The 52,212-nt window shown below is 38.2% G+C and overlaps 1 protein-coding gene across 2 annotated transcripts; it reads right to left on the minus strand.

Moving 5' to 3' along the window:
• Positions 1 to 933: 933 nt before the first annotated feature.
• Positions 934 to 38,739, minus strand: PLAA (phospholipase A2 activating protein). Of its 2 annotated transcripts, XM_049895986.1 has the most exons (14): positions 38,192 to 38,738; positions 28,798 to 28,991; positions 25,294 to 25,394; positions 25,083 to 25,203; positions 22,833 to 23,000; positions 22,243 to 22,378; positions 20,329 to 20,498; positions 16,341 to 16,498; positions 15,450 to 15,669; positions 12,533 to 12,604; positions 8,974 to 9,042; positions 5,880 to 5,981; positions 3,068 to 3,232; positions 934 to 1,960 (listed from the first exon to the last, which is right to left on the minus strand). In XM_049895986.1, the coding sequence occupies exons 1-14, from the start codon at positions 38,338 to 38,340 to the stop codon at positions 1,395 to 1,397; spliced, it is 2,391 nt and encodes a 796-aa protein (XP_049751943.1). In that variant the 5' UTR covers positions 38,341 to 38,738; the 3' UTR covers positions 934 to 1,394. The 2 variants fall into 2 exon arrangements, with proteins under 2 accessions (XP_049751943.1, XP_049751944.1); XM_049895987.1 differs by lacking the exons at positions 25,083 to 25,203; positions 25,294 to 25,394 and having other exon boundaries at positions 38,192 to 38,739.
• Between the last annotated feature and the right edge of the window lie 13,473 nt (positions 38,740 to 52,212).

Raw genomic sequence — 52,212 nt, forward strand, 5'->3', positions numbered from 1 at the left:
AATCACCTTCATGAGAATCCATAAAAGATCTCTCTCACTTTTTATAATAGGAATAACTACACTTCTCTTAAGAAGAATGGGTTGTGTAATTAACAGGATGGTTCCCTCTTTGTGTTGTCTCTAGGATGTTGAAACACATTTGTAGTTTCCTTTCTAGGAAGTATAGTAAGGCAAGCACTCTGAGTATTTAACTCATTTTTGGCTTCACTTTTATTTTTTCTCTTATTATTCCTTCCATTTTCTTTACTTCTGAAAATAGATACAACTTTCTATTTAAAGGAGTTTTGAAGATTAAAAAACCAAGTGTTTACCACAGTGCCTCAACTATCCTCCAAAACCAAAAACCAAACCCACTGCCGCCGAGTCGATTCCAACTCACAACGACACTGAAGGACAGAGTAAAACTGCCCCATAAAGTTTCCAAGGTTGCAATCTTTACAGAAGCAGGCTGCCACATCTTTCCCCCAAAGAGTGGCTGCTGGGTTTGAACTGCCGACCTTTTTGGTTAGCAGCTGAGCACTTAACCACTGTGCCACCAAGGCTCCTTTGAACATCTTCGGGGTTCTGAAATACTTGTTTCATATAATAGGCTCTGGCCTTCCCAATGAAGTAGTTTGATGTACCCTTGCTTGTGTGATGGCCTAATGAAAGTGAATACATACTGAGTTCCCTTTGAAATAATGTAAATGACCAAATATAGATAACCAAATATCGAAACTGGAATGAAAAGTGAAATTATATCAAATATTGAAAGGCAAAAGAAACTGGATCATAACCCTGGAATCGACTTGCCTGAATTGATACATGATCTCATATATCACGTATCTTAGCAATATGCTTTTTCATCCTCTAAAAATGAGCCATCAAACAAACATAACTTTATGTCTAAATGACTTAAATCAAATAATTATTTTATATTTTTTCAGTGTCTGGAATAATTCACAAGTCTAATTTTTTTTAATTCTAAAGGAGGTATCCTGAAACAAGACCTCGTCCAACAATGAAAGTGAGTGGACCAGAAGTTAAACAAAACAACCACCATCAGTTAACAATTTCGGATATCTAAAGTAGTGGCAGGTTATAGCAATAAAAGTCATTGTTGTTTCCTGGGTGGCTAAAGTAAGGGCAAAATGCGACCATAGTGGTTGTGTTGCTGATTATAGCTCGTTCTTAATTTGTTTCTAAACTCTTGAAAACCTACCCACACTACACAGTACGATCTCACAGTTAATCAGTGCAAAAATTTTTTATTTTTCCTTTGTCACCCCTCCCCCCTTTACAATATCTGAAATGTTACTTCACCCACAGTATTTTGTTTTACCATCTGTTATCAGTCATGTAAAATCTGAGAGAAAAAAAGTAATTAACTTAAAATCTCAGCCCCCTGCCCACTGCTACAGCAAGTTTAGTATAAGTCTACAGCATTCACTTACTTTAGCTGGTTCTGATACTGAGGCGTATTTTCTTATTTGAGCATCAACGCCTAAAGACTTGGCTAATTGTACAGCATTTGAATCATCACTGATAAGTGTCCCAAGAGCCACAAGAAGTCTAAATGTGGCTTCTAGGTCTTGTACAACTTCCAAGACCGTGCTAATTACTGACAAGCATTGAGCTTTCCCTTCAATGTTATGGTCTTTATGAAAACAAACAGAGTAGTTCAGGGTCAGTGTGGCCAGAGCAATGTGAATGTTCTTATTGCTCCCTGATTTCAGTTCTATTGCCTGGGACATTAGTGATTCCCTCTGCAACATCATCAGCTTTTGTCCTGCCTGGCCAACGAAACAATTGCAAAAAGTCCTGAGGGCAAGCAGCTGGTTTGCTGGCTTTCCTTTAGGGTTCAGAAGATTGAGAAGATGACTGATGAACAGAGCCCCTTCCTTTTCATTGCAGAAGTTCTCATTCACGCTGGGATGTTTAATGGACAACCGAAGAATATCAAGGGCAGGAAAGACAATATCTATTAAAAAGAAAAATTCATTAATGTTTACGAAAATATAGAAAATTCCTTATGACTATTACTTAATTTTTAAGGGTTTTATGTTCTTGCTACAAAATTAACAATGATCATTTTAGAAAACGTGAAAAATCATGTGCCTGCTTTATAAAATGTGTATAGTTCTGAAGCTTGTATTGATTTGTCATATTTATATAAACTGGATTTATTGCTACAAGATCATATCTGCTTTAAAAATAAAGGAAACACCTCAGGTTATCAAAATAGCTTGGCACACCATGAGTAGTCAATAAATCCTTGTGAAATGAATAAGGTGACAGGTTGCTTTAAAAAATCCCATAACAAAACCAAAGAGTTGAAGAGGCAAAGTTCTTTATAGAAGAATTCCAGCTAACAAATGCTGATAGGATGTTTGTAGACTGATGATGAGTTTTACAAGGGAAGGATCTGATCGACACCAGATGCATAAATGCATGAAATAATCTTATCACCACTAAAAGTGAGGCAGCCAGGCAGTATGTTCCTCATGACGCAGTAATATGAAGCATCATTTATGAACAATTTTTATGTAAAAAAAAAAAAAACAAGTATTAAACCAGAACCTAATTATGCCACCAGCAAGAAGACAGAGAGGGGCACATTAAGTGATCAGTTAAATCCGCAACGTGGGGCATTTTCTAGGGCAAATGACTTTTCCTACAAAACAACGGCCAAAAAAAAAATTGAGGAGGAGGGCACTTTTGGAATTAAGAGTTAAGTGATACAACTTAAAAAACACACAAGCAAAAGTTTATAGCAAGTGCTTGTATCCTGGGTTTAACAGCGTACAAAGGTTCTTGGAGGGGGACCCACAAATGCTCTGAAACCAGACACAACATGGTACCTGTACAGGGATCATTCCACTACCTTCAGGTTCTCATAAGGTATGTGACCAGAAAAAAGATTATGAATTACACTGGGACCGGGAATGCTTTTTGTGAAGTTTTTCAAAATATGAATCAGAAATACCCAGGTGAATTTTTATTTAATCTAGAAACACCAGTTACATTGACAGAAGAGAAAAGACATACTTCCTACTTTCTAGTTACATTCTGAAGAGTGTTCATGTACCTTCAGGCCAGTTAGTAGCTTTCCACAAAATCTGAAGTTGCTGGGCTGTGGGTTTCTCTGAAGAATTATTACATATTAGAGACAGTATCTTTTCAAGAAGTATCAAGTCATCCTCAGTTAACTTCTTCTCTTCAGGTGCCGTTCCATTAAGTTCCTTCAGTTTACCTAAAACCCAACACCAAACCTTCAGAATCCCCTAATTGTAACTGGCCAGATAATATATAAGTGCCAAATTTTTCGATAAAAGTGTACTCTACCATAACCTATGGGGAGTTAATACTTTTCACGGCAATTATGAAAGACCATAAAATAAAGATAAGGTCAGTGAGTATTTTTTAAGCTGAGGACAGCATGGGAAAAGAATGGTCACTATGGTTATTTTCATTTTACCTATTTTCTAAGACCTTCTGAACTTTTTGTTTTGAATAAAGTTTTAAACTATGTCATATATGTAACCATTGTGAAGGGTTTTCAAAGCAATATCTTGTCATATATGCCAAAGTATAAGCAATTCCCCATCTTCCCAACGAAAAAATGTGTAACAACTTGTTGGCCAACTTAAGTCAGCCTCTTTGGTTGTCAATGAAATAGTAGAAGAGTTAAATGTCTTTTTATACAGAGAAAAAACTTTACTACAAGACTAATTATCTACATGAACCACTGCCTCCTCCACCTTAGAGACCAGAAAAATTAGATGGTGCCTGGCTACCACTACTGAGAGTTCTGATCAGAACACAATAGATGACTCCTGATAGAAAGGGAGAAAAATGAGGAACAGAACTTCAAATTCTTAAAGAATCCAGACTTTCTGGACCTGCTGAGACTGAGACTAGTAGAGTCCTTGAGACTAAGGCCCTGAGTTGCTCTTCAAACCCTGAACTGAAACTATCTGCTGAAGTCACCTTTAACTAAGTAACTGTTTTGTCCAAAAAGTAAAGATTTTCACCCTTGAGTATTACATTAGAAAAATATATATATCCATATAAAACCAAAAAGGTCAATAGCTATATTAAAGCACAGATGAGAAGGCTGGGCAGGGAGATTAAGTAAATGGAATTGAAACAACTGTAACGGAAATAATGAGAACGTTGACACAATATGAAGAATGTAACCAGTGTCACTGATCATTATGTCTAGAAACTGTGAGATGGGAGTGGGTTTGCTGTTTATATTTTCACCAAAAATTAAATTATATTAAAAAAAAAAAGTCTATAATATTTATTGACTTATCTTCTATGGACATTTGTAATCACATTATTTCAAAAACATATTTAATGAAAATATTGCCATTTCTCATGTTCATATTTCATGAAACAATTTCAAACTCTTTACATGCAGCTTTGACACCAGTATCCTTTTTATCACTAGTGCTACTCTAAATCATTTAACACTGTTTCCTCGAAAACTTTTGTGCCCAGAATAAAAAAGACCGAATTTCATTCTCCAGAAAAAAAAAAAAAGGTTTAAGAAGATAAACTTTACTCATCCTAAAGGTAAACTTGAATCTGTTATACTATTCTTTGGTCTTAAAAAGTTTAACAGTAACAGACTATTAAAGGCAAATGTCTTATTATACATATTTTACCATAAACACAAAAAAGGCCCTGAGGGAAAAATTCACACATACAAAAATGCAAACATGAATTAAATAGAACATAAAATTAAACATATAATTATTTAACTCATATTTGCATTTTTTGTATGTGTGATATTTTCCCTCAGTATTTTTAAAAATGAGAAGGGGAAGACTGTTGACATGTCATGGGATTGGCAAGTAATGTCACAAAACAATATGTTAATGAGAAACTATTGGCTCTGTAAACTTTCATCTGAAGCACAATAACAAATAATAATAATAAAAGAAACAAACAGTTCAGTTAATGGAAAGAGCAAGGCAACACTCAGATTTGTCCAAGAGTTGAAAAATGTCAAGCTGATTAAAACTTTGCATATACTTTTTTATTGTTCAAAACAGAGCAATTAAGGAAACACCAGAGTGAGTTTTATAAAGACAACACTAAAAAAAAACCCTGCCTAATAATCAGGTTAGTATGTTATCTCAATTAAATCTCACCATAATCTTTGTGGCAAACAGAGCTAGTAGTACTCTTAGTCCAAAAAAATACACTGTCATTTGTTTTGAGAGAAACAAATTAACGGCAAAGCAATCAAAGTCAATTTAGTATTTTTATTTTTAACAGGTATTTTAAAAGAGCCTTTTATTATTTCTAAGAACTAATTTTTTTAAGCTGAAATCTTGTTTTTCAAATGCTTTATTCATTCATTTTCAGTAATTTTTATTTTTCTGAACACATTTAGAGCTTAGAGGGGTGGGTATCACATTTTTCCCTTTTAGTTTTTTCTCATTAACATCATTATAAACACATATATTTGTATAAGGCTTCTTACAACGAATTAAGGGTCCATTATCAGAATGTATAAAGTGCCCTGGTGGCACAGTGGTTAAGCATTCGGTTACTAATCGAAAGGTCAGTGGTTCGAACCCACCTGCCACTCCACAGGAGAAAAGATGTGGCAGTGTGATTCCATAAAGAGTTACAGCCTTGAAAACCCTAAGGGGCAGTTCTACTCTGTCCTTTCGGGTTGCTATGAGTCAGAATCAACTCAAAAGCAAAGGTTTTTTTTTAATCAGAATGTATATCTGTAGTCAACACAGTTTTGTAATACTACAATAGAAGTCTCTACTCATATAAGCACCCAGCTCACAACATACGTTAGGAGAAATATCCTTGAGAGCATCTCAAACAGTCTGTGGGTATGTGAAAAAACTATTTAATAAAAATACACTTACCTAATATTTGTGTAGGGTTAGCTTGGTCAAAAGTGACAGCTTCTTTTTTGGGAAAGTAAATATTCACTATTTTAGATGTAGCTGATCGGTAGGCACTATTCCCTATTTACGGAATAAAAGATGATGAAAGTCATAAGGAGTGATCAAAAAGAGATTTTTCTAATAGTATGGCTCTCTTTTCACAATTATTGAAATAATGTAGCTACTTGGTGCATGCAATGAAGTAATAAGCAGCCTCAAAAATAAAAAAGAAATCACTGACAAGATTTTATAAATCGTATTTGATTGATACAATAGTCTTGTTTTTGGAACAGGAGCTTAAATGTAGAATGAGGTCTTCCTAGGTCATATTTTCTACTTTTTTCATGTTTTTAACATCCAACCTAAATTATAAATTTTAAAAAGATTAAAAAAAAAAAAAATGAAACAACTATGAAACTTTTCAATTCCATCTTCTCTCTCAGGCATATTGATGTCTCTCTTCTCACGTCCTTTACTGCTTACTCTAACTGATACAGTATGCGTTGGCATTTTTTCTAATCATTTTGCACATCATCTTTACAAATCCCAAGTTATAAGTTCCTGAAGGCCAGGAGTCCTAACTTTTTTATATATTTTTTTACTTCTTAAGTCTCTATTATAGTGACCAAAACTCAGTACCTAGTAACAAATAAAAACTGGAAAAGAATGAAATAGTTTTAGTGAAAAAAAGCTATCTCAACTAAGGCATCATTTAATTGTAATTTATATTTTATTTACACTTCTAATCTTAATTTGTATTCCACTTTTGTTCCAATGTAAAATTAAGGTAGTTTGCAAAAATATGAATAAAATATTTATTTTAATCTTCTGGGCATCTTATGCATAGAAAAGGGAGAAGGTATATAAAGTAAAATGAAGCAAATAATGAGGTAAATGCATAAAATTAATTCTGTTTGTAAAGCATAAAATATTTATTCACACCATCAAAGAGAAGCCAAACAGACATTGCTTGCACTCCTGGTCTGTAGAGTGTAGCTGTGAGAATGCAAACATTAGTTAAATATCATCCAGACAATTAAGTACAGTCGAATGTTCCCTGAAGGAAAAGGACAGGGTGCAATGAGAGATTCTGACAGAGTGGGTGATACAGAAGGGAGTTTACATGGTGTTCCAAAAAGTTTCACTGAGTTTGTCCAATAAATATTATAAAATCAAATAAAAGATAAATGGTTGAGGTCTAAATAACTAAAGAAAAGGCTCAAATTTTTCTAAAAGATAACACCACATACAAAACTCCTGAGACACAAACTAGTATGGCTGGACAGAAGAAAGGCAGAGAGGAATGAGATGCGTGTGCAAGGCAAGGGAAAATGTTCAAGAGGAGCCATTAAAGGGCTTTAATCGAGGGAGGGCCATAATAAGCAGCAGACTGTAAGAGATCACAGAGAACAACTTGGAGTATACTTCATTAATCTAGGTAGAGACGACAATAGCTTGAACTAAGGTATATAAAGGTCTAGTATATAAAACAAATCATTAAAGATGGCAACTTCTGGAAGATGGGAGACAGTACTGTTAACTTCAGCCTTTTTGTAATATAACAGGTAAAGCTAACAATTACTACGCACTTATTACAAATGTGGGGCCCTGGTGGTGCAGTGGTTGAGATCGTGGCTGCAAACCGAAAGGTTAGCAGTTCAAATCCACCAGCTGCTCCTTGGAAACCCGATGGGGCAGTTCTACTTTGTCCTATAAGGTCGCTGAGTTGGAATTGACTTGACAGCAACAGGTTTGGTGTTGATCTATTACTCAAAGTGATTTATAAACATTTTTTAATTTTAGATTCTTAACTCTAGGAGGTAGATATTACCTCAACTTTACAAATGAGAAAAAGTGGTACAAACACACTGAGTAACTTGCTCAAGGTCAAACAGTTAAGAAGCGGTGGAAATAATATTTGAACCTAAGCAATCTCACTCCAGAGTTGATAATCTTAATCACTGTTACAATTCAATATTGAGAATCAATGTACTTTTGCAATTAAAAAACAGCTTTAAAAATCACATGCAAGTTAGTTCTTAAGCACAGTGTGGGTTTATGGGTGTTTACTTATTGTGCAAGGAGCATTGGTGGTGTAACGGGTAAGCACTTCGCTGCTAACCAAAAGGTTGGCGGTTCAAATTTACCCAGCGGCTCTGTGGGAAAAAGACCTCGTGATCTGCCCCTGTAAACATTACAGCCTAGAAAACTCTATGGGACAGTTCTACTCTGTCACATAGGGTTGCTATCAGTCAAAAATCAACTTGACAGCACCTAACAACAATAAAAACTTGTTATACTCAATACCATATATGCTGTCTATACGTCATATAAGACATAAAATAATAATTTAAGTAGGAGACAATAAATGTCAAGAGATTCGTCACACTTGCAAGAGGTGGATCACATGTTTAGCTTTGCGTTTTACTTGTAGCCCATACAAAGCAAAGCATACCTGCATATATTAAAAATATATTAAATAATGAACAAGTAAGGTGTGTCACACTATAGCCTAGATACTTAAAAAAAAAAAAAAGTTGCTCAGGAGAAGGCCAAATATTCTAGGCCTAGGCATAAAAGCAGATTCTTTTTTGGGTAGTCTCAGAGAGAAAAATGTATAGTGTAGTCAGTAACATTCTAAACACACTAAGTACGAATTAAGCACAGATTGTGTAGTGAAGAAAACAGCCTTATTGCAGCACAGCAAGTTGTCAATTCCGGCAACTTATTAATATCAAATGGCAAGGTTATAAAACTACCCTTACCAAGACCCTAACCCAGCATAATATTCGGCCAACTTGGGGGCGGGGCTGAGGTACTCTTTAAGTTCCCAGGTGATTCTAAAGCGCTGTAATGAAACAATTCTGAGGAAACTCTAAAAGTCAGGCCAAGAAGTTTGGTCTTATTTTATTACATAAAAAAATTGGGATACAAACTAGAATGAACTAGTTCAAAGCCCTAATAAAAAGTTCTCAAGCAAGAAAATGACATAAACTTCCATAAAATCTCTACACTAAAAAAAAATTCCAATGAATTTTAAAAATCTAAGAAAAGACAAGTGAACAGTACTTACCTGTAAATGGATCAACTCCAGCCACAGGAGTTCCCATACTTGTGGAACCTGGTACATAACGACCAGCACCTACAATTCAATAACACCTCCAGTAAGCAAACTTAAATGCCAACTACATAGTTCTTTACGTGGAATCATTTATTTTCAGTAGTGGTCACACTTTGAAATGGCATCTTTATATACATAATAAATGTTCTATAAATTTAATACATAAAAATGCTTAGAACAATGCTTTTTTGGGCATGCAGTAAGTCCTCAATAAATGTTAGCTAAAAAACAATCCTGGAATCACAAAATAAACATTAGATTCCCTTACAATTACAGGTGTTTAATTAATTACAAAAGAATTAATGGGTTGGACAGAAAGAAACTCAAAGGTTTTCGGAATGAAGCGTGAACACTATGCTACTGAAGTAAAGCCACAGGCTTAGGGAAAAAGAAGAGGAATAATTCTTGCTGACATATAAGACTGAACCAGGCAAGAGTCTAGGTAAGAGTCTGGGATGCTATAATAACGGTCCAGTCACATTTGAGATCATACTTTTGATTGTTTCACTGAAAACGGAAAGAAAGAACATGAGAAAACAAGCATGGAGAGAGAATGTGCAGGGTTTGGAGCTGTTCAGAGCCCTGGGTCAGCCACTGTAGGAAGAAAGATGAGCTACTGTTCCAAGCTCTCTGAGTTTATAATTTAGGAGCTGGTATCACAGGTCCAACACATACAGAAAAGGCCAATAAAACTAAAAAACAAAAATAAACTCAGATGTAGACAGGATTAATTAAAACAATGAAGAGCATAAAATAAGTGGGTACATCTGTTGAGTTTTTACTACATGCCAGCCAGCAAGCTAAGCATCTTACATGCACATACTCAATTAAGTATTAATTATATACCATTATTATTTCCAATATTTTAGAAGGCTGAATAGCTTACCCAAGACATTCAGTTATTAAGTGGCAGAATGTGGTCCTACACTTTTCTAAATGTGGTTCTTTAACTACCTAAGTAAATCACCCAGTCCATCCAAAACTTAGTTGTTTTCCAAATTAGCTTCACTTTAGAAACACACAGGGAGCTTTTAAAAATACGTACAAACAAACCACACACAGGGCCATACAATAAGAATTTTTAGGAACGGGATACCAAATCAAAACCAAACCCGTGCTGTCAGGTCAATTCCGACTCATGGACCATGTTACACAGTAGTTACAGAGTAGAACTGCTACAGAGGGTTTTCTTGGCTGTAACCTTTAAGGAAACAGATTGCCAGGCCTTTCTTCCACAGTGCCACTAGGTAGGTACAAACATCTAACCTTAGGTTAGTAGTCAAGCACAAACCATTTGTTTGTACCACCCACATATTTTGAACTTTTATTCACTAACCTAGCAAATCAAAATCTCTGAGGATAGGACCTAAGGTTAAGTAACTGAAAAAGCTTCTCAGAGGATTCTAATGCACATTAGAAGTTTGAGACCCACATGTATTATTAAGGAGGGGAAACAAAAAAATTAAGATTGACCTTGAATTTAAATCAGGTGGGAAAACTTCTGGCCCCAGTACTACTGGTAGAGTTAAAGAACAACATCAACAATAATAGGTAACATATATTGAGTGCTTAAATGTATTCCCGGCATTTTGCTAAATATTTTACATGTATTATACTATTTAATTTTCATAAAATCCCAATGTGGTTGAGTCTTGTTATCTATTTTTTATAATAAACAAAAAAAACCTCCAAGTCTTTGAACAGGTTCATTCTGGTTTGAACCCCTGCTGAGAATTTGCATTTCCACCCCCAGATATACTGAATCCGAATATACATTTTAACAAGATCCCTAAGTGATTCTTATATGTAATAAATTTTGAGAACCACTGCTCTACTAGTGGCTCTCAGAATTGTTCCTAACCAGCAGTATAGCATTGCCTGGGAACTTGTTAGAAATGCAAATTCTCAGCAGGGGTTCGAACTGGAAGGAACCAGTTGGAAGCCCTGGAAAAAAACCAAACCTATTGCCAGTGGGTCAATTCTGACTCATAGAGACCCTATAAGATGCAGCAGAACTGCTCAGTAGGGTTTCCAAGGCTATAATCTTTACGGAAGCAGGCTGCCACGTCTTTCTCCATCGAAGTAGCTGGTAACAGTGTCATTCAATTATCTTAATCAATGATTACATTATTCTCTAGGACATTTAGTGTGCTATCTTGCATATCTCCATAATCGCTGCGTCTCCCGAGTTGTTGACATTGTGCAACAGTGAGACATGCTCTGTCTATGGTGGCTCCAGGAGTTCTCTTGATTTTGTTGGTATTGGCTGAAGCTTGGTATGTTCTTCCTGTTCCAGAAAGAAGCTGCCAATTAAATTTGGGAACTCTGTTGGTCCTGGTGTAAGCATCTTGGTAATCGCTGTGCTGAATATGCTAACAAAGAGAAAGTCATCATCTTTTCTACTCCTCAGATCCTTACTACTATTTCAAACTGCATTATATCATCGACGACTTCCTAAGAAACTTTGTGACATCACAGTGTTTAACTTTATAGTTAGTTATTGTACTATACTGGTCATCAATAAAAATGGGTACACCCATCTGGGCCACCAATTCATTCACAGGAGAAAGGAAGATCATTGAGAGTAATTCACAGCTCCAATACCCCCCACCTAAGGTTATGTGTTGATCCAATCTATGATTGGGACAGGGTCATAGGCTGTCAGTTTTGTAGCTCATGTTACTAAGACTGCAAGGCCAATGGGTACCACATAGGTTATGAATTTCTTCCCAGGTTGGGTATATTGTCCAGGAATTCTGGCTGAAGATCCAACAAGAGCACCATATGTTAAAAGCTATTCTGAATATAGAGACTTCTTCAGCTGCATTAAAGTCCAAGTCTGGCAATTTTGTTCCAGTAGTGCTAATGCTGAAACATGTCTTTAAACTGGTAAATAAACTCACTTTGAAGAGACACACAGACACTTCAAAAGCTTTGTGAAGACCCTTAATTTAATAACTTAGAAAGACTAATCCTATTTAGCTGTGTGGAATGTCTCCTTCCGTGCTAAGCCTGGGTAGACTTCTTGACTGTACTGCTCCATTCAATATCAAGGATTCACATGGCTCCTTTTCTGATCATTATCTCTAGCAGCTTGCCAGTGACAGCAATCATGCTGTGTCTTGGTTGGTGGACTCCTCTATTATCTAATTTTACAGATTAAAAAAAATAGGCTCAGACAAGTAACTTGCCAACTTCTCATAGCAAGTAAGTGGTAGAGCCCCTGACTCTAAAACCTATTGTCTTAACTACTCTGCTCTCCTGGCAGGAAGGATCACTGACGAAAACAGTGAATTCTAATAATATTTAAAAAGTCACAAGGAAATCTACAAAACTACTCCAGGAAAAAGCAAAAATTAGAAGTTAAAGAAAAGGAGATCCATCGAAATTGGAAATACAGGATAAGGAAACTATCAGTTACTGGATAATATCTTCAAAATGGAGAGCCACTGTAATGCAAACTGCAACGTAATTAGTGAAGAAAGTAATATTAATCAAAACTGTATCTCACCTGTGAAAGGATCTGCTGCAGGCAGAGCATTAGAAGGCCCCGATGAAGAGCCCGGAACATACCGACCACCACCTGCGCGTGCAAAATAAAGGAAAAGCTTAAGTGTTCCAAATTGCACAAACAGTACAATGCTTATAACTAGAAACGTCTAAGCTTAGAGAAAAACAAGGCTGACAGACGGCATTAATTATAGTCAGAAGTCGTACAGCTGGGGAAAAACTAAAATTTCAACGTTTCTTCAAGTTTTGTTTTCTTAACTTTAAGACTTTATATTTTAACCCCAACATTTAAATATTAAAATAACTGCAAATCCAAATATAAAACAGAATTGCAGGTGGTCTCTGACTTAAATAATATATGCGTACAATTGGTTCCAGTCCCTGTTCCTGTAAGAACTCCCCAAAGTCTTGCTGTTGCTGTTGCTGTTGCTATCAAAACCACAGGCATTAAATGCTAAATCTTTTAGAGAATTCCTGGGCTCATTAATTTCATATGTCAAACAGTGCACTCAGCGCTGAGGACCCAGCAGGGAACAAGATTGCTTGTATTCACTAATGCTTACAACCTACCGAAGAGCATTACAAAGGGCATGAGTGCTACAAAGGAAACAAACTTCCTTTTATACCTTTACAAAAGTGTGCTGTGTGTAAATATGTTTTATTAGTACCTCTAAGGAAATAATCAGAGTTGCCCACAAAAAAATACATGCTTCTGAAGTTAGAGTTTAGGAAGGCCAAAAAAAAGCCAAGTAGCTGTTGGATTTCTAGGCAGAGCCAACTGTTTTTATATCTGTTCTCTATTCCACAAAAGAGATTACACAATACTAAAATCATGCATTCACTCTTTTGCACTGTAGTCTGAAATTCCACCAATAGATATATCCAGGTAATAAGCACCTTATTGTTTTGTTTGTTTGTCCAATACACGTATTAGGAGAGTTACATCATTTAATTCGTTAGTGAATTCATTTAATAATTCTGTTTAAGCCAACACACAGATGAGATTAACTTTATTATGTGAATGGACAATGGAATTTTGAACTAGAATGAGGAGATAATTTGGGAGTATTCAGTCTCTGTGAGGGAAGAAGTAAAAAAGAAAGATCTACATAGGGACTTGAGGTTGGAAGAGAACATGGGGTTCTCATGGTCTTGGGGAACATCACAGTTCATAAAGAAAATGTTCTACATTCTATTTTGGTGAATAGTGTCTGAGATCTCAAAAGCTTGTGAGTGGCCAACTAAGACACACCACTGGTCTCATCCCTTTGGGAGCAAGGGAGAATGAAGAAAACTAAAGACACAAGAGAAGGATTAGTTCAAAGGACTAATGGACCACAACTACCACGGCCTCCACCAGTCTGAGTCCAGTACAACTAGATGGTGCCTGACTACCACTGACTGCTCTGACAAGGGTCACAATAGAGGGTCCCAGGCAGATCTGGAGAAAAATATAGAAAAAAATTCTAACTCACAAAAAAAGACCAGACTTACTGGCCTGACAGAGACTGCAGAAACCTCAAGAACACGCTCCCTGGACACCCTTTTAGCCCAGTAATGGAGTCACTCCTATGGTTCACCCTTCATCCAAAGACTGGACAGGCCCATAAAAACGAGACTAAAGGGGCACATCAGCCCAGTGGCAAGGACTAGAAGGCAGAAGGGGACAGGAAAGCTGGTAATAGGGAACCCACGGTTGAGAAGGGAGAGTTTTGATATGTTGTGGAGTTGTTAACCAATGTCGTAAAACAGTATGTGTACTATTTAATGAGAAGCTAGTTGGCTTTGTAAACCTTCATCTAAAATAAAGCACAATTAAAAAATAAGAGAGAATATGGGGTCCTTGTGACTAGGAAGAGCACTAGCACATGAAAAATGGAGCCAGAAACAATGATAGGAAAACATTAAGAATTAAGTGCTTATTTCAAAAAGCCCCGGTGGTGCTGTGGTGAAGAGTTCCGCTGCTAACCAAAAGGTTGGCAGTTTGAATCCATCAGCCACTCCTTGGAAGCCCTGCGGGGCAGTTCTACTTTGTCCTATAGGGTTGCTACGAGTCAGAATCTGCTTATTTCAAGAACTTTACTTAGAGCTGGCCTCGTACCTAAGAAACAATTTTATTTCCTTCTATATCATGTCCTCTGTTTCCAGGACCCAGAACTCAGGCCAATAACACTAGAATTATAATCTATTTCCTAGAAGTCAGAGCTCAGGCTCATTCTAATAGGATTAAAATTTATAGGCTGGCATGAGAACTTGAACCCTTTTTAACACTTTCAGATACTGAATACTAAGTTACAAACAAGTGACATAACGAACATATAGAATACAACCCACAGATAAACTAGAAGTACCCATAGTTCAGTCCTAATCTGATGCAGAAGTAGTCAATTTAGCCTCATGTCAAAACAGAATTTCTATTTACACACACATGTATTTTTACATATGTTGGTAAACAGAAATTATATAAAGGAACTTACAAGTTTCTTTTATTTCAAAAATGATTAAATTACTTTAACATTTAGTTTACAGTGTTGTCGTATTTTTAAAGAGAATAATCTACAATATTTCTATAAAATACATAACCACTATATAATTTTAAGCTAAAAATATGAATTTGAAGTAAAAACCTAGTAATTTGTCTAATGCTGTAGATCTTGATTTTTATGATACCCATTGCCACAGAGTCAATTCCAACCCATAGCGACCCTACAGGACAGAGCAGACTGTCCCATATGGTTTCCAAGGAGCGCCTCATGGATTTGAACTACCAACCTTTTGTTTAGCAGCTGTAGCTCTTAACTACTACGCCACCAGAGTTTCCAGTATGCATAATAGGTGTTTTAAATACATTAAAAAAAAAAAAAAAATCAACCAATACTGATAGAAATAAATAAAACGTTCTACAAACCCTAACTTACCTGTGAATGGATCTGAAAAATTGGTGTTTCCAAGGCCCAACACTTGACCTTTTGTGTTATCAATAATAAACTTAGCCACTTGATCCAAAAACATGGGATTCAAATCATTCTTCTGCAAGAAGTTGTATGCAGTTAACCAGGGATCATCACTGGTATTATATGGCAACTTATATGATGGTCCACCTTCATTGACATCAATTGAGAAAACATAATCAAATTCCTTTAATATGAATATAAAAGGGAGATAAATGATTATTGACTTATTTATTCTTATATATAACTCAATGACATATATAACATCTCATGTTATGTGCTCTAACTATAACACTTAAACTTTTTCCAACATGCAATGCTAAAATCTTTTTCTTTGGCACATAAAGATCAACAGCAATCATCTGCTGCAAAATAAGTATTTCATTGGGGAAGTGGGTATGGATTCTGGCTACATATTAGTTCTCAGGCTAAAGAAGGGTCTCCAGGCGGTTGATCTCAAGGCCAGACATATCAGCTGTTAGCACGCTGCTCTCCGAAATGCAGCAGCATCATAAGCACTGCCCACAGGGTCCCTCGTGTCTTACTAAATTAAATTATGGCCAGGAATGAAGAACTAAAGGCGCCACAAAAGTTCCTAAGCCAAAATGTTAGGAATAGCTTATCTATGTTAACTATCAAAAGACAGGTAACAGCTAACTTGTCTATCAAGTACAACTCTCCCTAGATGGAAGGAAATTTTTGAAAAATCTATTTCAAGAGAGGAAGAAGAGAAAATTTTCCCCAAAGTAATGTATTTTTAATATCAAAACATATTTTATCAGTATGGGAAGAGAGATAAGAAAATCTTTTGCCTAATGCTTTAAGATAATGGTAATGAAAAAGTCAAAATCAACGTACTTTCCCTTCATATAAAACTTTTCCAGATGTCTGCTGATTAGCACCAGATGAGCCAACAACATCACCAATTTTCATCCACCTTCCTTCACTAACACTCCACTGATAGGCTTCGACTTTCTCTCCATCTCTGATTAGACGAGTCTGTCCATCTCTAGTACCTTAAAATACAAATTTTCAGAATCAAAGGCAGAATGACACAGTAAAATTGAAAAAAAAATTACATGGAAGATTGTTAACATTAAAATTTATACATAAGAGAATACATACTTTGGTTTAAAAAGAAAATTATAGTAAACAAAAGCCTTTAAAATGCAATTCTACTAAAAAGTAGCCAAAAGAAAATAATGCTTAAAAGGAAAATTTTATTAAATAAAGTTTGAAAAAATGTGATTCTACTAGAAAATAATTGCCCATAGTAAATAAAGCAAGTTTTCTTACTGAGTATCTACTGACAACACATTTCATTTCAGTAAATAATACCATTCCTCTAACTGCTCAGTCCAAAAAAACGTAGAAGAGTCTGATTTCTCTTTCTCTCAATCCCATAGACAATACTTCAGTAAATTCTGTCAGCTCTATCTTTAAAATAACCCAAACACGTGCCCTTGAATTGATTCCGACTCATAGCGACCCTACAGGATGGAGTAGAACTGCCCCATAGAGTTTCCAAGGAGCGCCTGGCAGATTTGAACTGCCGACCCTTTGGTTAGCAGCCGTAGCACTTAACCACTACGCCACCAGGGTTTCTATCTTTATCTTTTTCTTTTTTTTAATCTTTAAAATACATTCAGAAAACTACCTCTTTTCACCATATCTATTGTTACCCATTGGTAGAAGCCACCATCATTTCTCAGATTAATTCAATAGCCTCTCAGCCCTGCCCTTGGCCTCCTTACCCGTACCCTTGGCCCTCCGTACCATACCCTTTGCCGTCGAGTCGATTCTAACTCATAGCGACCCTACAGGACAGAGTAGAACTGCCCCACAGGGTTTCCAAGGAGCTGCTGGTGAATTCAAACTGCTGACCTTTTGCTTAGCAGCCATAGCTCTTAATCACTGCATCACCAAGGCTCCAGTCTAGTATATTCAACCCAGCAAACACAGGAATTCTTTCAAAAGGTTATGTAGATCCTGACACTAGTCTGTTCAAAACCCTTCACTCTCACTAAAGGCAAAATCCTTAGATCTGTGCACATGGCTAAGTATAACCTGCCCCTATCATCCTCTCTGACCTCATCTTCTACTGTTGCTCCCCTCCCCCAGCTCCTTTGCACTTGGTATTTATTCTGCCTACAATGCTTTTCACTGGCAGCATTTGCTACCTTGCCTCCTAAAGGACTTTACTCTGTTACCTTCTCAGCAAAGCCTCAGTGGCAGAAACAGCTAGCTGTTCTGCAGAGATTCATACTCCCTTACATAGGGGAGAGCTGTGGCTGTCCAGCCAGAGACTACATTATCCAGCCCTCCTGCATCTTGTGGGCCCATGACGTTACACAGCTGAATAATGGTTAGTGGAATCTGGATGGGCATTATACAAGCCAGTTCCCGGCCTAGCCCCTCATCCCTCTTCCCCTTTCTGATGACTGAATGTCATGCCCAAGGTGACCTTGGAAGCTACGTATCGAAGATGGTGATTTTTCCATCAGCCTGAATTCTGAATGACTGTAAGAACGATTCCACAAAGATACATATGCTCCACCATGCCCTGCCACCAACTGAACCTTCAAAGTGCAAGTAAACTTTCCTTGTGTTAAGCCACACAGATTTCAGGGTTTATTTGCCACAGCAGATAGTGCTATTCTAAGTATTCCACATTCCCTAACTGCTATATTTAACATTACAAACCAGTTCTAATCTCTGATTTATTTTTGGCATACTACTTGATGACTATCTGACATACTTACTGATTTACTTATTTACATTTTAATTATCGGTCTCCCCCAACTAGAATATAAATTTGTGAGAGCAGGGATTTTTGTCCCTTTTATTATCTGTATTCCCCAGAACCTAGAACTATGTCTGGCACACAGCAGGCACTTAGTATTTACTAAATGTCTACATATTGATGAAAAGGCTACACTTAAAAAAATTGTAAGTATATCAAAAACTGTTTCAAGATCCCTTTATGGTCATAAAAGTTATTCAGAATCACAAAGAGCTTGTGTTTATGTGGGTTATATCAATTGATTTACTGGATTTGAAATTAAAACTGAGAAGATTAAAAAATATATTTAATTCACTGACAGAATAATAGACCCAGTACATATTAGATAAGTATTTATTTTTATGAAAAATAGCTACTTTAAAAATGTAGTAGCTGTGAGAATACGCATTGCTTGACATTTTTGTAAATCTCTTTAATGTCTCATTTAATAGAAGACAGCTGGATTATTCTCTCAATTCAATTTGTTGCAATATGTTGTTTGCTTGAAGTATATGAAGAAAATCCAGGCTCAAATAGATACGCAGCTGAAAAAGACAGCTAATTGAACAGCTATTTCAAATCAATGAGGACATTCGGGAAGTGGTAGCTTCTTAAAAGTTACAGTGTGGAATCTTAAACCACATCAATGAATTTTTCACGCTCTACTACACCAAAATGTACCTCACACTTTGAATGGATCTTTTACTCATGTATGATTTTGTTTAACGTCATGCCCTGGTCATGCGTATTCCCACTGATTTCATTTCAACAGTCTTTAAGTACTGGGAACCCGTCAAGCTCATGGTGGCAGGCACAAACTTTCGCTTGAAAGCTTGGATTTTATCTTTGACAACAAATACTATCAGTTGTTTTTCTTAATGTGACAGGCTCACTTTGTTCATTTTCAAAAAATGTTTGCCAAGTACTCAAGCCTGTATAATCACTGTTCGTTGTTCTTTCAAGTAAAAAAGGCATTCTGTGAAAAAATGGCTAGTTCAGCCTGCAACTCAAACAAGTGGACAAATGCTTTTCCTTGGACACCAGGATATTTTGGTGTATTTGGTGTATTTTCCATTTTGTCACCCAGAATACTGGAAGAGGTGTACTATAAGGCAAGATGTAATAAAATTAATATTTACTGCTTCATCAAGGACATTCTTAAACGCAACTGGATTCTGTTTTTGTTTAACGACAAGAGCATGCCAGTAAAGAACGCAATGACTACTAGAACAGTTCGGGGCCACTGCCTGGTTTGTGTGAGAGGGAGCCAGCAGTGTTACCCACCATTGTGTTTGTGCCATAAGTGCAAATGTTAACATAGTGAAAAGGGCAAATAACATCTTGAGGCCCATTGCTGCTGAGTAAATTCTAACTCATAGTGACACTACAGTACAGAGTAGAACTGCCCCATAGGGTTTCCAAGGAGTGGCTGATGGATTCGAACTGCCAACTTTTTGGTTGGTAGCCAAGTTATATAACCACCACCAGGGCTCCAAACAGTATTATTATAAAATTAGTCTGACCTCATGGATACCCTGAAAAGATCTCAGAATCTCCAGGGGTCACACTTTGAGAATCACTGATTTAAGGTGTCAGGGATACATTCAATAATCTGAGACAAATGTTGTCCTCTGATTTCAAACTCATATGATCCCCAACTCATTAAGGAGACACTGCTTTACTTAAACTCATTTTTATTTTTGGTCTGTACAACCTCTCTCAGGGAATCCAATCAGCCACAGGTATTAAACAAGTGACTTTTGAGTATCTACTATGCATGCTCTAAGCATTGAAAGATTTATTAAAAAAAAAAAAGAAAGGTCACTAGTTATGGGAAGCTTAGCTCAACGTCTAAATTATAAGGCAGAGGCAAGAAGAGCATTGTTTCCCTTAGTGGTTAGGTGTGATAGTAAAAAAATTCTCAAAAATTAGTATTTGGCAATGAGAATAATACTGAATAACTACCAAAACAATCTTTTTTTTTTTTTTAATCCCTCTTAATTCTCCCAAGAGGCAAATGCGATTTTTTTTTTTTTTTACTACTAGATAGACTGAAACACTTACCAGGTTCATTCAGATGTTCCCTCCCAGGGAGCTGCTCAGCATTAATGTCCCCTAGGTCACCAGTTTTGGAATCAATGGTTGCCTGAGAGAGTTCTTTTTCAAAAGCCTTGATTTCCTCAGCACTTGCTGTCCGATCCTCTGATTCTGTAAAAACTCTAATGATACCATCACTATAAAACAAGCAGACAGATTTTGAAAGTCATTGCCATAGTGCACTAACATCACACCTGAAGGATCTAAAGCAACAATCATGTGTATTTGTGAAGATGAGAAATATTATGATGTACTGATGGCTGAGTAGAGAGCACTATGCTGGCTTCAACACCCAATACCCTTTATTCCTTTTTAAAGCAATGTAAAGGCTGAGAAAAGACTATTTAAAGGGGAAGTCGTCAATAATCCTTTCTTCATCCTTCACTTGAAACAATCGTTTGTCTATCTACTCTTAGTAACCCTTTATTTTTTTACTATTCTCTACACCAAAAAGTGATGTCCCACAAAAAAAAAAAAAAAATCACTAATACCATCTTTCAAACCAAATACAAAAGCTTTTCTAACTCTCCACTTCTTGACTCCTCTAGCACTTTTTGACCTTGATGACAATCTCCCTACAAACTCTCTCTTCTGTCTCCCTAAATCTCAATATTCTGATCCCTTTCTCTATTTGATCTATTGGTTTCTCTTTCTCTACCCAGAATATATCACAAGATTCAGCCTTTAGTCTTCTGTTCCTCCTCTTCTCTATTTCTTGCCTCAGAGAAAACGTGTTCTTTTGCTTGACTTTTGCAGTTTTGCACAAATCTTTATCTTCAGTCTCAGTTCTTACCCTAGTCTCCAGTCTAATTGCCTGTAATCCACTGGCAAGAGTGCGGCTCACCACCACACGGACTTCAGGAAATCTAAAGCCAAGGCCATCATCTGCTACTCCAAACCAATTCTCTCACTTCCCCATTTTTTACTAATGGAAACTCCCACTTACCAAAAATTTAAAACATTACCCTTCTCTTTTATCTCCTTTCTAACCATTTTTCCTCTTAATTATCTCATTTATTTGTCTCTTATCCATCATTGTTGTTGGACTAATATTTCATACCTGCCTATTGTCATCACTAGTTAAATCCAACCTACATGTTTAATAATTCACAAGTTCTGTTTTTATCACTCTTTGCTCAAGAGCTATAATAGGTCTTTAACCCCAAGTACCGAATTTAAAATATTCCTGGCATTCAAGGTTCTCCATACTGAAGGCCCACCTTATCTGAACCACCTAATTATTCACCAATACCCAGCAATAGTCCTCTACCATTTTCCTCCATCTCCTAAACGCATAACACTCATTCCCATGCCATAACCTTACTCACACTATTTCCTTTGATAGAAATTCCCATTTCCCTTCTTACTCATAATCTTTCAAAATCCAATTTAAATTTCTTCTTCTCCAGAAAGTTTTCCTATACCAATCTCTACCTTCTCTAACTCTCTTTGCATTCAATAGTTCCACTTCAGAACTTGCAGTAAAATACTGGTGTAATGTATCATATCTTTAGTGTGAAAAGCTGTTATGCCTACTACTGTTTTGTTCACTAACAGAAAAATATACATAGTCTTCCCAGTTCATGGGAAATTCCCTATGGCCTATCTCTGCACACTATAAACCCATTGCTGTCAAGTCGATTACAACTCACAGTGACCCTACAGAACAGAGAAGAACTGCCCCATATGGTTTCCAAGGCTGTAAATCTTTACAGAAGTCGACTACCACATCTTTCTCCCATGGAGCAGCTGGTGGGTTTGAACTGCTGAACTTTTGGTTAGCAGCTCAGCACTTAACCACTGCGCTACTAGGGCTCCTATCTAGTGCCTACCAAAATGCCTAGACAAGTAATGTTTATTGATTCACTAGAATATAAATACCTCGCACCAACCACAATATCACCATTGTCTAGCACACAGCAGCACCATATAGACTGAGCCGGAAGTCGGATTGTTTGAGCACATTCCCCTTGTTTCCAGATTCTTAGAGATCTGTCTTCTGCTGTTGTCACAAAATCTAAAATTAATACAGAAAAGAATGGTTTGAATACAGTTAAGTACATTTACACAAACCATTTTTATAGATAGTTAACACCGATTTATTTTAACCTTGGGGTGTTATAAAAATAGTTTTAAATTCTATACATTTATCATCAATACCATATACAACTCCAAACATCACATTCTCTATACACTTCACATCTTATATGGCATCCTTGCACCAATAAATGATACAATCTTCCCTCAGATACCCCAGACCTTTTTAGTACATAATCATCTAATCTGAGTTAATATAAGGATGACTAAACAATTTCTTCCTTTAGGAAAAAAATACTTTTGAAATAAAGTTACTAAATTTACTCAAGACACAGACAATAAATTTAAGTAATAAGTCTTCCTTCTCCCATCTTGGGAATGGGATGCAATAATGCTCAGTATAAAGTGTTAAATACAAAGCATGATAGTCTTACCTTTACAATTGGGAAAGACAGATATGCTATAAATATAGTTGGTATGGCCATAATATACTTCAAGACACTCGCCAGTGATTTGCCACCTTCTAATACTAGCATCATTTGCACAGGAAAGAAATTCTGTTTCACTTAAAATTGCCAAACCTCTTACACAGTCTTCATGCCCTGTATTAAAACAAGGAATAATGTTAATCAATAAAATGGACTGTTTGATTGACAGCTCTACACAGCTCACTAACACTGCAAACTATTATCAGTGAGTAGTTAAAATTGATTTTCAAGTTAGAGAAATTCATTTTTTTCTTAGAAACTAAAATTTGTGTTTCAGGTTTGGCAACATTTTTTAGTTGTCTTGGGAAGTTATTTTATATTTACCGTATCTTCTCCAAAGTATTTCCTAAAACCCTCCAGAAACAGGATTTACAGCCCAACAATTCCTCACCTTCATCTGACAAGTCATTTCCAACTTTTCCTCCCCAATAACAAGAGTAATGCACAAAATATACAATATTCAATATAATAGAAACATGTAACAAACAGTAAATACCCCTAAAATTCTCCTCTCACAAGACAGATTAATATTTTAAAAAGTACTAGGGAAAACTAAGAAAATTTAAGATTATGAAGAAAAATTCCAATTATTTAAGAGTGTGAAATAGAAACAGTCATCACAGATATGTAAACTTTATTCAAATATAAACGAGTAGGTTGAGGGAGATTAACTTATCTAAAACCACATGATTAGTGGCAAAGCTAAAACTAGATTTCAGGTTTCCTGCCTCATAATCCAACCCCTTTTGATAAAGCCAAATCATAAATGCCTCTACCCCACTGATTCAACCAAATCACAAATATTAAGCCATACGTTGGTGCTGTATTAATCAAACATTCCACAATTTACATAAAGGACGATAACACTTACAACTATTCAATGACACAATAACAACTAATGATTATTGCTTTAAAAAAGGGCACGATTTTATAGAATAAACTTTTTGTACTATGTTTTAAATTGTATAACTGGAGAACTATATATACAGGTAGTCCCCGACTTACGACGGGGGTTCTGTTCCAATGACTCTGTGTTAAGTCTGAATACCTCATTTTTATTTCAGTTTTATTATTGCTTTTTATTATCAGTATCCTTATATATCTGATCTTTGTCTTTGGGAGCTGGGAACATTACATATAAACTTGCAGACATACTTTAATACATCCATATATACATGAAAAAAATACACAAATCATAAAAAAATGGACAGTCGCAAGTGCAGTTCATCGTAATTTGAATACATTGTTTAAGTCAGGGACTACCTGTATTACTTATACATGGATTTTAAAATTTCTAAGAACTTGATAAAATTCAATTTCTCTCCATATTAATTGAGGCACTATAAAAGGTGCCATTTCAAAATAAGGTCAAAACATTCTCTGAAGCTTACAATCTAATAAAGGAAATAAGTCAAAAATTTTCCCATGCTCACTATTTGTTGATTTAGATTAGCTATCACAGATTAGTAATTATTTTATGCATGTATATTGTATGTATTGAAGCAAAAACAGGGGGATGCTTGGTTACAACTCATTATCTGTCTTCCCCTTTACAGACAGTTTTATCAGCACAAATGAACTTCTTTAAGGATAAGCCAGAGTCTTTCAAGGCGGGGGAAAAAAGAAAAAGAGACACACAACCAAAAAAAATTCATGCCAAAAATCTACTGCTTCACAAATAAATCAGGGATATTAATAGTAGGAAGTAGGTACCTCAATACGGGTGTTATTTAATAGCTGTGGCTTTAAAAGACTACTCAACAAAAACCTCAATATAAACAAAGCATTAGATTTGTTATCATTAAACAATGTACCTCAATATAAATAAAGGCATTAATGATGCTTTTCTCTGTATATGAAAATAACAACCCTGACCCACCATTAGAATGCTTAGGAAATGCTAGGAAAGAATGCTTAGAAGTGTCAGGCTGACTGTGTTAATGTGACAACCAAAAACATAACCATATAACCACAGGTTATCAGGTAGCTGTTAGCCTACCTCGTTGTTTCATGAGAAATCTCACTACACTGTTTAAAATGATGTTAAATATTATCTCTGTTAGAAAAGTTAACACACAAATTAGGTGACACAAACACACCGATGTTTTTCAAGTATCATTTTCAACCTTCTCAAGTTTTTAGATCTGAGCAAGTAACAAGCTATAAGATTATAAAAGCTGTCTACCCTGACCTTACCCATAAAATTCCTCTCACATCTTCCAGCCTTCCACAGTTTAATAGTCTTGTCTGCTGATCCAGTCAACATTAATCCCTGTTCAGGTAATATCTTTACTGCCCATACTGCAGCTGTATGACCCTATGAGTAAAATGGGTATCAATTTAAGTTGCCACAAAATTGTCACTTTCAATCATTGCTACCTAGACTATTCACAGAGAACTACTGTACCTGTAAGGTCATCATACATTTGTCATTCAGCCAGACTTTAGCAGTGGTGTCCCATGACCCACTAAGTAATGTCCCAAATTTTCCAGAAGAAAGACTACAAACTAGGAAAGAAAAAAGTCATTAGTTAAAAATTTTCATGTAGAAAAATGATCAACCTTGAAAGTTACTAAAGCATTATAATTTTAAAAACACTTTATGAAGTGATAGTCTCTTAGCCAATTAAGCCTTAATTCAATGGAGATGCAGAATGTAGAGTGTAGTCAAGAGCACAGACTCTGGTGCCAGACTCCCTGAGTATAAATCCTAGCTGTGCTACCACAGGGACATTACTGAGCCTCTCTGTCTGCAAAATGAGGGAGCAGGGCCAAGTGGGCTGCACCATCTCTTACAGCCCTAAGAAACTACAATAGGAAGATAATGAAAACAATTTTGAAACATTGTTTATATAGATATTTAGGATCACTTAAATTAAGACAACAAAAAAACAGAGCCAAGCTAAATTTCAATATTAACGGAATGGTTAATTAAATGTGCCATTATCTTTGATGTAAAATTATATAGGCTAAAAATTACAAATACGAAAGATTACCTAAAAACAGAAAGAAAAAGTTCTAGTTAAAAATGGCAGGCCAGCACAGTAAATCTATAAATGGTATTAAGTTACAAAAACAAAGAAAACAGCAAAATGACGTAACTTAGCAAAATGGAGGAAGTTATCACTTAAATACCCACAGAGGAAGAATTAGAAGCAAGGTGACTGGTCCCACAGAACTCTGAGACTCAGTACGCATCCAGAAGGTACAAGACGTAGACTTGAAAAATGCGGAGAGTGACTGAAAGCTTGTATACAACACACTGAAATCCTAGATAACTTTTCCCCCAGCCTATAGTCAGGCAAGATCCCCATCCACTGCAGTAGACTGGAGGTTTAATCTCTGGAGGAACTGAAGCAAAGTCTCCAGGCTCAGGCAGGCATAATGAAGAGCTGGAGTAATGAGCCCTATCAAGCATAGGAAGATAAGTGGAGGGTCTACGTCCAGAACTGTGGTACCTACGGTCCACTATACCCATAACATCGGTAGCCAGAAATATGTACCCCCTACCCCACTCTAGCAGGAGGGAAGATTCTTCCTTAGAGGACTGCATAGTGCTAAAAACTTCTAGATACTAACATTTGAGAGAGTCTTCTACCTAAAAGGTCAAATGGCCTATTGGTCACCCTTTAATGAAGCACCAATCACTAAGGTCCATCTACCAAAACCCAAACCTGTTGCCATCAAGTCGATTCCAACTTATGGTGGCCCCACGTGTTACAGAGCAGAACTTCTCCACAGGGTTTTCTTAGCTACGAGATCACCAGGTCTGTTTTCCAGTGCCACTGCGTGGGTTTGGACCACCAAGTTTTAGGTGAGTAGTCAAGTATAAACCATCTGTGCCACCCAAGGACCTCAGCTCTATTTACTCAGGCTAAAAAAAAATTTTCAATGCACTTTTTTGTCCCTTATTCTTAAATATTTAGGAGCACTGGTGGTACAGTGGTTAAACACTTGGCTGCTAAATGAAAGGTCGAGGGTTCGAACCCACCAGCCGTCCTGTGGGAGAAAGATGTGGCAGTCAGCTTCCGTAATAAATACTCCAATGATACCAGAAATCCTTAAGGACACTTCTACTCTATCCTACAGGGTTGATACAGGTTGGAATTGACCCAATGGCAATGAGTTTGGTTTTCTTGGTTTTACTCTTAAATATGTGCAATCAATCTAGGATTGACAGCCATTTGATAAAAGCCTCCTTCAACATGAAACAAGGAGGCTTCAATCAGCAAAATCCAGATTATGGGAAATTCTACAAGTCAAATTACCTTGTTTCAAATAGCAAGAAAAAAAAGTAAAGAAACCTATAGATTAAATGACCTGTAGACCTTGCTTAGGTCCCAGTTAAAACAAACAGACTGTAAAGACCATTTTTGATGTAATTGGATAAATCTGAACATTACTGAATATCCGATAATATGAAATCAGGCTTTCTTCTGTTTTGGGTATGATAATAATATTGTGGTTATTTTCTTTTTACGAAAAAAAAAAAAAAAAAAGGCCTCATCTTTGAGAGGTGGGGTCAGCAAACTAACAATGCAGACCACATGTTTTTCTATGGCCCATGTCCTGAGAATGGTTTTTACATTTTTAAATGGCTGAGAAAAAAAGAATATTTCAGGACACATGAATATTATGTAATATTCAAATTTCAGCATCTATAAATAAAAACCCCCAGTTGCCACAGAGTTGATCTCAATTCATCAGGACCCCGTGTGTGTCAGAGTAGAACAGGGCTCCACAGGGCCTTTAACGGCGGAACTCTTCAGCAGCAGATTGCCAGGACTTTCTTCTGAGGAGCCTCTGGGTGGATTTGAGCCTCCAACCTTTCGATTAGAGTGCGTTAACCATCCGTACCAGCCAGGGACTCTGTCAGTAAAGGTACTGATACATCATTTATTTATTTATTGTCTGACTGCTTTTGCACTACAAAAACCCTTTACAGAAAAAGTTTCCCAATCTATGTTTTTAGAGCTACGTACTGGAGCATTTATAAATGAAGTGAACTAGGTGTTTCCTTTAAGATAATGTAGTGGAAGAGGCAGAAGATAAAACAAGACAGGTTATGTGTTGATAATCCTTGAAGCTAGGTGCATGAAGGGGAGGAGGTCACTATACTGTTCTCTTTTTTATATATGTATGTATATAAAATACCATGTCTCTATTTTTGCATACACTTGAAAATTTCTAAAATAAAGTTCTACAATATTCATATTACTCTGTATTGAAAATTACACACACACAAACACACACACATTTTACAAACTATTTAAAGGGATTAAACCTAAAGCATTTATGGGCCATATTAATTGCTTATGTACATCCTAACCCAGTTCAGATATATAAAAAAGATAAGAACACACACTGAACAAATCAAGCACGTCATTTTACAATGAAGAGGCATTAAAGCACACATAAATCCAGGAACATACACAAATCACAGAAAAACCTGCTGCTGTTGAATCAAATCCGATCCACAGCGACAAAAGCAATAAATACTACAGTAATGATATTATAGCCTTAGGCACATCCCTTCTTGTCTTCAATTTGCTGCCAAGATAGGCATGAGACTCGAAAGACAGAGAAATAGCTTTAATTTTTCTTGGTAAAGGAGTTTCTTTTACAAAATAGTTGAAAAAACAAAATCAGGTAACGCATTAAAATTTTACTGCCTATTCACTTTACAACCAAATGCTTTACTTTTACATATATGAACAAGCTATTCTTCACTGACAATGATAAATTTTTAACAGAGAATTTACAAAATTAAAATAATCTGAACGGTTTCTACCATCGAGCTGTAAGTAAAACAGAATAAAGTTAAAATTTCAGAAAAAGGATGTGATTTTCACTTTCAAAAAGGCTGAAACTTCCTCAAACAGAAGAATACCAATCAAAACATTATACTCACCAGTGTTTTTGTGACCTTTTAGTATATAAAGTGGCGCTGGACTGTCCAGTGAGAAAACGCAGATATTGTGGTCATTTCCTCCAGTGGCGATTAGTCCTTGAGGGTAGATGTCACTTGATGGTAGGATGCATACACAAGATACAAAATTGGAGTGACCACTCATACAGTGCATTTCTGTAAAGCCCCTGTTAGGGCTGGAAAGAAATTATAATTAATAAGATATACATTTCTCCCCTGATTTAATCCAGACATAAACTGTCAAAGAAATATTTTCTTTTAGTGTTTAGGCTGAACTTTAAGCATGCGCACTATTTTAAGAATGCATTGTTTTTAATTAAACATTCAATAGGTAATTTGCATTAGCCAGTACAGAGGTTTATATCCGTTTAGGAGCCATTTAATTTGCAATTCATTGATAAGAGTATGCTAATCAGCAGAAAGAAAAAGAAAGGGAGGGAAACAAATATTGTGAGTGGCATTTTTCATCTTCTACCTTTGTTTCTACTCATCAGTGATTGCTGCCCTAAGAAACCCCTGGTTAAGTGAAAACATTCACGTAATAAAGATAATATAACCCACTATCAATATGCTTTAAACATAGTGAGGACATTTTCACACTACAGAGCACTAACTTAGTACCCATTAGTATAGTATGTGTATCTAAATATCTGGAATAGCATTCATTTTCAATATGCAAAGGAGGAACTAATTAAGGGATGTAGAAATGGCTTCTCCAGGGACACAGCACATTAATAACTGCCTTGGGATTAGAATGGTTACTAATCTGTTATACATGTCAGTCATTTAGCTTCACTGCCTTACTCAGCACAAGTCAAACAGTTATGCTAGGCCATGTGGAAGGTTGTAAGTTAGCTGCTGAGAGGGATACAAAGAATTATATCCCTAACTCCAGCTAAATCAAGGAGTTCACAGTCTACCTGAAGGAAGTAAGACAAGTGCATATGAAGAGATAAGATTTTTAGATAAAGATTGACCTCATTTATTTTTGATCCTTTTCCAAATTTCACACAAACAAAAGATAGTTTTATACAATAGTATAACAAAATACTAAGCATACACAAACATATATAGTTTTATTTTGGTTGTTTTCTAAGATAGGCACAAACCTGCAAAGCCTGGGGAAACCTGAGAAAAGAACAGGAGTACAAGTCTGGATACTGGAACCTGACAGAAAAGCTGTGAAGGCCTATGCTGACCTGAGAAAAATGAGTTCTAAGCAGGCACCAGGGAACGTGGAGAACCAATTTACCAACAAATCTCCAAAAGGCTCAGGAATTAGCAGCATTATGTATCCTAGGGAGCCCTGGTGGTGCAGTGGTTAACCATTCAGCTGCTAACCAAAAGGTCAGCAGTTTGAATCCACCAGCCGCTCCTTGGAAACCCTATGGAGTAATTTTGCTCTGTCCTATAGGGTCGCTATAAGTCGGAATTGACTCGACGGCAATGGGTTTGGTTTTTTTGGTAATGTGTCCTAGAAACGGGGACAAAGAGATGGGAAATGGAATAAGGAAGATCAGTTGAAGGTCTTAGAGTCAGTCAAAAACTGCATCATATGAACACATCTTCAGAGGAGGTATTTGATAGTAACTGTTTTATATTTGTCCACCTTTTTTTTTTTAATGCGTTTTTAGAAACAATTTTATCAACAAGCCCAGAAAAGCCACAGGACAAGTTCAAAAATTCCTATTATGTAAACCACTAAATCTACCTCTGTGCGTCCCTTAGCACTTCCCAGTACGATGTTTGTGTCATCCTCCATAGCCGGCTGTGAAGTTCTTAAGGTCAGAGCCTTTCCAAGTTTCTAGCACGATGTTTTACATAGTAAGCCTTACCTATTTCTTGATTTTTTCTAATGAAAAAAATACTTATGGTACTAAAGGGAGAAAAAAAAAAGGCAGCTAAACACCCCCAGCCAGACAACTGTCCCTCTTCCACCTGACAAAAGTCTGAAACTTGTTCTTTAGAAAAGGTAGGTCTGTGACTGGGGGACACAAGGAACAGCTGAGTCCTGGAGTATGAAGTTACTGTGTATCTTCATACTGGAGTCCAAGACCACCCAAGACAGAATCTGGACAGCTATGCCTTCATCTTCTAGACAGGAGCCTGGGAGAATATCTGCTAGGACATTGTTGTTGTGTGCCATTGAGTCGGTTCTGACTCACAGCAACCCTATAGGACAGAGTAAAGCTGCCCATGCAGTTTCCTAGGGTGTAATGTTTACGGGAGCCGGTCACCAGGTCTTTTTCCCGGCGAAGCGGCTAGTGGGTTCAAACTACCAACCTTCAGATTAGCAGTCAACTGTTGAATCATATGCCACCAGGGTTCCTTTGTTGGGACATCAGACAGGTCCAGTCATCAGCCCGCCAGGTCACCCTACAGTGAAGCTCACTGCCAGCAAGCCCCACCAATAAGCACACAGCTTCTGAGGAGTTTTTTAGTTCTCTGCTCTAAACAGAGTGGCCATTGGACAGTAAGTATTACCACATCTGAAGAAAGTCTCCAGCATGAATTATACTGACCAAAACAAACACAGGGGAGAAAAAGCAATTTGGAGGAAACAGACCACTTAAGTAGAAGATAACTTAAAAAAATTAATAAATAAAATTAATCATTAATATCTCTAGAGGTATAACAGAAGACAGCACAAATGGTTAAGTACTTGGCTGCTAACCGAAAAGATGGCAGTTCGAATCCACCCAGTGGCTCTGCAGGAAAAAGACCTGGCAACCTGCTTCTGTAAAGATTACAGCCAATTCACTGAAGAAGATATTCAGGCAGCCAACAGATACATGAGAAAATGCTCTCGATCATTAGCCATTAGAGAAATGCAAATTAAAACTACGATGAGATTCTATCTCACACCAACAAGGCTGGCATTAATCCAAAAAACACAAAATAATAAATGTTGGAGAGGCTGCAGAGAGATTGGAACTCTTACACACTGCTGGTGGGAATGTAAAATGATACAACCACTTTGGAAATCTATCTGGCATTATCTTAAACAGTTAGAAATAGAACTACCATACAACCCAGAAATCCCACTCCTCGGAATATACCCTAGAGATACAAGAGCCTTCACACAAACAGATATATGCACACCCATGTTTATTGCAGCTCTGTTTATAATAGCAAAAAGCTGGAAGCAACCAAGGTGTCCATCAACGTATGAATGGGTAAATAAATTGTGGTATATTCACACAATGGAATACTACGCATCGATAAAGAACAGTGACGAATCTCTGAAACATTTCATAACATGGAGGAACCTGGAAGGCACTATGCTGAGCGAAATGAGTCAGAGCCAAAAGGACAAATATTGTATAAGGCCACTATTATAAGATCTTGAGAAAGAGTAAAAACTGAGAAGAACACATACTTTTGAGGTTACGAAGGGGGAGGGAGGGAGGGAGGGAGAGGGTTTTTTATTGATTAATCAGTAGATAAGAACTGCTTTGGGTGAAGGGAAAGACAACACTCAATACATGGAAGGTCAACTCAATTGGACTGGACCAAAAGCAAAGAAGTTTCCAGGATAAAATGAATGCTTCAAAGGTCAGCGGAGCAGGGGCGGGGGTCTGGGGAACATGGTTTGAGGGGACTTCTAAGTCAATTGGCAAAATAATTCTAGTATGAAAATATTCTGCATCCCACTTTGAAATGTGGCGTCTGGGGTCTTAAATGCTAACAAGCTGCCATCTAAGATGCATCAATTGGTCTCAACCCACCTGGAGCAAAGGAAAATGAAGAACACCAAGGTCACACGACAACTAAGAGCCCAAGAGACAGAAAGGGCCACATGAACCAGAGACCTACATCATCCTGAGACCAGAAGAACTAGTTGGTGCCCGGCCACAAACGATGACTGCCCTGACAGGGAGCACAACAGAGAACTCCTGAGGGAACAGGAGATCAGTGGGATGCAGACCCCAAATTCTCATAAAAAGACCATACTTAATGGTCTGACTGAGACTAGAGGAATCCCGGCGGCCATGCTCCCCAGACCTTCTGTCGGCACAGGACGGGAGCCATCCCCGAAGACAACTCATCAGACGTGAAAGGGACTGGTCAGCGGGTGGGAGAGAGATGCTGATGAAGAGTGAGCTAATTATATCAGGTGGACACTTGAGAGTATGTTGGCAGCTCTTGTCTAGAGGGGGGATGGGAGGATAGAGAGAGAGGGAAGCTGGCAAAATTGTCACGAAAGGAGAGACTGAAAGGGCTGACTCAATAGGGGGACAGCAAGTGGGAGTACGGAGTAAGATGTATGTGAACTTATATGTGACAGACTGATTGGATTTGTAAACATTCACTTGAAGCTTAATAAAAGTTAATAAAAAAAAAAAAAAAAAGATTACAGCCAAGAAAACCCTACAGGGCAGTTCTACTCTGTCGCATGGGGTTGCTACGAGCCGAAGCTGACTCGACAGCACTGAATAACAACATTACAACCTGAAACAAGAATATAATTCCACCACAGATCAGGCAATCTCTAGAAAGTATAGGAAAAAAAAGATTAAAAAAAAAAATCAGAAAGCAAGTTCAATATCCAAACAAAAACAGTTCCATAAAAAAGAGGCAGAGAAAATCGAGACAAAGAACGCAAAGAATGAATTTAAGAAAACTTCCCAGAACTTATGAACTTGACCTTTCGGATTAAAAGGGCATACTAGAACCCAGGACAATGGATGAAAACAGAAAACTTCCCAGAAAGAAAAAAGAAAATAGGTCAAGAATCAAAATGGCTTCAGACTTCTCAACAGCCACATTAGAGGTTAGAATGCATTAGAGCAATAGTTTCAAAATTCTGAAGGAATACTATTTCCAAATTAGAATGCCAAAACCAATTATCGATGAAGAATCAAGGCAAAATAAAATCATATTCAGAATGACAAGGCCTTGTTGTTAGCTGCCACTGAGTTCGCTCGGACTCATGGCGACCCCGTACATAACAGAATGAAATGCCAGAGGGTCCTGTACCATCGCCTTGTTCTGTTGCAGTCAGGACCATTGTGGCCCACAGGATTTCTGTTGGCTGATTTTCAGAAGTAGATCATTTGGCCTTTCTTCCTAGTCCATGTTAGTGTAGAAGCTCTGCTGAAACCTGTCCAGCATCATAGCAACAAGACAGATGAGCGGCGGCTGCACGTGAGGTGCACTGGTCAGGATCTGAACCTAGGACTCCCACATGGAAGGATTCTACTACTGAACCACCAAGGCTTCCCTTAATACATTTATTATTACCGCACTGTATTTCAGGAAAAGGAACCCTGGTGGTACAGTGGTTAATGCACTTGGCTGCTAACGGTACAGTTGTCGGTTTGAACCCACCATCTGCTCCACAGGAGAAAGACATGGCAGTCTACTTCTGTAAGGATTTACAGTCTTGGAAACCCTATGGCAAAGTTCTACTCTGCCCTACAGGGTCACTATAAGTCAGAATCAACCTGACAGCAACAAGGTTTTTATATTTCAGGAAGTTCCTGGAGCACATGCTCGATATGCAACAGGGAAGAACCAGGAAAAAGTAAGTTACAGGATATTGACAATAGAAATCCAACACAAGAGGTCCAAAAAGAGAATTGTGGAGATGAGAGATACCAGGATTAGCGGTGCACCAGAGGCAGACTGACCAGGTCAGAAGGCTTTCACTGCCAAGATGAAACTGTAAAATATCTGATGCGTCTAAATGTCTGGAGGCGATTTAGACAACTAGCAAAGAATCTGAAATCAAATTGGTGATGAACATATAGAAAATGAGATCAGAAAGCAAAAAACACACAGTTATTATATCAGTTTCAGATCATAAAATTGCTCAGGAAATCACACCTTGTTCCAAAGCTCAGATGTAGAAAGAATTTACGTAGCCATTGTTATTATGTAAATACAAAATACTGATTTAGTCAAAATTCAGCTAAGTTATATTATAAGGATCAGGGCACAAAAACGATGTATGTTTGATAGGGGTACTTGAAGAGTAAAGAGAGCTAAATGCTTATAATCCATAGTAGAAATTAATAACACCTAAAATAAAAAATAGGGTAGCTATGAGTTGAAATAAATTCGATGGCATCCAGTTAAAATAAAAAAAGAGAAATAGCAACATAAGCGTTTTAAGTATAGTCATGGAAATAAAATACAAAATAAGCAATTAAAAGAGATGAAAACGTTGACCTCCCAGAAAAGAAAACCAGGATGGAGTGGGAAGGGAATTTCTTTGTTTTCTTAACAAATCCCACAGAACTATTTGACTAAGGACCCAAAGTGCTGAGCGTTTATACAAGGGAAAGGTCAGTTTAGCCTCCACAATGATTAGGGAAAATTTACTGCAAAGCTGCTGAATCCTTACCTCACCTCTCTCTACCCTGAAGCTGGTAACAAACTTGGGGAATGCAGTTTAGTTTGGAAAGGGCTCACAGAGGCCTGAAGCAGTCTGAAACAATGGCACATCAACAGTTTGCTTCAACGTACAATCAAAAAATTGACACCTCCACTCTGGAGGACATTCATAGGCCAGGAAACTTTTTGGTTTTTCAATGGCTTTTGTGAAAGACAAGTCTAATCCACCCTAGAACAGGACTACTTCTGCCTCACTGGAACCATATTCTCCTATCATTCCCAGTCCATCCTGATCTAGAACCACATCAACAATGTACATGGGAAAGCAAATTTCATTTACTATTTGGCTCCAAACATTTTATAGCACTTTATTAACTTTATTAATATATCATGAAATAAAAACTGCCAGGATGTCTGCTTTAATGATGCTTTTTATAACAAAAGGGAAGGTATGGTTGAGACCCTCTAGATGGGACGCATAAGAGGTCCATCCCCAGTGACTATGAAACACTCTAATCTGAATAGCTGAACATGAGAAGTAAAACAATCTTATCTCACTGATATTTATATTACCCGCTACCTATATACCTGTGCCCTGCACAATGCAGGCTTTCAGTGTCAGTTGAATAAATGCATGAATAAATTTGAAAAAATAAAAATAAAAAATCATGAGTTAAATGAAAAAAACTGGTTTTCAAACAGAGGCTCACTGCAGCCCAAGTTCCACAAATTCCTAGTAAATGCAACCACTGCAGTGATATAAGCTCTTGAGAACCTAGCCAAATGCTAAAACAATAAAAACCCTGTTGCCGTCAAGTCAATTCTGACTCATAGTGACCCAAAAGGAGAGAGGTGAACTGCCCCATAGAACTTCCAAGGCTGTAAATCTTTATGGAAGTAGACTGCCACAACTTTCTCCTGCAGAGTGGTTGGTGGTTTCCAACCGCCAAGCTTTTGGTTAGCAGCCGGGTACTTAACCACTGTGCCACCAGGGCTCCTGGCCAGGTCCTACAAAATATGCAAAAGTGTAATAACAGGATGCAACTACTACAACAAGCATCTTTTAGATCTCACTATTGCGATGTCTTTACAGTCTACTGGGCATATGCTTTTAATAGACTTATTTTTAAAAGTACAAGCTTAATCCATAATTGTACTCAAGTATACATAAAAATCATTTTTTTTATGTATACTTGAGTCAGAATCCACTCAACAGCAATGGGTTTTTAATGGGTATACACAAAAAAAGTTACATATTAGTGTTACTAATGATTTGGAATATCATAGAATCTTAGAGTTACAAGAGACTCTTAAAGGTCATCTTCAATCCAACGCAAGAATTTGTTCTATAATATTGTTAGTTTAGTCTTACCCTCATAGCTTAGCTGCTCTGCTGCAAAAGCCTCCAAACAGATCTGCTTCCACACTTGCCCTCTCCAATTTACTCTCTACCAGCAATTAGTAAAACTTCTCAACAGGTCAATCAGATCACACTGCTTCCTGCTTGAAATCCTTTGAAGGCTTCCCCTCCACACTCCCTTTTCTCTGCCCTCTTACCATGGCAGGTCCTGGCTCCTGCCAGCTTGTAAGACCTGCCCTCACTTCACCACTCAATCCCTCCTGCCACACAGGGACTTTCCCAATCCAGGGCTTCTGTGTTTGCTCCTCCTGCAGCCTAGACACTCTTCCAGTCCAACCCTTTCCTGATCTGCTCCATGTCATTCTTCAAACATCAGCCTAAATGTCACCTCCTTAGATAGGCTTTCTTCTTCCTTTTTTACGTTTAATTCTATTGTGATGAAAACACACTTAACAAAACTCAGTAACACTGATTATTCCTTTTCCTCAAGTTGTGCAACCATTCTTGCTATTCTTTTCCAAATCATTCCACCACCATTAACACAAACTCAATGCCCCCTAAGAGAAGCTTCCTTCTTTAACATTTTTCTCCATCCAATTCTATATTTGCTTCCTTCATAGTACTTATGTCAATCTGCAATTACTTACTTGCTTTTTTTTTTGATCCATCTTCCTCACCAAACTATAAATAAGCTCCATAAACACAGGGATCTTATTATTTATTCCTCTCCAGATTTCAAACAAACAGGAGGCACTCAATAAATAGTTATCAATTGAATTCAGAGACCCTCACTCAAACTCTGAGTAAATACCCCTAGTGACGGGAGACTTACTACACAACAAAGTACCTCATTCTAATTTTGGTTTTATTTATTTTTTTCTGAACTGAAATCTGCCTTCCAGGTCTTAAATTTCTTTCTATAATCAGTAAAATCAGGGCTGAATCCTTGAACTTTATCTAAACTGAAGGAGTAGTTCTTGACACTTCTTGGATCATGAACCCCTAGAATAATCTTTTGAAAGCAATGGGATCTCTTCTCAAGCAAACAGCACATCCACGCATTTCCATAAGACACGAGGGTATTTCATGTCCTCCTCCCAAGCCCATCAGATATCCCAGAATAAGAAACTCAGACGCGGACAACGAGGGGAGCCAATGCAACTTTTCGCAATGCAATTTTTGAGAACTAAGGTTTTCAAAAATTAAATCTGAGATAAAACTACAGAGAAAATTCAAAGGGAAAAAACATGACTTACTTCAATTGCTAAGTACCTTCACATTTCATTTAAGAGGTTGCACTTGGCATCAATAAATTTTCAACACTAAAAGAAACTTGGGAGATCGTGTTGTCCAAAAGTTTCTCACTTTACAAATAAGAAAACTGTAGCCCCAAAAGGTAATACGCTCGGCCAAGGTCACCCACTCGTTAGTGGTCAGGTTAGGACAAGAAGTCGGGTCTGTGATCCCCCAATGCGATGCTCTTGCCATTTAAATTTCGCTGGTTTCTTACACTGCGCGTCCTGAGCGCCAGAGCTCTCAGAAGTGGGAGAGAACGCTAAGCAGACGGAAGACTGGAAAGAGAGAGGAGAGCAGACAGAGCAGGACAGGGTCACTCTCTTCACACTCGCCCAAAAGCGTGCAACACGGCCAGGAGACAGACCGACTCGCAGCGCTCACCTGTCTGGGGCCCAGAGGCGAGTGGTGCGGTCTCGGGACACGGACACAAAGGCCCCCGGCGGATAGAGACAGCTCACCAGGCCGCGTACGTCCAGCTCGTGGCCCGGGAGCGAGCAGCTCAGCCGGTACTTGGCGGCGCCGCTTGCCATGGCCCGCGTCAGTCCGGCGCCGCGGGACCCGGACGCCGCGCGAGGTCTGTCCCCAGGGGACGCGAGGCGTTCGCCAGGCCGCGGTACTGACGGGATCCGCAGGTGAGGGGCGCCGGGAGACCGGAAGAACCCGAAACCGGTGCGGAAGGGTGGCCGGGAAGGGGCGCGCCGAGCGGGCCGAGTGACACAGCAACCCTGACATACACACCGGAATTCATCATCGGCCTCAGCCCGCCATGACGCAGAGCGTGTGCGCCCCGACTTTCGAATCCAGCGCGACCTAAGGTTCGCTTTCCTCCTGCGCTCTGGACCTCCGGCTGAGAAAGAGACAGCGACACCTGATCTCCTGCCCCGGGTCCATGAAAGCCGGGACAAGACTGTTGTAAATCGAGACGTGGGGCTTGGGGGCCTGGACTACAAATCCCATAATGCCATGCGCCATTGGGGTGTGAACTTCCTGTGCGCTGGGTCCGGATATTTTAAATCTTCATCCCCAGCGCTGCACGCTGTAGAGTGAGGTTGTTCGGTGTCTTGGGTTAGGGGAGACTCGCTGCCTTCTTCCCAAACCTTCTCTGCATATCCTCCTGAAGTTTTAATAAGCTAAGCGTTTTTTTATTAAAACGTGAGGGCTTGGGTCCAAACCTTTAACACTTGCTTTTTTTTCAAGTTACCATGATCTCTGCCCACTATCATCAAACTTAGCAGAAAATTCGGTGGTCCACGTTTATTTTTCATTTGCCTGTTAATTCCCCGGGAGCTCGTTCAAGTGCAGGTTTGGATTCTGTAGGTTTGGGAAGGAGCTGAGAATATTTTTTTAAATTAATTTTTATTGTGCTTTAAGTGAAAGTTTACAAATCAGGTCAGTCTCTCATACAAAAATTTACATACACCTTGCTATACATTCCTAATTGCTCTCCTGCTGACGAGATAGCACAGTACTTCCCTCCACTCTCCTCGTGTCCATTCAGGTAGCTTATGGCCCCCTCTGCCCTCTCGTCTCCCCTCCAGATAGTCTCATGTGACCGCTTGATCCAAGAAGCTGGTTCTTCACCAGATCATTTTCCATCCCCTTATAGGGTCGCTATGAGTCAGAATCCACTCGATGGCACTGGGTTTGGTTTTTTGGTTTTTTATTCCAGTCCAATCCCTTTCTGAAGAGTTGGCTTTGGGAATGGTTCCTGCCCTGGGCTAAGAGAAGGTCTGGGGTCCATGGCCTCCAGGGTCCCTCCAGTCCCAGTCTGACCATTAAGTCTGGTTTTTTTTATGAGAATTTGGGGGTTTCTCTGTTGAGTTCCCTGTCAGGGCAGTCATCGGTTGTGGCTGGTACCATGTAGCTCTTTTGGTCTCAGGCTGATGTAGTCTCTGGTTTATGTGGTTCTTTCTGTCTCTTAGGCTCATAATTATTTTGTGTCTTTGGTGTTCATTCTTCCTTGCTCCAGGTGGGTTGAGACCAATTGATGCGTCTTAGATGGCCACTAGCTAGTGTAAGACCCCAGACGCCACTCTCCAAAGTGGGATGCTGAGAATATTTTTAACAAGCCCCCAGGCGACGCTGCTGGTGTGCAGACTACACCGAGCCTTAAGGATCTACATCACCTGCCTCATTTTCAACTTCCATTACCATTCCATCCACTGTTCCTTTGCATCTAACTCCAATTGTACACAAACCCTCCTAATTTCCAAGTCCAATCCACACTTTTCTGACCTCTCCTTTCTCGAAATTCTCACTCTAGGTTTTGAAGCACTACTCACATAGTTTTTGTTTCTCTGACCTAAGTACTGAAATGTTAGCATTTTAGTATTTCTTCTGCCATCATACCCTCTTCCTGGGTGGACCAGTTAAAACTTTGCTTGTTTCTAAAGCTATATTCCAAGATTGACTTCTCCAAACTCCAGGTCTGTATTTCCAGCTGCCTGCTAGAAATCTCCACCTGCCTGTTTCTTCCTTCAATTATTTCAACATTCTCTACCCCTTCTGCCCCTTTTCTCCATCCAATTCCACACAATCAAAATAGGATTACCTGTCTAAAATATGTTATCTCTTTGCTCAGTAACCTCCGATGTCTTCCCTTCTTAGGTATAGTAATATATAGATAGTCCTGGACTTACAATGGGTTACGTTTTGAGGACTCTGTCATAAATCTTTTTTTTTTTTAAATAAGTTTTCATTATTATTGCCTTTTATTATCAATGTCTTTATAAAATCGGTCTGTATTTGTCTTTGAGGGTTGGCAAGAGAAGAACATCAGCCAGTTATGCACTACAAATTGTATGTAGTACATATTATTAATGATAAGATGATTTTAAAAAAAGTCGTAAATCAGGGCCTACCTGTACAAGGCTTTTTATACTACTTCCTCAATCTATTTTACTAGATTCTCCATTATCTTCATGAATCTCTTACCCCAGCCACAATGAATTTCTCAATTCCCTGAACACATCATGCTGTCTCCGGTTTCCACGTTCTTTGTACATGGCTCTTTTTTTTTTTTTTTTAACCTGGAATGCCATTCTTTCTCCATTTGGCCTATTACCACACCAGTTTAATTATCATCTGGCTCCTTATCCTTTGAGGAACAATGCAATTTTATTTATCTGCATTATAGCATATACTGCCTTCTAATACATTCATTTCTGTCTTTGTCTTTTCCTCCAGACTAAATTTCCCTCAGTACCTGTAATGGCTTTCTTTATCTTCAAATCCTAAGCGTCCAGTTTAGTACCTCACACTGATTAGGTCCTTAATAAATGTTTTTCAACTTTGTATATTATTTCGTTTACAAAGCAATTTTCACATAGTCTCTCATTTAATCCTCACAATAGCCCTTTAATGTAGATAATATTATTATCCCCAACTTACAAATGAAGAATTAGCCTCCTCCATGGGTAGTGCTCCAAAGTGTTTGTTGATTAAATTAGTTAATGGATGAATAAATGAATGGAGCTGAGACTGACCTTAAATTCTGTGAATACTAAACTGGGTCCTTGGTACTTTTTTCCTAATTATACTATTCTCTATGCGTTTAAAAATTGAAAGATTTAAACAAATATTTTCATTCAGTTGTCACATCTGCATACAAATAACTAAATGCTGGGACCTCCTCCAACATGCCTGAAGGCATTAAGGGAGAAAACTCTGTAATGGCAGTAGGTTCTCTCATACATGGAATAATCGGACAGCTAGCTGTAAACATTGCAATTTAAGTTCTCAGTGTGATGTTTTCAGACTCATAAAACCGAAAAACCCAGTGCTGTTGATTCAATTCCGACTCATAGCAACTCTGTAGGACAGAGTAGAACTGCCCCACAGAGTTTCCAAGGAGCGCCTGGAGGATTCGAACTGCCAATCCTTTAGGTTAGCAGCTGTAGCCCTTAACCACTATGCCACCAGGGTTTCCTTCAGACTCATAGCGACCCTAAAGGACAGAGTACACCTGCCCTGTAGGGTTTCCAAAGAGCACGTGGTGGATTTGAACTGCCGACATTTTGGTTAGCAGCTGTAGCTCTTCACCGCTATGCCGCCAGGGTTTTATATGATTTAGTAAGGAGCCCTAAATCCACTGTTATTGTTGTTAGGTGCCATTGTGTTGGTTACAGCTCATAGCAACCCATCTGTACAACAGAACAACACATCGCCTGATCCTGCACCATCCTCACAATCTATATTTGAGCCCATTGTAGTCACAGTGACAATCCATCTCACTGAAGGTCTTCTTCTTTTTCGAGGATAGCCTTCTCCAGGTACAAGTCCCTCCTGATGACATGTCCAAATATGTAAGACAACGTCTCACCATCCTTGCTTTTCAGGAGCATTCTGGTTGTACTTCCAAGACAGATTTGTTTGTTCTTCTGGAAGTTCGTGGTATATTCAATATTCTTCACTGGCATCACAATTCAAACGCATTAATTCTTCTTTTATCTTCCTTGTTCATTGTCCAGCCTTCACATGCATATGAGGTGATTGAAAACACCATGGCTTGGATCAGGTGCACCTTAGTCTTCGAGGTGACATCTTTGCATTTCAATGCTTTAAAGAGGTCTTTTGCAGCATATTTGGCCAATGCAATGTGTCTTTTGATTTCTTGGCAGCTGCTTCCATGGGTGTTGATTTTGGATTCAAGGAAAATGGAATCCTTGACAACGTCAATGTTTTCTCCATTTATCATATTGTTGCTTATTGGTCCAGTTGTGAGGATTTTTGTTTTCTTTACATTGAGGTTGTCCTAGAGTAAAATCACAACAAAGTTATAGTAAAGCAAGAAGACGGATTTTATTCTGCCTGTGTTCCAAGAGACAAAAATAGGAAAAGGACAAGTATGCTGCCAGAGCCATGCAACCCGTGTCCAATGAATGTTACTGAATCATCAGTATGTACAGACATTACAAATGGGTAAAACCATTAAAAGTTTCACCTTTTCATAGATTGGCTGAAAACTGTAAAATCCTCATGATTGTATGTTTTGAATTGTCTTTCTTAATAATAATTGGTACAAGTTCAGCAAAAACAGTCAGGAAACTGTGTGAGTCTTTTGTGTTCTAAGTATTTGTTTATATGAAAGCTTTCTTAAAAGATGTTTTCCAAGATGGTCCTAGCTATTGTTGTCCTTGTGAGTTCCTGTGATTCTAGCTCTACCTGGGTCACAGTCTTTATATTTAAGGACAGGGAATAATTGATCCAATTTTGACCCCTAAGTCACTCCCTCCTTTGATTGGAGATTGGAGATAGCATATGGATGAACAAAACCTGGACTTAGTCAGGTTCCTAGATGACAATCATGGCAAGTTCTTTAAGCTCATGGTGTTGGTTTTCCACTGGATACCATCTGGTTCTTCACCAGGATCTTAAGAAAAGGTGACATTCTGATCAATCCCATTGTAAAAATGAGCAGAATCGTTTTACATCAACACCTTAACCCAAACCTTTCTTTTGCCTTTTGTTATCATTAAGGTTGCGTGTCAACTTGGCTGGGCCATGATTCTCAGTGGTTTGGCAGTTATGATGTACATTGGCAGTCTTATAATGTTGTGACCACTTCCATGATGAGATCTGATATAATGCGATCACCTCCATGATGGGATCTGTTATAAGCAGCCAATCGGTTGAAAGGAAGTTTCCTTGGGGTATGGCCTGCATCCAGTATAGGTGAACTTTCTGGCAAAACTTTTAGGCTACTGCTCATTCTGGATCGTGCAGCTGGCTCCTGTTCATCTGACCTCTGGTGCTTGGAATTTGAGCTAGAAGCTTACCTGCCAATCTTAGGATATGATGGCCTCTGCAGCCTGTGAGCCAAAGGCCTGTTGCCTCACTTGCCAATCTTGAGTTCACCAGCTTCTGCAGCTACAAAGTCAGGAGAAGCCTCCAGCCTGACCCACGGACTTGGGACTTTCCAGCCTCTACAACTGCATGAGCCACTTCCTTGATATTTTTATAAATGCTGGTCTTGCTTCTCTGGAGAACCCATCCTGTAATGATTTGCCCAATTCCAGAATGGGTAATTGGAATAGATATACTCAGCAATTAGAAGAACCCCCACATTGGATCCCTGACAAGTGGAGTAAGGGCTATTACGGTAGGAAAAACCAAGTGGAAGCCATTAGGAATGCCCCTACTTAGGAAAATAGTAAGCGAAAAATAATATTGCATTCCTGGAGGGATTGCAGAGATTATTGCCACCAATTCCTGGAGCCTTGTTTTTTGCCATTGCCTTCAGTGCAGCTTGGATTTCTTCCTTCAGTACCGTTGGTTCTTGATCATATGCAACCTCCTGAAATGGTTGAATGTTGACTGATTCTTTTTTGTATACTGTCTGTGTATTCCTTCCATATTTTTTTGATGTTTCCTTCATCATTCAGTGTTTTTCCTATAGACTCCTTCATGGATTGAATTACGTCTACCCAAAAATGTGTGTATCAACTTGGTTAGGCCATGATTCCCAGTATTCTGTGGTTGTCCTCCATTTTGTGATTGTAATTTTATGTTGAGAGGATTAGGGTGGGATTATAACACCACCCTCACTCAGGTCACCTCCTTGATCCAGTGTAAAGGGAGTTTCCCTGGGGTGTGGCCTGCACCACCTATTATCTCTCAAGAGATAAAAGGAAAGAGAAGCAAGCAGAGAGTTGGGGACCTCATACCACTAAGAAAGCAGCACCAGGAGCAAAGCACTTCCTTTGGACCTGGGGCCCCTGCGCCTAAGAAGCTCCTCGACCGTGGGAAGATTGAGCACAAGGACTTTCCTCCAAAGCCGACAGAGAGAGGCTTCCCCGTAGAGCCAGCACCCTGGATTTGGACTTGTAACCTACTAGGCTGTGACAGAATAAATTTCTCTTTGCTAAAGCCATCCACTTGTGGTATTTCTGTTATAGCAGTACTAGATGACTGATACAGGCCTTAAATATACTAGTTCCTCCAATTGCAAAGTACTTTAAAGTAGCTATTGATGGCTTTAATTTTAGCATTGTGATCCTTTATTGAGAAACTATCATAAAACAGGTCCAGAGCCACCATCTCCCCCTGGGCATTTCATAAAACAGGAGAGGAACTGCCACTTCCCCCTGTGAATTGGCATCTATTATCTTTCAAGATTTGATGATTCTACAAAAATGGGTGCCTACAAAAATTTTTAGAATTTCAAAGCAAAGCATTACTTTTGATTTCTCAGAGGCAAGACAAAATCAGCTGAAAAGACTTTGAGATCCTTTGTAATAACTTTTATCAAGCCAATTTGTGCACCAAAATCCAGGTCAACCTAAAAAGACAAACAGAAACAAAAGTAAAAATACAGGGCCAACAACAACAACAAAAAACCCCAAAGAGCTAAAAGACATTTCAGCGTGAGTGTAAGAACACTTTCCACCAATTTTAATTTATTTTAGATCCCTTTGCTTCTAATTTACATCTTAAAATGACTAATGTGGTCAATTCAAAAGTTCTCTGTGATGGTTAAGGTTGTGTATCAACTTGGCTGGACCATGATTCTTAGTGGTTCGGTACTTAGGATGTAGTTTGGCAGCTATGTAATGATGTAATTACCTCCATAATGAGATCTGATGTAATGTAATCACCTCCGTAATGAGATCTGCTATGAGCAGCCAATCAGATGAAAGAGCATTTCCTTGTGGGTGTGGCCTGCATCCAATATATGTGGACTTTCTGACAAAGCTTGCTGGCTTTTGCTCGGTCTGGATCCTCATCAGACCTACAGTTCTTGGGACTTGAGCTAGTAGCTTACCTGCTGATCTTGAGATTCGTCAACTTCCACAGCCTGTGAGCCTAAGTCCTGCTGTCTGACCTGCCAATCTTGGGTTCACCAGCTCCTGCAGCTACGTGATACAGAAGTCTCCAGACTGACCCACAGACTTGGGACTTTCCAGACTCTACAACCCTGTGAGCCATTTCCTTGATATAAAATTCTCTCCCTCTCTCTCTACATATATGTATCATGGCATTTTTCTAAATACTGAGCCAAATTAGGCCCAAATTTCTTTATCCTAAAGACAACAGGTGTGTGGGATGATGGGTCGTCGATTTTGCTTTTCTTTTGGTTATTTCCCATTTTAAATTTGGAAAGAGAAATAGAAAGAGGTTTCAAAACAGAGCACTACTTTCTAGATTTTCTGTGATTCACAAAAAGAAACATAATGAGGAACGCTGAGGGGTTTGGACAGTGTTTTGCCTGGACCACTGTGTACCTTCATTGCGTGAGAGTTTGCTTGCAGGTGGTGTGTGCCAGTAACTGCCCTAATGAATTTTACTGGTCTTCTCATGCCCAAATTTTGCAAATTGTAGTTACCAAGAGCTCTTTGAAAATAGAATTACCTCTTCAATGTTTTAAATGTCTGAATCCAGACACCAAACAGCAGTTCACCAAAAGAGTCACTAAGTGTAACTCTTAACCAGATGATCAAGCAAAAATCCAAGGATTCTCCTTAATCAAACAACTGGTTTTCAAATAATATGCCAAACAAAAGCTAAGAAAATTTGAGAAAGAAAACAAAAATGAATAAGTAAAGGCTCTTTTTCCAAGAGCACTTACCCTGTCAGTGTCAAAGGGGAGATGGTATGCAAATGCATAGGGTCCAGAAGAGAGGACCTCTCTTTGCTGGCTTCTGCTCTGCAGTCCCGGTCTCCTCGAGGTTGACTGGATTCACTGCTTCAGAAAAATCCTGCCAACTATACCATTTGATTGTCCTAGGGTAAAATCATAAGTTTATAGCAAAGCAAGAAGAAAGATTTTATTCAGCATATGTTCCAAGAGGCAAAAGTGGGAGCATGTTGCCAGAGCCATGTCTTCCCATGTCTGAGGAATGTTACAGAATCATCACTATATATTGAAATTCCAAACCAAACCAAACCAAACCCATTGCCGTTGAGTCGATTCTGACTCATAGTGACCCTATAGGACAGAGTAGAACTGCCCCACAGGGTTTCCAAGGACCAGCTGGTGGATTTGAACTGCTGACCCTTTGGTTAGAAGCCGAGCTCTTAACCACTGCATTACCAGGACTCTGTATTGACATTACAAATGGGTAAAATCTTTAAAAGTTTCACCATTTCACAGATTGGCTAAAAACTGCAAAATCCCCATGATTCTACATTTTGAAATGTCTTTCTTAATAATCTTTTGTACAAGTTCAGTAACAACAGTCAGGAGGGTCTTCATTGACCCAACAAATCTTACTATTTACTAAATGCTAATAGAAAAAGATAAAAGTGGAAAATATGTGGATCTTTTTTGCTTTACCTAAGTATTTGTTTCCTAAAGTTTTCCTTAAAGATGTTTTCCAAGATTGTCCTAGCTATTGTTTTTATATCTCAGGGCCTACTTGTGAGTCCTTTTGAGTCCAGTTCCAACTGGGTTATATTCTTTATATTCAAGGACAAGGATTAGTGGCTCCAATTTTAACTCCTAAATCAGGGTTTAACCCATACTGAAATCTGTAGTCTTTGATCTTCATCAGTAAGTGCTTCAAGCCCTGTTTCTTTCAGCATATTGCATGTTGTTAATGAATCTTCCTCCAGTCCAGCTTCTTGGATTATTTGCTCAGCATACTGATTGAATAAGTATAGTGAAAGGATATAATCCAGACACACACCTTTCTTGATTTTAAAACAAAATCCATTGTAGAGTAACACTGATACAAAATTATACTGGAATAGAGTTGAGATGAATAGGGTCAAGGGCTAGTAGATTAATCGGAAAAACTAGGCAAACTTAAACAAGGACTTTTGAAAGTTAGTAGTGATATTTTGTTTGTATACGATAGTAATCCTGACAGAATATTTTCTGATCTCCTTTACCAAAATTCTACAAATAATTTTAGGTGGGAAAAACTTGGTCTAGTATAACACAATGCATGTGTGATCATTAAGGCTGTGTGTCAACTTGACTAGGCCACGATTCTCAGTGGTTTGGCAGTTATGATGTAGTTTGGAGTCATATGATCATGTGATCACTTCCATGATGAGATTTGATATAATGGGATCACCTCCATGATGAGATTTGATATAATGGGATCACCTCCATGATTGGATCGTCTGTGAGTAGACACTCATATGAAAGGGAGTTTCCTTGGGGGTGTGCCTTGTGTCCAGTATAGGTAGGCTGTCTGGCAAAGTTTTTGGACTGTTGTTTACTCTGGATCCTGCAGCTGGCTCATGTTCAGCTGACCTCCAGTTCTTGGAAGTTGAGCTAGACGCTTACCTGCCAATCTTGAGATTTGTCTGTTTTACCTTCCGATCTTGGCTTCACCAGCCCCTGTGGCTATGTGAATCAGGAGAAGCCTCCAGCCTGACCCGTGGATTTGGGACATTCCAATCTCTACAACCATGTGAGCCATTTCCTTTATATAAATCTCTCTATATAGATACTTAAACGCTTTTCTGATTTTGCTTCTCTAGAGAACCCAGCCTAAAACAGCATGCATAAAATAAAATTTGGGGAAAATGATAGAAATTTTATATCTTCAGGTTTGAGAATGTTGAGGCTACAAATATGTCTCAAAAGGGGGAATACTGAAAAAATCAAAGTCCATTAAATACAAAAAAATAAAAAAGCGTAAGTGAGAAACATGATTTTTATCCTTAAGAATAGTCAGCAGCTTCTAAGCCATATTGTGCCTACCAGGAAGATAGGTTAAAAGAAAAACTTTCAAAGCAAATACATTTTTTGGTTCTTTTACACCATAATCACTGTTCTCACACTTTTGGTGCCCAAAAAGAAGAAAAATATTCTTCTACTGCTCATTCATTTGATAAGTTTTTTTTTTTTTTGGTTAGTCATTCAAGAACACTTTGTCTTCTCATATTTTGAAAACATTCTCCAGGTAATTGCATAACTCATAAAATGATGGCTATGTGAAAAGGATGTAGATTGCAAATTTTCTATTCGAGCCAGCCAGTTTTCCTGCCTCCAGGGCCATCATTGCTATCAGCCTCTTGTATGTGTACCAATGATTACTTACGCAGATGCAAGAAAATATTAGCACTGTATATATCCTTCTTCAACTTAGGTTCCATACACCAGGAATGTCCCCCCCTCTTTTTTTAATGACCAAATAGTATGTGATTTTAGGATTGTGACATAATTGAATTAGTATCCTTTGATTTTTTTCCAAATATTTTGTTACAATAAACACTGCTCAAATAAATAGCTGCGAGTGTGTGTGTGTGTGTGTGTATGTGTGTGTTGCTTGTACTGTATATGTGTGAATTCAGTATGAATATATATATGCTGAATTTCTTGAAGTGGAATTTCTGGGTCAAAGGGCAGGTACATTTGCAATTCTTATAGCAATTTTTCCTCCATAGTCACTCCCACCAATGAATCTAATTTCTTGTTTCAGTGGATGTAAATATTCCAAAGTAAGCCCTTTCTTAAAGGTATCTAAAAACCTATAAAACCCATGCAAACTCAAAATGTCTTGATAGTGTTAAGTTGACCAATTAGTCGTCTTACTGCCTTTACGCATTTAATGATGTCATTCTTATTTTCTAAAAAATCTGCAAACACTGCAATGGCATTTTTTGTTGATTAACATTTTTCATCTGTGTGCCCTGAACTATTTAAGTAAAACTATTAAGCAACCTCTTCTTGGTCAGACATTATTGCGCCAGGAGGAATTGATCAATTGGCTGGTCAGAATAAGGGCTTATAAAGTAGCCTGTAATTACCTGGCTGAATCAGGTTTTCTCCCACTCAGAAGTTTAAATATGGAAGATAATTTTGCAATATATCCACAGAGAGAAGATTACATAGGTACTACAAGACAGCAAACTTCTGAATAAGTAGTAATCATGAATAAGCAGAAGCTACAAATAAGCAAGACTTGAGATAAAATATATACAGAGTAGAGGATGAGATATTTGGTTGATAGTAGCTGGAACGTTAGAAATCAAATCAGGAAGGAAAATAAAAAAGATAAGTCATCATAATGGTAGTACCTCTACTAAAAAAAAAAACTCAAACTTGTTGTCTTCCAGTCAGTTGCTACTCATGGCAACTAACTCCGTGTGTTACAGAGACATGCTTCATAGGTTTTCTTGGCTATAATCTTAACAGAAGCTGGTTGCCAGGCCTTTCATCCATGGTACTGCTTAGTGGGTTTGAATCACCAACCTTTACGTTAGTAGTTGAGCACGAACCATTAGCGCCATCCAGGGACCTCACTAACCCCTACTACCTACTGAGGTCCATTCAATTCCGACTCACAGTGACCCTATAATCCCTACGAACCCTTATTAAAAGAGAGTAGTGCTTAGCCTGGGATCCTGAACTTCTTTCCAGTTCCAAAAGTATATGGCAGCTTTGTGAGGCTCAGCTGTCTGGCAGTTTGTGGTTGGTTTCTCGTGATTTATTTGCTGCCCTTAAGTCTGTTCGTTCAGAAGCACTTATCATAAGACATTCACTGTGGCAGTTACTAAGGATATAAAATAAAGATGGCTCTGCTCTCAATGAATACATGGTTTTGAAAGAGAGACAAATAGTAGACAAAGAAATACAAATGGATACGTAGTTGCAAATTATCATGGGTAATATGTAGGAAAAGTAAGGAATAGCAGTGCAAAGGCCAGCAGACAGAAGGGAACATGGCATATAAATACCCTTACCAGTAACCTCCAATTATTTGATATAACCTTAATAAGTGCCCACATCCTAAAAACAAAAAGAGCCTAACAAGTGTAAAAAGCTTAAATTGCTTAGAGAACACCAAAAATTAGTATAACAGCACATTTATTGTGAGTAGATACAACTGGAATCCAGCAGCATAACCCGAACATGTTGAGAAGGTGCTCTGAAGAGGGAACAGTGAAACTGAGTTATATAGATCATTGTTATGTTAATTTCCCAGAAGATAACATCAAAGCACAGGGCAGGTTACAGAAATAGTCTTGAAGGACATGTCATATGGTCTAAAACAGCCTCTAGTCAGACCATGAAGATCCTGCTTCTTGAAGATGGCTGCACATAGATAATTTTCCAAAAGAATCCAATCCCTAACGCAAAATACTCTCTGCTAAACTTATTAAGCTATCGTTTAACTGACAATGTTGACTACAGGAAACCATTTCCTACAAGGTTCAAAAGGATGCCTAAGGGTGGATGGCCTGGGTGAGTTACCCTAATTCCATGAACCGAGAAATCTGGGTTCCAGGAGAATCATAATGATTTCGTTGCCACCAATGATCCAAAGTCAAGGAAGATATAGTACCTACCCTGAAGAAGTTCAGAGGCTAATGAGTGAGATAAATTCCTATTCTATATTCCTTTTTCTTCATGAAAACAATATGGGACCAGGGATCACTACTTATTAACCAGGTGACTTCAAGCAAATGATTTAATCTATTTTAAATTGGGATAAATAATAACTGTCCTGCCAACTTCAACTATTATATCTGTCAGGGTTCTTGGTTGCAAGCAACAGAAACCATCTGCGACTGCTTAAAAGGCAGTAAAGGAATTTGTTAAAGGATATTAAGTAGCACACACAATTTCCAGGAGAAATGGAGAAATAGGCTAGAGGCCCTGTTCCTGACAAAGTCGCTGGGCATAAACACTGTAGCCTGCATCAGCACATGGGTACTGAGCACTGGTTTAATGCTGCTGCTAGACTTTTGCGGTCTTGGCAACTGGATGTAGTTGCTGCTGCTGTCACCCTTACTGAGCGGACTCCCTGACATCTGCTTCTGATTGTCATTAGCTTCCTTTACATGTCTGGGGTAGATGCATCATATAAGATTTGAGAGACCAGTAACCAATGTACCCATGTCCTAATTACAAGAAGGCTAGGAAAGACAGTATGAGTCATTTTCAGTTTCTGTAGTGAAACACCACCATGTGTCTGTCTGTGTGTCATACTGTGGTGGCTTGAGTGTTCTGTGATGATGGAAAGTTATGCCACTGGTGTTTTAAATACCAGCAGGGTCACCCATGGTGAACAGGTTTCAGTGGAGCCTCCAGACTGAGACAGACTAGGAAGAAGGACCTGGCAGTCTACTTCTTAAAAAACTGGCCAGTGAAAACCTTATGAATATCAGCGGAACATTGATACAGTGTTGGAAGGTGAGCTCCCCAGGTTGGGCACTCAAAATATGACTGGGGAAGAGCTGCCTCCTTAAAGCAGAGTTGACCTTAATGACATGGATGGAGTAAAGCTTTTGGAACCTTCATTTGCTGATGTGGCACTACTCAAAATGAGAAGAAACAGCTGCAAACATCCACTAATAATCGGAATGGGGCATGTATGAAGTATGAATCTAGGAAAATTGGAAGTTATCAAAAATGAAACATTGATATCCTAGGCATTAGTTAGCTGAAAGGGACTGGTATTAGCCATTTTAAATCAGACAATCATATGGCCTACTATGCCAGG

This window comes from Elephas maximus, chromosome 9 (genome assembly GCF_024166365.1).
Source record: "Elephas maximus indicus isolate mEleMax1 chromosome 9, mEleMax1 primary haplotype, whole genome shotgun sequence".
Classification (NCBI taxonomy): domain Eukaryota; kingdom Metazoa; phylum Chordata; class Mammalia; order Proboscidea; family Elephantidae; genus Elephas; species Elephas maximus.

Coding starts and splice junctions, on each gene's coding strand:
- PLAA (XM_049895986.1), bottom strand. CDS start 38,340: ATGGCAAGCGGCGCCGCCAAGTACCGGCTGAGCTGCTCGCTCCCGGGC. Junction 25,204..25,293: donor AATGTATGATGACCTTACAG/GTACAGTAGTTC, acceptor TTTTACTCATAG/GGTCATACAGCTGCAGTATG. Junction 15,670..16,340: donor AAGTTTTATATGAAGGGAAA/GTACGTTGATTT, acceptor TTCATATTAAAG/GAATTTGATTATGTTTTCTC.